Below are 72,089 nucleotides of genomic sequence, written 5' to 3'. Positions count from 1 at the left end.
TTTCAGTTAGCCTGTGTAGGATGCATTGGCGGATGGCAAAGCCAACTCCATAGATGCGGTTTTTCTCCGCAGCAGGCTTACCCTTCCGGAAGAAAGTACTGCATAGCCAGACCACCGTTCTATGAGTCGACCCTCGTCTGGGAGCCGGGACTCACTAATGGCTGCTATGTCGATGTTATACTTAGTCAGTTTTTTTGCCAAAAGGGCGGTTCTTCTTTCAGGACGCTCATTTGTCTCAGTATCCAGAAGGATCCTGACATTCCATGCAGCGACCATAAGAAGTTGCATAGTTTGTTTTTGTTTTGATCTATGATTATGATTGTGTTTTCGACCGCATGAGGATGACCTAACTGGGTGCGATTGCCCAGTCAGGTTGGTTCTTTAGGGAGGCTATGTTTAAGGCACGTTTTCTAGCCCCTCCCCATGTGGGGTGAGCAGAGTGGCCCCTCGAAAGGGCTGCTCAGTCGCACAGACAGGACCGGATTGCACTGAATCCTAGATCCCAGTGCATAAACGACCATGTTATCTACGCCGTCCATGAGCAGAGTTGTGACTAGAGACTCCCGGCAGTCATCTCTGCCTGTCCCCGTCACCACTCGTTCGTCGTCATAGAACTTTTTAGGGTATAGAGGTTATGATGAAGATGGGAGGTATGATGAACTGGATGATGACTGCGCGTGAGTTGATTTATGTGGTGAGGCCGGGCGCAGGCTGCAACCACGCATTTTGACTCTCCCTTTTCCTGATCCAGTGGTGCAAGTGTAGCAACGACTGGGGAGAGGGAGAGTTGCAATGGACTGCCGATAGCCCAGTTTGTTGGGTTTCGCCTTAGTATCTTGTCCATCATGCATTGCTTTCGTCCGCCAGTGTAGTCGTTGGGTTCTCATGTTGGTCACCTCTTCCGTGTAGACCTCCGTTGGTGTCTTACTGGAGCTCTTTAAGCACGACTTCCTGATGCGAGGCTCCCCGGCAGATTTTTCGTTCCGGGTTTAATTCCGCAGCCTTGCACCTACCAGGGTTAATCCGCAAGGCAGCAGGGCAGTGGTTGGTAGGCGCCAGGACGTGTCCACATGCCAGTGGGATTATGCGCCGTCCCTCTGGGACCCACTGCTGGTCCAAGATCCCTTGCTAGTCTAGCCTGGGCCCATGAGGCACCCAGTTACCGTGTGTTGCCACGAGGAGGCACAGCAGGAGTCTTGATGGTGAAGAGGCTGTGTACTGGCCGTGTACTTATGGAATTTGCTTCCCTGTTCACCACGAGGGCTAGCCAGCGGCGGTAGCTGAAAGCGGCAGGAAACAAGCAGTGCTTGCATCTTAACACTAACATAATACTGCCACACAAGACGCATTACGCCACCCTGTTCGAGCGCGCGCACACACACACACACATACACACACCTCCTATCACTCAACACAAACACACACACACACACACACACACACAGTCAGTGAAGCCTGAAAAATTCAATCCTCTTTATTATATATTTTTTTATTTAATCCTTCCAACAAACTTGTATCAAAATGTCGAAGTTCAAAACATATGGAAAACTAAAAAGAAAAAAATGAAATGTGACCTCGTGACCCTGACCTTCTGACCTTCACCCCAAACTCACTTATTAAATTATTTTATATTCTCATAAATTTAACAATGTTAAAATCTTAAACCACCAGATACCATCAGAACTCCGCTAAAAATTACCTCAATTACAAACGTCTGTTACAGTAATACAAAAAATACACATTATTTCCATTATGTTGAAACAAAAACACCCATTGCCTCCATTATATCCCAACAAAAACACCCATTACCTCCATTATATCCCAACAAAAACACCCATTACCTCCATTATATCCCAACAGAAACACCCATTGCCTCCATTATATCCCAACAGAAACACCCATTACCTCCATAATATCCTAACAAAAACACCCATTACCTCCATTATATCCCAACAGAAACACCCATTGCCTCCATTATATCCCAACAGAAACACCCATTACCTCCATTATATCCCAACAGAAACACCCATTACCTCCATTATATCCCAACAGAAACACCCATTACTCCATTATATTCCCAACAGAAACACCCATTACCTCCATTATATCCCAACAGAAACACCCATTACCTCCATAATATCCCAACAGAAACACCCATTACCTCCATTATATCCCAACAGAAACACCCATTACCTCCATAATATCCCAACAGAAACACCCATTACCTCCATTATATCCCAACAAAAACACCCATTACCTCCATAATATCCCAACAGAAACACCCATTACCTCCATTATATCCCAACAGAAACACCCATTACCTCCATCATATCCCAACAGAAACACCCATTACCTCCATTATATCCCAACAAAAACACCCATTACCTCCATTAATGATTTAAAACCCTAAACACAAAATAAATATTGATGCTGGTCCCAGGTAAGGGGTGTGGTGAGCCGTGACGTCACCCGGTAGATGCGTGACTCCCTTGGCTCTACGCGGTGACTTGCCATATATATGTGTTGAGTTATTTTAACCAATACGTGACACTCTTACTGTAATTTTGATTTCAGTTGATATAAAAAAAAAGAAAATTTGCTGTATTAAGTGATTTAGCCCCTTGATTTAGTGTGTGTCCGTCATAACTAACCAACTAACTGGGATTTTATGCTGCAAAAAATGATTCCTATATATATTCGGACGTTCCTTTTGATATATAAACTATCTAATTAATCTTATATGATGTATATAATTGATGTTTATATGTCAATTTAAGAACGAATATGCGTCAGGTTCAACATTACACCTCAATTGATGTTTTTGTTAAATAGTGATAATTTTTTGTTCAATTGCTAGTACTTTTGGGAAATTAGTTCATCAGTGGTGAAAATTGTCACTGTTTCATCTAAGACGTTGTTGACTAGCATAACTTAATGAAACTACAGTCAATGTACAGTCGGGGTCAAAAGTTCGCTCCATCCCAAAATGAAGCAGTGTCGACCCCAAATGAGATGAACCAGTAAAACCGCAGCCATGGTGAGTAATTTCGTAATGACTCAGTTTCATCACGGGGAGAGAACTTTTGTCAGCGATTGTACAATACAGTCACCCATAAAATCCTGTCGCGTCTCTTGCTGAATCACAAACCCCGAGATTCAGACTCGTGAACCTGAAGCAATAGACACTGATGCATTATCCTGTCCACAATAGATTCTTATTCACGAGTCTGAATCTCGGGGTTTGTGATTCAGCAAGAGACGCGACAGGACTTTTGTGAGTGACAGTACACCGCCACCTATGCCATACCGTGAACAATATGTTAGTAATAAATAAATAAATATATATATAAATAATGTACAACTTGGCCACCATTGCATCCAAATTTCACCTTCCTGACACAAGAAATGCCTCAGATATCGACCGGACCACTGAGTACCTTCCTTAATATTGTAAGTCTCTCGAGATAACCTGGAGGTGCAATAGGGAGGTAGGGAAAGTGTGCGTGGTTTAGGAGATAGGGCAGGTGGGAGAGGTAAGGGAGGAAGGGGATGGAGGTAAGGGGAAGAAGGGGGTGAAGGAAGGGGAAGAGGCGTGCACTTAATCAGCATAAATGCCAACTGCAACATTTAATTCCCATCACTTCTCGTACCGTCATGCAACAGTGGGAGGCAAAGATGTAACCCTGACTTACTGAAGGCTGTACAAGACCTCGCTAGTCGGTGGCAGAATTACATTTGTTTTGTTTTGATCTTCCTAGTTTACAATGGCAAGTGTGTCTCAGTGTTGCTGGGTGCCAGGGTAAAGTGTGTCTCAGTGCTGCTGGGTGCCAGGGTAAAGTGTGTCTCAGTGCTGCTGGGTGCCAGGGTAAAGTGTGTCTCAGTGCTGCTGGGTGCCAGGGTAAAGTGAGTCTCAGTGCTGCTGGGTGCCAGGGTAAAAGTGTGTCTCAGTGCTGCTGGGTGCCAGGGTAAAGTGTGTCTCAAAGCCAAGTGTGTCTCAGTGCTGCTAGGTGCCAGGGTAAAGTGTGTGTCGCAGCTGCTGGGTGCCAGAGTAAAGTGTGTCTCAGTGCTGCTGGGTGCCAGAGTAAAGTGCGTCTCAGTGCTGCTGGGTGCCACGGTAAAGTGCGTCTCAGTGCTGCTGGGCCAGGGTAAAGTGTGTCTCAGTGCTGCTGGGTGCCAGAGTAAAGTGTGTCTCAGTGCTGCTGGGTGCCAGAGTAAAGTGCGTCTCAGTGCTGCTGGGTGCCAGGGCAAAGTAAGTGTCTCAGTGCTGCTGGGTGCCAGGGTAAAGTGTGTCTCAGTGCTGCTGGTGCCAGGGTAAAGTGTGTCTCAGTGCTCAGTGTGTCTCTGCTTGGTGCCAGGGTAAAGTGCGTCTCAATGCTGCTGGGTGCCAGGGTAAAGTGCGTCTCACTGCTGCTGGGTGCCAGGGTAAAGTGTGTCTCAGTGCTGCTGGGTGCCAGGGTAAAGTGTGTCTCAGTGCTGCTAGGTGCCAGGGTAAAGTGTGACTCACTTCTGCTGGGTGCCAGGGTAAAGTGTGTCTCAGTGCTGCTAGGTGCCAGGGTAAAGTGTGACTCACTTCTGCTGGGTGCCAGGGTAAAGTGTGTCTCAGTGCTGCTAGGTGCCAGGGTAAAGTGCGTCTCAGTGTTGCTGGGTGCTGAAAGTAACACTAATAAGAGACCAAGGAAGCCTAAAACAAGACGAAGTTTATTTGATTATCCTCATTTGGTTAAGAATCTAACTAGGGGTAAGGCTTCCCTCTCTCACTCTAAGCTGACAGTTCAAACTACACTGGTAATGGAACGAGAGAGAGAGAGAGAGAGAGAGAGAGAGAGAGAGAGAGAGAGAGAGAGAGAGAGATGTTGGTCGTCTGGAGGAACGCGGTTGCAGTTCTAAGATACACGTATTAATAACCATCATAACACACATGTAATGTTCACAAACACCCAGTCAGTCAGTCAGTTATTTCAGTCAGTCGGATATTCTCTAGGTATTAACTATACATTCACTAATTCCACTTGTTGTGTGGGAATTAATTGTCATCCAAAAGGTTTTCATGTTACTCTTACAAGACAACGAGGAAGGAGAGCTGAACTGATACTTCCTGTAGTATTCACAATTACACTTAAATGACTAAATAATGTCAAAGTGAGTTAAGTTAGTAAGGAATAAGTAGTAATTAAGAGTAAATAATGAATCTACCCATTACTGTACAGGTTTTTTATTATATGAGATTGGCTATATGATGTTCGTTATATTGAAATATTTTTTTTTCCTTTTGAACTAATTTGATGTCATTAATGTTTCTAAAACCAGAGTGCTGTGATGCTTTGACTTCGCGTATAGGTGTGTGTTGTTGATGCCAGAGGGAACGGTGATGGTAATATTAATAATAATGGCAAATACTCGCATGACATAGGTACACAACTCCATCTATTGATTAAAATCCATACTAGCTAGTCAGTCGGCTAATTGTAGAGCAAAGCGAGAATGTTAGCCAATCAGGGGTGTTGTTTACTTGTGTTTTGTCAAATTGTTGGGTTACTCAACCCGGAACAGAGGTGATGAGCGCTGGGAGGGTGAGTGGAGGAGTCACAAAACTTCCCTCTCTCAGTCAGAGCACATCGGTAAGAGAACCCTTCACGTATATTGCTGACTAGTCTGTTATGTTCTGTTGTAATTTACTTATGTTTTGTTGGCTTCGGGTACATTATTATGTTTAATATATGTCGGGTGTTATAATATTGTATGAATTGTAGCGAAATATTATATGTTGTTTAGGAGGACTCTTCCCACGTCAAGGGCCGGGCGTGAGAGACGTCATTGTGAAATATTCTACAGTCCTTGTCCTCTAGGGGGGACGTATATCACCTGACTTGTCCAGTCGTGGTGACTCGCGGAGACCAGCAGACCAGAGTTAACCGGATCCCATTTAAGGGTGGCTTAAGTCTAACCACAACCCTTGTGTATGTTGTTCGCGGGAGCAGGAACTCCTCTGCACTCGGTCGACCTCAGGCCTCCATACACCACTACTGACAGACTCATCGGCAGAGCTGCTGTAGTGTACCTCATGTTCAGGTGTCAGCAGATCATTATACTCCCCGAGTTAAACTTAATAATTATATTTCTATCGTGTATGTCATTGTAAATAAATTTATATTTTTATGGGCAATTCTTCCTTTGGCAGCTCAGAATAGATTGGCGTAGCAGTCTACCACCAAAGATCCTATTTGGCCTTTATACAGAGTAACACGTAAGTGACGGTGTTGTTATATAGTGTTTGCTAATGTCTTTCCTGGGCCTAAATAAGCAGGTAACACATCAAGCAGGCCCTAGAACTGCTGGAACCCAACATAACCTAAACGTTAGGAGTGAAAGCAGGCGGTCCTAATGGCTAAATTGGTACTGGGGCCTGGTAGGACTGGGGCCTGGTAGGACTGGGGTCTGGTAGGACTGGGGTCTGGTAGGACTGGGATTTATCAAGTTTAGGGCTTGGTAGGATTTGGGTCAGCACGTAAATGCACCCGTGTACCAAACTCACAAAGTTTACATTTATTTGTTCAGAATAAGTTGGAGTCAGAACTTTAATATATGAAAGTCTTGTCTAAAGTTTGTTATTACACCAACAACTCCGGCAGCCAGTGTTGAGATCTTTGTGTTGCTGGTCTTTAGGTCCAGTAGTACACCCAGGCAGCCTCGTTATAACCGATTCACCCAAGGGTAATTCTGTACACCCATTCCACGTACAAATTGATTTTTCCTTTTTATATAAATAATACGGATGTGGTGGCCGAACTGTATTCAACACTCGTCCCCTTCCTAACGGTCGATGGGCAACGCCAGGCACCCTCAGTCCACCAAGCTGTGAATGGGTACCTAGCTTTACATAAGAAAATAAGGAGTCTGCAATAGGCCGGTTGGGCTGTGCATGGCAGCTCCTGTCGAGAGTTACTACCACTCTCTATCATCCATGAATCTATCTAGCCTCCTTTTGAAACTTTCCAGCGTTCCAGCACTTACTACAAAGTTGCTAAGCGTTGGGATGTGAAGATGGCAATCGTGCCTCCTTGTGTACCCAATGTACTGTATCTGTCGTCACGTTATGAGCCACAACTTCTTCACTTTCTCCCACAAAAGACACTAAGGCCGAGGTAGAGACTAAACCAATATGTGGTAAGACTTTTTCCCTCTTCTCTCTCTTGATCAAACTGTTCATACTCTAGCGGTAGAGTCTGAAAAGTATGAACAAGAGGGAGGAAGAAACAGTGTATATTACACCATAGTCATCAAGTGCTGTTGTACACAAGCTGCATTAGTGACAGCTCTAAACAGGAGGTGTACATTACTAGTAAGGGGAGGAGGGGAGGTGGATGAGATGGCTGTGGGCCGGGGACGCAGTGGTATTCTCTCAGCCAGTAAGTTAGAAAAGGCGTTTAAAAAATCTGATTCCCTCAACATGAAAGATTATTGAAGTGAATGTGAGGCGGAGTGAACGACCCGACACGAGGTAATGACTAACCCTTGATCAGGTTAATGTAAAAATAAGGCAAGTTAATTTTTTCCCTTTCACAGAGATTTACAGTTAATTTGACCCAATTAGTGGAGCGTTTAAATTGGATATAGAGTTTGTTTATAATTATTTATATTTAATTGGTTTAATACATAACACCCAACATGACCACCCAGCACTAACACCCAACATGACCACCCAGCACTAACACCCAACATGACCACCCAGCACTAACACCAAACATGACCTCCCAGCACTATCACCCAACATGACCTCCCAGCACTAACACCCAACATGACACTCAATTGATAAGTTACCGTACCGTACTGAAGTGGTTAAGTTACCGTACTGAAGTGGTTAAGTTACCGTACTGAAGTGGTTAAGTTACCGTACTGAAGTGGTTAAGTTACCGTACTGAAGTGGTTAAGCTATCGTTGTATTTACTGTTATTATTTACACTCACTGAGATTAGTAAACACGAAGAGATTCCTTTATTTCAACACTAAAATCGAATGGGGGAAAAAAGCAGTTTGGTAATGCGCATCCCAGGGACTTAAAACTATCGGGGTTATTTTTACGTCACCAAACACTCATTCTCGTACATTACACGACACAGACACTCTTGAGAATCTAACGTTTGTAATACATCATTCTGGTTAGTGATGGAATGTTTCCCGGATTGAAAAATAATAAATGAAATAATGAATGTGTTTTTATTTATATTTTTTTATGAACACATCCAGAGGAATTGACCACAAATATCACAGGACATGACGATACCAACTTGTCACCTGATATATGTCTTGTTGCAACAGTTGGACGAGTGAGTGAGTGAGTGTTAATCTCAGTCGTCGGCCTTGTTGTAATAATTCACATTTAAAAAAGTTTAATGCTTTTAATGAATATCCTTAGTCCTAATAACAAAAATGTATATATACGGTATATATCTAAATTTTTATCTTCAGTTTTAAACAAGAGAAAACACCTTTAATATAGGAATAATAGCGAGACTTATATAACCAGGAATGAAATGTTTCCCGGACACGCAGTAATGGTCCCCAGGCTCCAGCACTTCACATTTACCGCCACCGACCAACAGTTGAGACCTCCTAGGATTTTTTGGCCTAAGACTGTGAAATATTACACCACTGTTTTTTTTTCACTGCTCGCTGCACCATCTGAGGCAGAGTAACTCCTCTTCACTGCTAAACCTCCTCCCAGACTCTGAATAAAGTTTCTACGATAAGTACATATAAGCGTTACTTTTTCTTATCAATTATGTCATCGAAAATTATTCTTAGATTGTATTTTTTCTCTCAATGTGGTTCGCGTTCTTCGTTATTTATCGTTATCTTCAAGGGCGTATTGTAGATGCCTTGACTGACCTGTACTACCTCCTGAACGCTCCTTTGTTTAGTGCTTTTGATGGCGTATCCTGCCTAGAAGAGAGAGAGAGAGAGAGAGAGAGAGAAAGAGAGAGAGAGAGACTGCCTATTTCCCTTTCTCTCTCTCTCTCTCTCTTTAGATCTAACACGATACACTAAATAATATTACCCACCAAACACCTTCTCTCCACCACCTATTAGTCTCCATCGACATCTTATCTCCCTCGCTAGGTGGAATGTCTCCTTGTACATTTACTTGTCTTCCTCCGTCGCTTGAAGATTCCCTCCCCACTCCCTCTCTCCTCCCCCCCTCGCCATTCTTCTTGACACATTCTCCAGACGCGTTCTCTTTCCTCTCTGATGTTTTAGGCGTTTTCAACCCTGAGTTCTTTAAACGTCCGCCACCTTCTTCCAGGGGGATATTTTTCCTTTCCCGTCACATCTCTTTCCTGCAGGACATTACTACACTCTCCATTAATGTTGGGGACGAGTTTCTTGTCTGCCACTGCTGCTGCTCTTGGTGTTGTTAGTTCCCCGAGGCGCTCTCTCCCTCAACACACTCCCTCGCTTTTTTCAGCTTCATTTTTACAAACCCAGGTTCTTTTTATTTTATTTTTACTGGAGACCCGCGCCGTTCTTCCTTAAGACCCGCGCCGTTCTCACTTCATTCCTAGTAGCGACTTGGGCCGTTTTCATTTCATTCAGACAAGAGACCCGGGACCTGTTCTCACTCTATTCCTACTAGAGACCTGGGTATGCCAAAGCCAGTATACACGACAATCTTTCATGTAAAAAAAAAAAATTCCACCAGACAAAACTTAACCTAACCAAACCTAACCTAACCTAACCTAACCTAACCTAACCTAACCCCCCAAGGTAGCGTTAAGGTGTTTAATTACACTAAACAACAAATTAAAGAAGAAAAAAATCCGTAACATGGTTCAGAGCAGCTTTCTTTTGGTAATTTTGAGATGCTGGTTTCAAATCTGGCAATAAAATTTCTCTGGCCCGTACAGTTTACTTATTATACAAAAAAAAAATCTTAGAGACAAAAACTGAAAAATATTATTGTCCTGTTATTTCTGTTACTTTTTCCACGTCATCACTAAAATTCAATAAAGAATGAAAACAATCACAAGAAGACACAAGAAGTATTACATTAGCCACTGTATGAACATTTGTTATTTTATTTCATCCTTTTATGTGTTGTATTGTCCTCTGACTGTAATCACCAGCAATAGTCCCCCATCATGGCCGGGTCCCATCTACACCTGGTGCCTTTCCTCCATACTTCTAATGTCCTGGTGAAATCGCTCTCCCTGTTCATCACTAAGCGGCCCCAAGATTCTCAGGAAAAAAGTCCAAGTGCGAGTGTGGGAGGTGAACTTTCAGGGACATTCTGCATCCTAAGTTTTTGTAGTTTTTTAAGAGTTCCTCTACAAGTTGGTAATAGTTTTCTTCCTTATTGTTTCCAAGAAACCCCTTGACTACAGATGTGAAGGATTTCCATGCAGCGAGCTCATTTTCAAAGGTGTCATCACGAAGTTACTTTCTTATCTGTGGGCCAAAAAAGATACCCTCTTTGACTTTAGTATCACTGAGCTGTGGGAATGTTCCCTTCACGTACACGAACCCATCACCTTGTTTGTCCACAGCCTTCACCAAACTCTTCATTAGTCTCAGCTTAATGTGTTAAGGAGGTAGAAGTACACCGTTTGGGTCTACCAGGGGAGTATATTTAACGTTGCCTTTACCTGGAACAATCTCTTCTCTCTCTGGCCAGTCCTTTGTGTTGTAGTGTTTCTCTGTTGCTCTGCTGTCCCATTAACACAGAAAACAGCAATATTTCGTGAACCCTCCTTGAAGGCCCAGTAGATGGGCTATAACCTTCAAATCACCGCAGATCTACGAGAGAGTGTGTGTAGGAGACCTACCTGAGAGTATGTGTAGGAGACCTACCACAGAGTATGTGTAGGAGACCTACTAGAGAGTGTGTGTAGGAGACCTACCAGAGAGTGTGTGTAGGAGACCTACCAGAGAGTGTGTGTAGGAGACCTACCACAGAGTATGTGTAGGAGACCTACTAGAGAGTGTGTGTAGGAGACCTACCACAGAGTGTGTGTAGGAGACCTACCAGAGAGTGTGTGTAGGAGACCTATCAGAGAGTGTGTGTAGGAGACCTACCAGAGAGTGTGTGTAGGAGACCTACCAGAGAGTGTGTGTAGGAGACCTACCTGAGAGTGTGTGTAGGAGACCTACCAGAGAGTGTGTGTAGGAGACCTACCACAGAGTGTGTGTAGGAGACCTACCAGAGAGTGTGTGTAGGAGACCTACTAGGGAGTGTGTGTGGGAGACCTACCTGGGAGTGGTGTAGGAGACCTACCAGAGAGTGTGTGTAGGGAGACCTACTAGAGAGTGTGTGTAGGAGACCTACCAGAGAGAGTGTGTGTAGAGAGACCTACCAGAGAGTGTGTGTAGGGAGACCTACCAGGAGAGTGTGTGTAGGAGACCTACCAGAGAGTGTGTGTAGAGACCTACTAGAGAGTGTGTGTAGAGACCTACCAGAGAGTGTGTGTGTGTGTAGGGAGACCTACTAGAGAGTGTGTGTAGGAGACCCACCAGAGAGTGTGTGTGTGTAGGAGACCTACCAGGAGTATATGTGTAGGAGACCTACCAGAGAGTGTGTGTAGGAGACCTACCAGAGAGTGTGTGTAGGGAGACTCACCAGAGAGTGTAGGGAGACCTACTAGAGAGTGTGTGTAGGAGACCTTACCAGAGAGTGTGTAGGAGACCCACAGAGAGGTGTGTAGGAGACCTACTAGAGAGTGTGTGTAGAGACCTACCAGAGAGGTGTGTGTGTAGGAGACCTACCAGAGAGTGTGTGTGTGTAGGAGACCTACCAGAGAGTGTGTGTGTAGGGAGACCTACCAAAGAGTGTGTGTAGGAGACCTACCAGAGAGTGTGTGTAGGAGAGACCTACCAGAGAGTGTGTGTGTAGGAGACCTACCAGAGAGTGTGTGTGTAGGAGACTCAGAGAGTGTGTGTGTGTAGGAGACCTACCAGAGAGTGTGTGTGTAGAGACCTACCAGAGTGTGTGTAGGAGACCTACCAGAGAGTGTGTGTAGGAGACCTACTAGAGAGGTGTGTGGTGGTATCTCCAATAAAGAGTGTGTGTGTAGGAGACCTACCAGAGAGTGTGTGTAGGAGACCTACCAGAGAGTGTGGGTGTAGGAGACCTACCAGGAGAGTGTGTGTAGGAGACCTACCAGAGAGTGTGTAGGAGACCTACCAGAGAGTGTGTGTAGGAGACCTATCAGAGAGTGTGTGTAGGAGACCTACCAGAGAGTGTGTGTAGGAGACCTACCAGAGAGTGTGTGTAGGAGACCTACCAGAGAGTGTGTGTAGGAGACCTACCAGAGAGTGTGTGTAGGAGACCTACCAGAGAGTGTGTGTAGGAGACCTACCAGAGAGTGTGTGTAGGAGACCTACCAGAGAGTGTGTGTAGGAGACCTACCTGAGAGTGTGTGTAGGAGACCTACCAGAGAGTGTGTGTAGGAGACCTACTCAGGAGAGTGTGTGTAGGGAGACCCACCAGAGAGTGTGTGTAGGAGACCCACTAGGAGTGGGGTGGGAGACCTACCAGAGAGTGTGTGTAGGAGACCCACCAGAGAGTGTGTGTGTAGGAGACCCACCAGAGAGTGTGTATGTAGGGAGACCCACTAGGGAGTGTGTGGGGAGACCCAGTACTAGAGAGTGTGGTGTAGGAGACCCACAGAGAGTGTGTGTGGGGAGACTCCACTAGAGAGCGTGTGTAGGGAGACCTACCAGAGAGCGTGACCCACAGAGAGTGTGTGTAGGAGACCTACCAGAGAGTGTGTGTAGGAGACCTATCAGAGAGTGTGTGTAGGAGACCTACCAGAGAGTGTGTGTAGGAGACCTACCAGAGAGTGTGTGTAGGAGACCTACCTGAGAGTGTGTGTAGGAGACCTACCAGAGAGTGTGTGTAGGAGACCTACCACAGAGTGTGTGTAGGAGACCTACCAGAGAGTGTGTGTAGGAGACCTACTAGGGAGTGTGTGTGGGAGACCTACCTGGGAGTGGTGTTTGGGCAGGGTACCCAGAGCTCTGGCTCGGGTGCGGGCGTTTAGTACATGGTGGAGCAGGAGGGAGGGCTCCCGGGGGGACAGACACCCCCATGACCCGCCCTCACTGTTGCTATTCTCGACGTCCTCCTCCTGTGACGCCTGCGGGAGAGAAACAAAAGTGTTATTAAGACTCGTCTCTTAAGTGCTGTGGCGACGACAGTAACTAAAACTCGCTTCTTCCATTACAAAAGTCAGGTGTGAATTTCGTGAATTTGGCCCATCTGTTCCCTGAGAGACGAGACAAAATATTAGATGTAAGACTCAGGTCTTCCCTCAGATGGTAACTGTTTTACCCGAAGCCCAGATACAGACCTTTTAGGGAGGCTGTTGCTAAATGTCGAATCCTCTTGTGAAAATGTCGAAGTAAACATTATTAACTTTAGTGTTTACTGAGCTACTTAATAAAGGGACCCCTTACGTGTTCCCCTCCTTCACTAATAGTGTTCACTTCACCAACAGTAATATATTCTCACTTTAAGACATACTAAGTAGATACTATAAACCAGTTATGGAAAACTTTGAAATATGGACAAGTGGCGTCCTCTACTGAGTCAGGGAGCCAATACAACCTAGTGGACCAGTTATATTATTCTCACATTATTTACAGTAACTAAAATGAACTTACAACGACGACAAACTTGTGAGAAAAAGTATCATTTGTTACTTGTGGCTGACAACTATTAACAAAACATAAGGAAATATATCCAGGATGATTTTTGAGACACTCTGAGTAGTTATACCACAAGAAGATAAGTGACAAAGACGCCGAGGAGAGTGGAATAAGAATGTAGTAAAGGAAATTGATATAGAAAACTGCATTGAATTAGGTTATAATAGTGACGAGAAAAGCGAACAGAAATGTTACATATCCAGTTAAGACTTTCACCTGTTGTGCAAGATAGAGGAGAAGAACGTATGCAAATTAGTTAAACCATCACCTCCCCATTGCCTGTTTCAGTCGAGGAAGCAGATAATTCCCTCTGTTGTTGGAATAGATCACAATTGGGTCACCTCTGCAACCTCGCGTACCGCACCTAACCGTACACCATAGAGCGTCCATAAAGGTAATACACCCGTTAACAGTATCCATCCTATCCTAACCTATGAACAGTAAGTGAATACATTTGAAGTTTTCTTATTTCCATTAGGAGGACAATCAGTGGCCGTCTGTAGTGCATTTACACAATAGGGAGGCGCTGGGGAAGGTTAGGGATAGGGGAGGGATCCCGATAGCATGTGGTGTCTTGCCTAGAAGAGGAGATGGCGGTGAATGGCTGTCCAGGACAATTGCTATAAATTGTCGACTGGAAAAAACATTGTGCAAACAATGGTTGGGCATTCATTGATAACTGGCAACCATTCTATGGCAACAACTACCTGTACAGTCGTGACGGAGTACACTTGTCTCGCTCGGGGGTAAACACGTTGTCTGCATCCCTGGAGAGTGAAATTGTCACTCCAAAGGGGTGGGGGGTTCGCCAGTAGAGAGAGGTCGGGGTAAGTGGTAGTAAAAAAAACAAGCAGGTCCTGGGGAGTAAAAGTGGTTACTCAGGACGAGGGGTAAAACAGGACCAGGGAAGGGTAGGTTTAAATGTATACTATACAAACAGTAGGAGCGTTAGAAATAAAATATACTTGCTGAGAGCGGTTGTATGTACCGAGAATGTAGACGTCATAGCAATCACCGAAACTTGGATGAATCTGGCGAGCAAAAACTTTTTATTAAAGTACCACATTGAAGGGTACAACCTTTTTCACAAGGACAGGGAAAGTAGGAAGGGGGGAGGGGTCGCACTCTTCATCAAGGATACATTAAAATGTTGTATTAATAATTCAATAAAGGGTGAAATAGGAACCGAGTCTGTATGGGTAGAAATCACGGAAGGAAGAGAAAAACTAATTATGGGAGTGATTTACAGGCCCCAAAGTCTTGGGATAGAAGCAGCTCAGCCCAAATGGCAGGAAATGAGTAGGGCAGCAAAATATAACAACCTCTGCATTATGGGGGATTTCAACTTCAGAAATATTGACCGGGACAACATTGTAGGTGACTATGAATTTAAAGACTTCCTAGATGCAGTACAGGACAATTTTTTAAAACAATTAATTACAGAACCTACCAGAGGTGACAATATATTAGACCTAGTATTAACAAATAAAGAAAATATTATCAGTGATATCACAGTAGGGGAAGAACTAGGGAACAGTGATCACAGAGAAATCAGGTTCACCCTAAATTGGGAAACGAAAAACAATGACAATATGGTCAGAGTCCCAAACTTTCGATCAGCGGATTATGAAGGGAAAAGAAGGTACCCAGGTGAGGTCACCTGGGAACAGTCAGGTCAGTTCCTGGTAGGCACGGGTGAGGTCACCGACGACACAACAATTGATCATGACTATAATATATTCACTCGTATACTACGTAAAGCACAGGAACAAAATATACCATAAAGAAAAATTAGGTCAAATAGAATGAGTCAAGGTGGATGACCAAAAAACTTAAACATGACATAGGAATAAAGAAAGGAATTTATAAGAAACTAAAGGGAGGGGAGGAGCAGCTCAGAACTAGGTATAATGAACTACCTAGGAATGTTAAGAAAAATGTAAGGAAGGCAAAGAGGAACTACGAAATCGGGATAGCAAGAGAATCCAAGGCGAATCCCAAGGGATTTTTCCAGGTATATAGGACAAAGGTCAAGGACAAAGTGGAGCCTTTGAAGTCAGAGAGAGGGGAAGTGATAGATGACAGTGAGACAAATAAGCAAAGCATTGAACAGCTACTTCTTATCAGTTTTCACAGAAGAAATTCACGAGGAAATGCCAGAGGTGGAACTGATATTTAGAGAGAATGAAGAAGAGAAATTAAAGAATATCACTATCAGAAAAGAGGATGTTCTTAAGAAGATAAATAAATTAAAGAATACAAAATACCCAGGGCGGGATGAAATTTACCCTCGAGTTTTGAAGAGTGTACGGAACAGATTAGTGGATCCGTCGTAAATTTATTTACAAAATCATTAGACACCGGAGTTGTGCCAGACTTGTGGAAACTGGCATATGTAGTCCCCATATTTAAAAAGGGAGACAGAGCATCAGCGTAAAATTACCGGCCGATTAGTTTGACGTCAGTAGTGGGGAAATTTCTTGAATCTATTATAGCAGATAGCATCCGATCGCATTTAGAGAAAACAAATTAATCTACGACTCTCAACATGGATTTACAAAGGGAAAATCTTGTCTAACAAAACTGCTAACGTTTTTTAGGAAAGTCTTCGAGGTAGTAGATAATGACGAAAATTACGATGTTATTTACTTAGACTTTAGCAAAGCATTTGACAGAGTACCGCATCAGAGGCTTCTGAGAAAAATTAAGGCTCATGGTATCGAGGGGAAAGTTTTAAATTGGATAAAATCATGGCTCACCGAAAGAACACAGAGGGTCAGCATAAGTAGTGTTAAATCTGAGTGGGGCTGTGTAACCAGTGGGGTTTCCCAGGGGTCAGTACTAGGCCCACTCTTGTTCATAATCTACATAAACGATCTAGATACTGGGATCAGCAGTGACATAAGCAAGTTTGCGGATGACACCAAAATAGGGCGGCAGATTAATTCAGGGCAGGATACAAATGCACTACAGGAGGATTTAAATAAATTGCAGGAGCGGTCTGGAAAATGGCAAATGAAATTCAACACCAGCAAGTGCAGCGTACTTAATATTGGAAGAACAAATACTTATAATGTATACAGCCTTAACAACATCAACCTAGAGAAGTCGACTTGGGAAAGAGACTTAGGGGTACTTGCAAGCCCGGACCTACAGCCTAGAAAACAGTGCGTTAATGTTCGAAATAAGGCAAACAGAGTATTAGGTTTTATATCTAGAAGTGTAAGTAATAAGAGTGAGGAGGTCATATTGCAACTATATCTTGCGCTAGTCAGGCCGCACCTCGATTATGCTTTTCAGTTCTGGTGCCCCTATTATAGAATGGATATCAATTCACTGGAGTCGGTGCAGCGAAGAATGACGAAAATGATTCTGGGACTTAGAAACCTTCCATATTAGGATAGGTTAAAGAAACTAAACTTGCATTCCCTAGAAAGACGAAGAGTGCGGGAGATATGATAGAAGTATTTAAGTGGGTGAAAAGAATCAATAAAGGAGATATAGATAAAGTTCTTATAATATCCGAGCAAGATAGGACTCGGAGCAACGGATTCAAGTTGGATAAGTTTAGGTTTAGGAGGGAGATTGGAAGGAACTGGTTCACAAATAGGGTGGCAGACGAGTGGAACAAGCTTAGCAACTTTTTTGTAAGTGCTGGAACTCTGGAAAGTTTTAAAAGAAGGCTGGATAGATTCATGGATGATAGAGAGTGGTAGTAACTCTCGACAGGAGCTGCCATGCACAGGCCAACCGGCTTATTGCAGACTCCTTATTTTCTTATGTTCTTATGTAAGTATTTCACCTATACATATACATATTATAATATACATCACTGCAAGATACAAATGTAGTTCATCTACTTTGTATACTAAACTTCTTACTCACCCGTGACGGAAATGTATAGTTATTAAAATATATTTTCTTCTAATCACAGAAACAATTAACAGGAGTAAGTGGAAAATATTATTAAAGTGGAGATCTTGATGTGTAGTTAGCGAGCATTGGTCAGGGGTGCAAAGAGCAGCCCGTGAGGGTGAGAGGGCCAGGGGTGAGGGAGGATATTCTCTCTGTCTACCAATCAAAAGATGCGTCTATAGAGCTGACTAATACAACTAAACAAATAGATATCAATAGAGATAATGTTGTGTTTTCATCCGATTAAAAAAGGACATATTTTGATCTAGTAATTCACGTAAACATCCGAACAAAAACATCCTGACAGATTTATTAGATGTGTTCACGGATCCTGAAATGTTGAGATTTATACATCCTGAACACGTTATCAATCAAGAAGACAAAACTTTACCCAGACTATTAACTAAATCTCGCTTTTAACCTTATAACTGTTAAGTGGTATATTTCCAGTTAAGGACCCTGTGAGAAGACGCCCGCTGAGGTAGAAAAAGTATAACACTGTCTTGTCACATAACACACATACACGTCGATTTTTCCGTCTAATTTGACCGCTTGACAACTTGTACAGAGCCGTAAAAATGAAACATACAGTATTATATTTTTTCATTTAAGTTCATTTCATATGTTAGGTGGTGAAATATATCCCATTTTCTATTATTCTCTATGTTAGAAGATGAAATACATCCTAGGTTATATAATTTCCCATGTGAAGTGGGACAATATACCTTATATCAGGTTGTAGTGAAGAATTAACCAATACACATTCATTCTTCAACTTTACAACATCTTGCTACTTGGAACACACCTTTAATCAGGTACCCGGCACAACCTCAGAATATAAACACTCATGTTGTAAATTTTTTATCGATAAGATCCATTATAGTCGACAAGATTTGACCTCGTGAACGACAATCATTGAGTGGCAATTATCATCACCTTAAGATTAGCCACCACAGCTTGTTACCCCTGATGATTAAACACCTTAAGTCTACCTGGGGGATAGGGTAGGGTAGGGTAGGGTAGGGTAGGGTAGGGTAGGGTTGGGTTGGGTTGGGTAGGGTAGGGTAGGGTAGGGTTGGGCTGGGCTGGGCTGGGCTGGGCTGGGTTTGGTAAGGTTGTGTTGGGCCGTAATGGGTTGGGTTAGGATAGGTTAGGATAGGATAGGTTAGGATAGGATAGGTTAGGCAGGTCAGATTAAGTTAGAGTAACATTAGGGTGGTTAATAAAGGTTAGGTTATAATAGATTAGGTTAGTTTAACGTTAAGTGGTTAATCTTAAGATGATATAAGCCGAGGGGCTAATCTACAGGTGATCCGTTAATTAATCTTACCTGTGGTGGCAGCAAGACCGCCAGTACATAGGTAACGTTTGGTTTTCTTAGGATTTACTGAGACAAAAGTGACACTGAAACCAGATATTACAAACTAACGCTTCCAGAGACACTAAATGATAAACTGAAGCACATTAAACCTAACGTAACCTAACCTACCCAATACCTAACATTGTAATCCTTAGCAAGTACTGTACCTGTCATTAATACATACCATATCATCAAGGGGGTTCGAACCTTGAACTTATCAGTGTTGGTGGGTTAGCTGGTTAGTTGGCTGTAGAGCACCGGTATCTTACTTATCTTATCAGCACAGCCTGTGTGAGTGTGACGTCTACCACTGATAAAACTAACATCGCGGACGCCATTTACAAGGAAACAACAAGTGTGTAGAGAGAACAGTGACACTACCTCACCGCCTGGATGAATACCCACGTCCTGCCTCCCTTGGGTAAGTTTATACCTGTATCTCGTCCAGGTTAATTGGGTGCCTATTTACCTGTGCTGTTACCTGTACTTACTCCTACCTGAGATTTCGATTCAATACCTGAGGTCGTTTAGTTACTGTCAGGTTGATATTTTGGTGAACTGGTTAAGGGGTGGATTTTGTGGTTGATGGTATAGTTGTTGGTTTTATTATGGAGGGTAAAAGTACCTATTATTCTTTATAACGGACACTAACGTACCATAATGCCTTTATTATGGCCACTAGCATACAGGTACTCTTCTATCATAAGAACATGTTCGTTCCTGGTTGGATAATTTAAGTACCTTTGTTATATCACCTTTGTTTAGCCCTGACTTCCATTTATACACCTCTATCATATCGCCCCTCGCTCTATGTCTCACGAGGGAGTGCAAATTTAGATGCTTTAACCTGTCTCTGTACTCAAGGTTCCTAATGCCCGGGATTAGCTTTGTCATTCTCCTCTGAATTCTTTCCAAGGATTCTATATCCATTCTGTAATACGGTGACCAGAACTGAACTACGTAATCCAAGTGAGATCTCACAAGAGCAAGATATAGTTTTAGGATAACCTCGCTAGTCTTGTACAGGGGTTAACTAACACTCCTTTGTATGAACCCAAGTACTTCATGAGCCTTGTTTCGAGCAAATACACATTGTTTACTTGGTTTAAGATTCCTATTTATCATTACCTCTAAATCTTTCTCGCAGTCGGATCTGGTTTCTCTGTTTACATCTCCTAGACTAAGTACTTTACATTAATGAACGCTGGAGTACATTTATTCTTTTATAATGAACATCGGAGTACATTTCTTCCTCTCTAGTCAACGCTAGAATAAATTTGTTCCTATGTAATGAACGCTAACATAGTGTTCACTGTTGTCATTATCGTCGCTTTTGTGTCAGAATTATCGTTACGTTATCAGAGACTTTGGTGAAACTGTACAGTCCCCTTCACTTGTGCGTTTACAGGGGCATATCGTTTTTTTTGTGCAGTGTGGCAGCGTTGTGTTTGTTTACATTCGACAGAAGGAAACTCACAATAGTAAACATATTCTGGAATCAAATTAAAACAATATTAAACCAAATATCTCGAGGATAATGATTTGTGGAAGGGGACTGTATGTACGTCTTGTGTCTTTAGCAGCGGCCAAGTTGTCAGTAGTCGTCATCTTGGGTGTAATAAACTGGTAACGAGTGAAATAGTTAGTAACGTAGGTAATTAATGGTTAGAGGCTATTGGTAACGGGTTAAATAATTTGTGTTGTATATGAATTAGGTAACGGATTATTGGTATCGAATTAAATAACTTACACACTATACTTTATGATTATTAATGGTGATTGAATAATGGTAATTTAACTGTTACTTGGTTCACGACAAAACCAGGCCAAGGTGCAAGTATTACAAGGGTAATTACGCCGGGATGAGGGAGGAGATGAGGGGTAGCTACTGGCCTGACTCACCAAGATATAAGAACGTAGATACTACTCTGAATATCATAGCCAGTGAAGTTCACAATTTGATCGATAAATATATACCCAAGACCAAACCCAGTGCCTCTAGGAATACAAGGAGACCGCTACACATGAACCATGCAGCGGTCGACAAAGTTAAGAAGAAAACTCAGAAATTCGAGACGTGGGTTAGGACAAACAATGAGCAGGACAGGAAGATGTATGCAAGAGCCAGGAACCGAGCAAAGTCAGTGTAGAAGGACTTTTTACCGCTACGAAAAGTCGAAATTAAAAACACGAGTAGGTGTATTAGACCTGAGGATTGAAGATGGCAGTTGCACAGATTATGATCAGGAGAAGGAGGAGACGTTGAACAAATTCTTTTCCTCAGTGTTCACAAAAGAGGATGCGAACAATCTTTCTTTGTTTGACACAGCACTGACCCATAGTGTCTTCTCAGAAGTGAGTATAAGAAATATATTGACAGAGGTAAAAGGTTCATAAGAGTTCTGGCCCTGCTGATATGGTGCACCCCTTAAGATCCTGTTCTGAAAAAGCCTGGACGAACAAAAGGTCACCAGTGACTGGAAAATGGCTTACTGTATGTGAATCCTATATTCAAGAAGGGTGATCGTCACTCCACGAACAACTATAGACCAGTGAGCCTGACCAGCATAGTTTGTAAAGTACTTGAGTGAACATAAGAACATAAGAATGGAGGAAACTGCAGCGGGCCGATTGGCCCATACTAGGGAATCCCGCTTCCACCCAACCCCTATCGCTCAAATATCCATCCAACCTATGTTTGAAGCTATCCAGCGTATTCGAGTTAATGGTGATATTTGGTAACTTTTTCCACTCGTCCACTACTCTATTTCCAAACCAGTGTTTACCTATTTCGCGCCTAAATCTAAATTTGTCTAATTTAAAACCATTGTTACGAGTTCGCTCCTGGTTGGATAGTTTGAGTACTTTTGTTATGTCCCCTTTGTTCAGCCCTGACTTCCATTTATACACCTCTATCATATCGCCCCTCACTTTACGTCTCTCGAAGGAGTGCAAATTAAGGTGCTTTAACGGTCCAGTGGTATCAAACTCAAAACCTTTCGAGGGCCAATTCTTATTTTAGATACCCTCTTCAGGACCAACACAAGTGCTATATCACATATTTGCAGGATTGAAGTTTACAGCTTCACACATCGCCTTACCGGGCTTACTAGGAATACCTCACTTGGGTTTGTCCGATCTTAAGTATGTAAAATTCACTTTACTTAATAAACATGATTAACGCTTCCTCCGTAACCTTCCTGACCTCTCGTACGTCTACGGGAAAGGGTCGCGGAAAGGGGACGTGATTGCTGCCCGTATCATCATTGGGTATGATTTTGCTTGGGAGATTGGTATCCCCGCATCCCCTGAGCAACGCTCTTGTGCGTTATGCAGAAGACCCGACAGCCGCACCCTTATCCACTACCTCCTAAGATGTCCCCACACACAACGCTTCCGTGACGCCTGCTGGACCACCACTCCACGACCCCATGACGGAGACACGATGATCCTCCCCATACTGGCCAGATATTTTGTAAATAATATTGATAATGTATAAAAGGAATATCCTTCCTTCCTTAGGCTTTAGTAAGCCCCTTTATAATATTTATACTGTATATACTTGTCACACTTGCCAGATGATTCTGTTGTCATTGTACAGGGGTACCTAGTGACAGCACTAGGATCCCGCTTCCTCTATCAAGGAATAAACAATTGAAATTGAAATTGATTAACGCTAATAATAGGATAGAAAAAGGCATATATATGTTTTCTTTATAATCATTTCCCCATTTCAGTAGTGTTATTACTAGCATTAACAATATAAATTCAATTATTGCCACAATGATGTAAAAATCATTTCGGAATTTATTGACCTTTTCTTATCTGCATTTTTCCTTCATATCTATTTTATCATAATTTCACGGGCTGATATATTTTACCGTCATCCCGCGAGCACCACCTGACCATCCCAAGGACCACATTTGGCCCGCGGGCCACGAATTTGACACTCCGTAACCTGTCTCTGTACTTAAGGTTCCTAATGCCCGAAATTAGTCTTGTCATTCTCCTCTGAATTCTTTCGAGGGATTCTTTATCCATTCTGTTGTACGGTGACCAGAACTGGACTGCGTAATCCAAGTAAGGTCTGACAAGCGCAAGATATAGTTTTAGGATAACCTCGCTAGTCTTGTAACTAACACTCCTTTGTATGAACCCAAGTACTCTGTTAGACTTGTTTCGAGCAAAAACACACTGTTGTCTTGGTTTAAGATTCATACTTATCATTTCTCCTAAATCTTTCTCACAGTCGGATATCTCTATAACAATGGTGTTCATCTGATATCTGGTTTCTCTGTTTACATCTCCTAGACAAAGTACTTTAGGTGTCCACATTGAATTTCATCTGCCACTTTTCAGACTATGCGAAAAATTTGTTTAGATCTTCCTGTAGTTTTACAGAGTCCTCGTCAGATTTAATTACACGCCTTATTTTAGTGTCATCAGCAAATTTACTTATGTTGCTGTCTACGCCGATATCTATGTCGTTTATGTATATAATAAATAATAATGGTCCAAGTACTGAGCCTTGGGGAATTCCACTAGTGACGTTACCCCAATCGGATTTAGTGCCGTTGATGCTCACTCGTTGTTTCCTGTCCTGTAACCACGCCCTAATCAATTTTAGAATATCTACTCCACTTCCATGAGCTTCTACTTTTCGCATTAGTCTTTCGTGGACGACTCTGTCGAAGGCTTTGCTAAAGTCGTGTCCGCCGTCCACTGATTCGAAAATAGTTGAAAAAAATGTTACTAGAATAGTTAGACATGAACGCCCATTTGTGAAACCATGCCGTGGATCATTGATCAACTTCTGCTTTTCCAAGTGATTTCGAATAGATTTTGAAATTATTACTTCCAGCAATTTGCCTACAATTGACGTTAAACTGACTGGTTGGTAGTTAGAGGATAGTCGGTGATCTCCCTTCTTGAAAATCGGTATCACATTCGCTATCCTCCAGGATTCTGGTACTACACCTGTTTTTAAGGACATGTTAAACAACTTTGCTAAAGGCATACTAAGCTCCTCCTTACATTCCTTTAATACTCTGGCAAATATCTCATCGGGACCTGGTGACTTATTAGGCTTTAGTTTGTCTATTTGCTTACTAACATCGTTACTAGTCACTCCTATCTCGCTTAATTTATTTTCTTCACTATCTCTGAATAGAGTCGGTGCCTCGGGTATCATGTTTAAAATTTAGGTGAAAACTGTTGAAAAATATCTGTTCATATTATTTATTGCTCATTTCTCCGTCGTTACCCGTTAGCTCGCCGGTACTTGACTGTACTGGTCCAAAATTGTCTCGTGTTTTAGTTTGATACATTTGGTTTTAACAGATGCCACAATGGAACATCTACTACGAAACAACCTTGCAAGGGACTGCCAACACGGTTTTATGCGGGTTCGCTCCTGCTTAACACAATTACTCAAGATACTGGATGTTTGGACTCCAATTGTAGAATAGGGCAGCGATATCGACAATATATCCCTAAAGTTTGCTGAGGCTTTCGACAGCGTACACGAAAGGGTGAGACTTAAACTGCATTAATAGAGACTGAATGTGAAAAGGACCTGGATCTGTATGTTGACAATGAATTGGAATTCTCGGACCATTGTGAGAAGAAGGTGAATCAAGCAACTAAACTAGTAAGTCTTATGAGAAGGTCGTTCAGATATCTTCAAGAGTAAAGTGCTTTCCCACCTGGAGTACTGTCACCCCGTCTGGTCCCAGGAATATGCTAGAGACTGTCAGTTGATTGAAAATGTCCAAAGGAGGGCCACTAGACTGGTGCCTGAATTACGGCACCTCAGCTATCCAGGGATTTTAGAACGCCTGCAACTGCCTAGCTTATACTACAGATACGGGCAAGGGGCGACCTAATTGACGTGTATAAACATCTCAGAGGGAACTACTCAGTCGAGTGTACACACCTGGAGCTGGCGGACGCCCGGCCCACCAGGGGTCACAGCTCAAGGTTGATGAAGCCAAAACTCCAGAAAACTGTGAGGGCAAACTTTTTCGGAGAGAAAGTTGTGAACTCTTGTAACACCAGGTGTGAGCAGATTCAGGGCCAGACTTGACCAACACTGGAGCAGGTTCCAATACATTCAGGATCCAGTACTTGCCCAGTACTTGCCAACAGTGCGTAACATAGACGTGACCGATCGTCCAAGCAGCTGACAAGCCGATCAGTAGCGAAGAGGATAAAAGTGAAAGTATAATGAGCATATTAATTAATGATGAGTGGCTCTTGGTAACGAATTATTAGTTAACATGTACAAACAACTACAGAAGAACTGAAACAACAACTACAACAGCATAACTTAAACAACAAAACAACATTAACAACTAAAACATTAAACACATCAATTTAACATTAACTTCACCACAATATAACCTAACCTAACCTAACCTAACCCAATATGGTCACACACTGTACCCTGGGAGCAACACTGTCATCACCAAGTTATCGTTATTATTATCGTTATCTCAACAACTCAAGACGTATCATAATTACCTGACAAAAATAATTATAATGTTTTCTTTTTCCTTTAACGTATAAACAGTGCAGATCACATGGAGGTTATTATCCCTAATGTATTTCAACCTTAAGAATAATTACTATATTAATAACCTAACTTAAGTATATCTAACTTAAATTAACCTAACATAACATTTAATAATACATCATCTTTAACTTAAGCTAAACTTATCCTAACCAATTTAACCTAACCTAAACTTAAACCTAACTTAACCTACCCAAACCCAATCTAACCTAACCTAACCTAACCTAACCTAAACTTAAACCTAACTTAACCTACCCAAACCCAATCTAACCTAAATCTAACCTCCACAGGTAATAAGCATTAGGTCTTTAATTATCAGGTGAAATAATCTGTGTGTAGAAGATAATTAATAATATTCAGGTGATCCCAAAATACACAAATACATCAGAGATTGATAATAAAACAATGACAGAGGAAAAACACCTTCATATCTTGTTTAGCCTTTACTGTTTGTGGGGGGGGAGGGGGGGATAGGGGGATAGGGGGAGGGGGGATGAAGGATAGGGGAGGGGGGGATGGGGATAGAGGAAGGAAGGGGGGGAATATAGAGTTGGTACACGAAGATAAAAGATAATGATAAGACAATGAGTGTAAGTAGGTGGAGCACAGGCAGATGTTAGTTCAGTGATTACCTCCACCTGTGACACACCTTTTGGCCCTGTTCTTCTAATTTTTCAAGTAAGATATTTTTTTTTTTGTGTGTTTGTATGTTTTAATTATTTTTCGGTGTGGGTGGATGGAAAGGTAGATAAATAAACAGACGAGGAGGGAAGAGGGAATGAGTGAGGTGATGATGTTAGACCTGTATAGAAAGTAACTGGTATGAGGGAGAGATAGTGGATAAATGCTACACACACACACACACACACAAACACACACAATGGTTGCCCCTCCAGATCGAGAAATGCCTCAAGGGCAACCTAGGCGTGAATTTGTATAAGGTGTAGAAACTGTCGCCACACAATAACCACCCTAATATAATGCACACACCTTAAACGGCTGCATGACCCAGTGTTTAAGGTAGAAGCTGTCGCCAACACAATAACCAACCTACGTTAACGAGTTGCATGATCCAGTGTATAAGGTAGAAGCTGTCGCCAACACAACAACCATACACTAATATAATGCACACACTTTGTTAACGAGCTGCATGACCCAGTGTTTAAGGTAGAAGCTGTCGCCAACACAATAACCACACCCTACGTTAACGAGTTGCATGACCCAGTGTTTAAGGTAGACGCTGTCGCCAACACAACAACACACCTTAAATTAACGAGTTGCATGACCCAGTGTTTAAGGTGTAGAAGCTGTCGCCAACACAACAACCACACCCTGAGTTAACAGTTGCATGATCCAGTGTTTAAGGTGCAGAAACTGTCAACACAACAACCACCCTAAGTTAACGAGTTGCATGATCCAGTGTTTAAGGTAGAAACTGTCGCCAACACAACAACCACACGTTAACGAGTTCATGATCCAGTGTTTAGTAGAAACTGTCGCCAACACAACAACCACACCTTAAGTTAACGAGTTGCATGATCCAGTGTTTAAGGTGTAGACGCTGTCGCCAACACAACAACTACACCCTGAGTTAACGAGCTGCATGACCTGTTAATATGTAGAAGCTGTCGCCAACACAACCACACCTTAAGTTAACGAGCTACATGACCCAGTGTTTAAGATGTAGAAGCTGTCGCCACACAACAACCACACCTGTTAACGAGTTGCATGATCCAGTGTTTAAGGTGAGACGCTGTCGCCAACACAACAACCACACCCCTAAGTTAACGAGTGCATGATCCAGTGTTTAAGGTGTAGACGCTGTCGCCAACACAACAACCCAAGTTAACGAGCTGCATGACCCAGTGTTTAAGATGTAGAAGCTGTCGCCAACACAACAACCACACCCTGAGTTAACGAGCTACATGCTCCAGTGTTTAAGGTGTAGAAGCTGTCGCCAACACAACCACACACCCTGAGTTAACGAGCTACATGACCCAGTGTTTAAGGTGTAGAAGCTGTCGCCAACACAACAACCACACCCTGAGTTAACGAGCTGCATGATCCAGTGTTTAATATGTAGGCTGTCGCCAACACAACAACCACACCTGAGTTAACGAGCCATGACCCAGTGTTTAAGATGTAGAAGCGTCGCCAACACAACAACCACACCTTAGTTAACGAGCTACATGACCCAGTGTTTAAGGTGTAGAAGCTGTCGCCAACACAACAACCACACCCTAAGTTAACGAGCTGCATGACCCAGTGTCAGGAATAGTCCAAGAAGACCGACAACTGCCAACTGCACTGGCTAACCATTACCCCGGAATACAATCCACAAATCGATTAACATCCAGGTTCCCAATTACTGCTGGGAAGACAGAGGCAAATGGCGTAAAAAACTTGCCCATAGTTTCACCCTGACCGGTGATCGAACCCGGGTCTAATCGCTTGCGAGGCGAGCATGCTGACCATTACACCACACTGACACACACTCACACACTCTCATTCTCTCTCACACACACACACACACACACACACACACACACACATATTTAATAGCACCCAGACCAAGATATGGTATACAGTCCTTCTGGCAGAGATAACAAAGAGTCATTGTAAGTAAAACATTTACTTCTCCGCCTCTACCTAACAGATACTAAAAACTGGAACTATTGCTTAAAAACTCAACCCCCAAAAATCTGAAATCTATTATAATCTAGGTCTACATATTAAACTCATACCAAAATTCGAAATCTGCAAAAATAACCAGTACTATAAGTATTGCATTACATAGTACAAATTCATCCCTAAATATGATAATACTGTACCCTCATATTTCTGTAACTCTATATTGTACTCTTAGATCAGGTTTTTGTAATATCTCCTATGCATTGTATTTATATGGTATGATGTTCGCATTATATTTACATTCTCGTTCGTTATCTCTATTATGTACAGGTTCTATATACAGGTAATTTAAGCCAGGTGTATACGATGGCTCACGGTAATTACACAGGTGATACAGCCATACGTGTCATTAAGGTAAATTTGTTCACCTCGACCACCTCACGATTACCATTGACGCTTTTATAGTTGTATGTCTAATGGGCTCCAGACCTAATAGATTCAACCCAATTTAGCATAACCATTAAGATTGGACATTATTCAAAATGGGGTCCCATTAAACTACGGCCTGTTAAGATGAGCCTATTAAGATTAGGGCCCAATTATAACTGGGGCCTATTAAGACTGCGGTCCCATTATTACTGGGGCATATCAGGACTGGGGGACAATTATAACTAGGGCCTATTAAAACTGAAATCCAATTATAACTGGAGCCTTTTAGGATCGGGGTCCCTTTGAATACACCTCAACTACCTGGATGGTCATTAAGGAGGATGCTAAGTACTAACTTAAAAATCCCACAACAACTATTACCTGACTATCGATTAACCTACACAGGCTGTACAGGTGAACGTACGAACAAGTTTACCTGTCTATGTGGCCAAGTGAAACACCCCTCCCACCTCCCTCGCTGGTTCTACCTACCCTCGTCACAGCTAAGTTCATAGTGCCATAACTCTGTATAATAATGCCAAAAGAGCCTGATAATTTAACTCATAAGAACATAACATAAGAGCATAAGAATGTAAAAAACTGCAGTGGGCCTATTGGTCCATACTGGGCAGTCCCGTTTACACCCAACCCCTATCGCTCATATATCCATCCAACCTTTGTTTGAAGCTATCCAGCGCATTCGAGTTAATAATGATGTTTGGTAACTTGTTCCACTCATCCACTACTCTATTTCCAAACCAATGTTTACCTATCTCGCGCTTAAACCCAAATTTGTCTAATTTAAAATCATTGCTACGAGTTCCCTCCTGGTTGATAGTTTGAGCACCTTGTTATATCACCTTTGTTTTACCCTGACTTCCATTTATACACCTCAATCATATCGCCCCTCACTCTACGTCTCTCGAGGGAGTGCAAATTAAGATGCTTTAACCTGTAGTACGGTGACCAGAACTGGACTGCGTAATCCAAGTGAGGTCTCCCAAGCGCAAGATATAGTTTTAGGATGACCTCGCTAGTCTTGTAACTAACACTCCTCTGTACAGGACTATGACTGTAAGGTCTTATTATGATGACTTTACACACCGAGATTGATTCTAATGCTTTGTTATCTGTTTACGCTATCATAATCTAAACTCCCAGACGTAAGAATGGATGAAGAACAGGTATTTTATATCACCTGAATATTAGCCCCTACATTATATGTATGTATGTATGTATGTATGTATGTATGTATGTATGTATGTATGTATGTATGTATGTATATATGAATGTATGTATGTATGTATGTATGTGGTCAAACCAGCACCTGGCCTCGAGGAGTGTGACAACAGGTGATGTGAGCCTCTGACCATCTGGGCGTCAACGAGGTCGTTTAGTTCACAAGTTGAGGGTTGTTCCGAGCACAGGATTAGAGCTAAATTTGTTTACCATTGCTAATTATCGAGGTACTGTGAGCTTAAGTTAGGTTAGGTTAGGTTGCAGTAGGTTAGGTTAGGTTAGGTTAGGTTGCAGTAGGTTAGGTTAGGTTAGGTTGCGTTGGTTAGTTGAGGTTGCAGTAGGTTAGTTTAGGTTAGGTTGCAGTAGGTTAGGTTAGGTTAGTTTAGGTTAGGTTGCGTTAGGTTAGGTTAGGTTAGGTTGCAGTAGGTTAGGTTAGGTTAGGTTGCAGTAGGTTTGGTTAAGTTCGTCTATATTAGCTTAGGTTAGGATGGGTTGCATTAGGGTGGGTTGGGTTGGGTTGGGTTAAGTTTAGTTAGGTTGGGTGTGATTGGGGTGGTTAGGTTAGGTTAGGTTAGGTTAGGTTAGGTTAGGTTAGGTTAGGTTTGGTCAGGTTAGGACTAGGTTGTTTAATCACCAAGTAAAATAAGTTGAGGTTCCAATTCTTCATGAGGTACCAACTATTAAACACAAGAGAAGAACACACGTTCCTGTCCCGTGATATATTATGTACAGCCTCTAGTGACAATATTACTAAATTAGGTCACGTTTATCATTCACTCATTCCCTCACTGGCCAAAAAAATTCCTAAGTCGAAAACTGTGGAAAAATTACCCGGTATAGGCCTATAATATACAATGACCAAAAGCTTCAAAATATTAAGATAACCCAATTAAGTATATGTAAAAGTGTACGAATACCAATGCTTTAGGTTGTGTAATATTAACGTTAATCCTATTGACACAATTGGGTGAGACGAACCTACAGGAGAACAGTCATGCAACTCTTAACCCTAAAATAATAACTACGTTGTTTTAAAGCTCCTACAATAATAATAACAACGTTAAGGTACACCAACTGATGTTATTAATCAGTTGTAATTAGTATAACCCAATTTAATAGTTATTATTTGCATTAAAATTCCTATAAATTCAGTATGAACGATAATTATCATTTTAAATTTATAATAACAAATAATCACCAAACAGTGGAAGGGTCGTAGCGAGGGTGTGTGTGTGTTGGCCCAGGTGTTGGGTATGCCACCGCGGGTACCAAAACAAGTCAGTCTTGTTCACAACTAGTGACTGTACACACTCTCACCCACCTGAGACTGTGTTGAAGTGCACCAAACGATCCTCACAGTGGACAAGGAACCTTCTGTGATTAATAATATTTAGATGAAACTCACCGTGATCGTTACTGACCAGCGGTATGGAGTCTGGAGGGAGTTTAACAACCGCTGCCAAGGTGAGGATATTTCAATATTTTCGTCTCAGCTTTCATGGGCAGGAAACACTGGCCAGAGGAGTAATGTTCCAACCCAACAAGTTTTTTTCTCTCCATAATACATTGAATAAACGAAATATTTTACCAAAAATTATTGCTACTTGTCTTCTTGAGTTGACTTCCTTGAGCGGAAGTATTTGCATTTACTGGTTATTTTTGGAATGACGATAATTTGTTTCCCAGCGTCTGATCTCAGGTTACTTGTTGACATTGGACGACCGGCAGAGAATACGACGCGAAATCATTTATGAAGGATGAACGAACTTAACTAAACTAACTTACCTTAACGAAATAAACTAACTTAACTTATCTTAATCGAAATATAAACCGAGGTCGTAAGCTAAGTTTAGATAGATTAGTTTAGTTTGGTTCGTGTGATCCTTCATAAATGATTTAATACCGTAGTCCCACAGGTCGTCGAATAACAACAACACGAGTTAAGGCATTTTGATTAGTTCAATTTATTATTAATTCCAATCAAGAAAATCAACTATAGAACATATATGTTATATTTTGTTTAGATATTTCGTAGTTTGTTGTGTTATTGAGAGCAACACGCTAAGCATACGAAGCATCACAGCCTCGTCAGGATAGCTTCGTCAGAAAGGCTACTAAATTCTTTTTTGCCAGTACATGACATTGACCAACCAAACCTTATATAACCTACCCAGTTATCTTACGTTACTTTATTACAGTTTATATGCACATTTTTTTTAAAGGTAATATGAAAGTATGATTTGCTAACCTAATAATGGAACAAAATTACGTACACTTTAAGTTCATGAGTGGACAGAGCTTTCTAACAGAGTTTAAATCACGGGAAAAATATATATGAAGGAACATATAAATGCCATGAAAATAATAAATGACAATCCCAATAAACATTCACAATTCATCAGGAGGTTAAACGAACACTTAATAGGTTCTCAGTCATTTAAATTACTTCAAAACCATTTCAAGGATGTTTAATCGTTTGTATTTGATGCGCATTTGTTTTTATTTTATTTTCTAGCGTTGTTTATATTATAACATCAATCACATGGCCCGCTAATGATGAAAACTTACGAAAGGAAAACGGGGTTACAATTACAAGGTCAAATTAGTTAAATGCAAACGTAACCTATTTAACCCAACTTTCAAAGGTCAATTTAGGTTTTTATAGCAATAACTTGACCTTTTCTGTGAGACTGTAGGAACCACCATTAGCGGGGCTAGTTAGTGACGCCATAAACAGCTATTTATTTGAAATTTTAACTGTGAAAATAAATCTTGGTATGGCTGTAAAGGAAGAACTCCAGTTGTCTCGGTAGGGTTATCAAAATCCTTCGTCCGTTCTCATATTTTTGCTAAACAATTTTGTATAGAGTTTATTTGAGTGAATATACAAGATAATAAGAGGCAGTGTATGTATACATTTAATGGTAAACAGTAAGTTGATTCAAAGCCAAAATATTATAAAACCAAAACAAGTTACTGCTTCACTCCCAGGGATTCGAACACGTTCAGCGAGTCTCGAAACAACAGCTGGCGGCTGTAACCATCTCAGAGTGTTCACTATACGGATCCTCTGACTGACGTTATTTGTGTTAAGTGAATATAATGTTATACAGGTCATCCGATACATAACATTCTGGGGTGTCACCTGAAGATTAGACACCCGAGCTTATTTCACCTATCTGTAGTTCCTGGAGTTGTGGAGACTTTTACCAATTATCCTGTGTTAGTTTATCACAATAGGTTCTCACAAGAGTCTGATGGCTTAAGTGTTTGATGATTAAGCATTATAAAGCTAACCTAACTTAACCTAAGCTAACCCCTACCAGCTAGGTGAAATAAACTGGTGGTGGTAGTCTACATAACATTATCAGTACGAAGTGGTTGAGATACAGGAAATAGTTTGTAGATATGACGGTAATACTGGTCTTCCCAAGCGCCATCTTACGGTAATACTCAGCTATCCTTGCGTCAATACTAGAATTTTTATTATATATTTTTTTTTAAGAATATTGATATTTTGTGACGTCATGAATGTAAACTATGCTGTGACGTCATGAATGTAAACTATGCTGTGACGTAATGGATGTGAAAGGAAAAAAACGACTAAATATTTGTGAAGGACGACTCGTGTTCTGATCACAAGGACGACCTTCACCTAATAACTAACTGTCAAGGACGAGTCTCTGTGGCCTGGCTGACATGTTTAACTAAGCGAGTCTTGTAGGTTGGTTAATACACGAGTTATACCCGTGACAAGCCTGACATATACCCGTGACAAGCCTGACATATACCCTTGACAAGCCTGATCATTCATGCACTGTTTCCTGAATTGTCATTATACTTTAAATTTATCGTATTTATTATTGACTTTTATTATTTTATTTATTTATTTATTTACTTGAAATCTAAAACAACTTCTTCAACTACCCCCTCCCCAGGACCCCCGCTACCCCCTCCCCAGACCCCACTACCCCCTCCCCAGGACCCCTCACACCCCCTGCACCCCAGGACCCCACTACCCCTCCCCAGGGACCCCTGCTACCCCCACCCCCAGGACCCCACTACCCCACCCCAGGACCCCACTACCCCACCCCAGGATCCCACTCACTCTCACCCCAGGACCCCACTACCCCCACCCCAGGACCCCATCACCCCCACCCCAGGACCCCTGCTACCCCACCCCAGGACCCCACTACCCCACCCCAGGACCCCCTACCCCACCCCAGGACCCCCGCTACCCCCACCCCAGGACCCCCCACTACCCCCACCCCAGGACCCCCACTACCCCCACCCCAGGACCCCACTCACCCCCACCCCAGGACCCCCACTACCCCCACCCTTAGACCCCCACTACTCCCCACCCTAGGACCCCACTACCCCCACCCCAGGACCCCACTAATGTGTTAAATAATTCTGAGATGTGTAAAAAAAATCTGAAAGACTTTATTTTGATACTCGATCACATCTCACGAATTGATTTATCACTTTCAGAAACCGGAATTAATACTAGTAAATGGACAACAACAATCCGGGTCATGTTTGGTCGATTTATATTTGTCACCTTTCACTTCTGTTCTCATTATACACACCTGCGTAGGATAGCTCTATGAATACCAACCCTAAGTGACTGGGTGACTGGTTGATTGGCACACGGATGTAATTTGTTTTGATCTGTTCTTAATGTTAGTATGACAGATGTTGAATATATTACGTAGAATTTTATGTAGTATGACAGGTGTTGAGAATTTTATGTAGTATGACAGGTGTTGAGCGTTTTATGTAGTATGACAGGTGTTGAACTGTTTATGTAGTATGACAGGTGTTGAACTGTTTATGTAGTATGACAGGTGTTGAACTGTTTATGTAGTATGACAGGTGTTGAACTGTTTATGTAGTATGACAGATGTTGAACTGTTTATGCAGTATGACAGGTGTTGAACTGTTTATGTAGTATGACAGGTGTTGAACTGTTTATGTAGTATGACAGGTGTTGAACTGTTTATGTAGTATGACAGGTGTTGAACTGTTTATGTAGTATGACAGGTGTTGAACTTTTTATGTAGAATCACAGGAGGTTAAGCCTCTTATAAAATTTCAGTCATAACACCAAATACAAAATGAGATGTGTTTAATAAGGCGGTAATACATTAAATTAGACCAGGTGCTGTATTAAGATTAATTACCATGACGAACAGGTGTTACAAAGGACCGTGCGTTACAAAGGACCGTGCGTTACAAAGGACCGTGCGTTACAAAGGACCGTGCGTTACAAAGGACCGTGCGTTACAAAGGACCGTGCGTTACAAAGGACCGTGCGTTACAAAATGGCCAGGTGTTACAAAGGACCGTGCGTTACAAAGGACCGTGCGTTACAAAATGGCCAGGTGTTACAAAGGACCGTGCGTTACAAACGACCGTGTGCTCTCTGGTTCAAAGTTAATTGGTCTATATTCTTAACAAAAAAGGTTGAGCTAATGAGGTAATCGCTTATTATTGTTTATTTATCAAAAAGTAATTAATTATTTTCCCGACAACACAACTACAAATTAATATTACTTTGTGAGGTCATAAATTACATAGTAGAATATGGTGTCTGATGGTATAGTTTTTGGTTCATCTGTCTGCCTGTCTCTCTGTCTCTCTGTCTGTCTGTCTGTCTGCCTGCCTGCCTGTCTATCTGTCTGTCTGTCTGTCTGGCACACTTCTTGGATCAATTATAATCACCTTGACTGACTCAAAAGCTTCATATATGGGTTGAAAGACTGACTCAAAAGCTTCATATATGGGTTGTAAGACTGACTCAAAGGCTTCATATATGGGTTGTAAGACTGACTCAAAAGCTTCATATATGGGTTGTAAGACTGACTCAAAAGCTTCATATATGGGTTGTAGGACTGACTCAAAAAGGGCTCATACATGGTGATCGAAAAGTCCCTGTGCACCTAAACACTACCTGAACAATATAGTCGTTCTTTGTCCCATTAACATTTAAATAGAAGAAGATAAACAATTATATTACTTATTATCGTAGGTGCACAGGGACTTTTCGATCACTCTGGGTTTTTTTTATTTAACTGATCACCACTGAAGATTGAGCGGTTTGTTTAGTTCTTTGTTATTTGGTTAAGACCTTCAGTGTCCAGTGTTTGAAGAGGAGAAAACTGACTATGTTTGGAAGAGTCTCACGAGATAACATCCTTCTGATATCTGTCCTGTGCAAGGGGTGCTGTGAACCCATGACGCTGTGGGGAAAGAGGTACGCCCTTTACCACTGGCACAAGTGAGAAAATACCAACAGCTTGAGTACATATCTTGGGAGAGTAACAGGGAGGTACTCTGTGTGTGTGTGTGTGTGTGTGTGTGTGTGTGTGTGTAAATTCATCTCATACCCCAGTTTTCATTGCAAGTTCACGTCATTACTTACAAATGGTAAAACATGAGTGGGTGATTTACAATTCGCCAAGTAGTTAGTTTAGGTGAAGTAAGCTGGGAAGGAGAGTCTTTAGATCAGAAATAGCCCTTAATCACACCCGACACTGGACCACACCTAATATTAATATCTATTTATTACATGGGACAGAACTGTAATGCGTGATTATCAGACCATAGCTTACAGCCCAGAGAATTACAACACGTATAGCAGGGAGTGTGTACAGGCCTCGTGGTACCCCAACATACCAAGTTGACACACCCTGGGTCAGGACCCAAGGGACGTGACCTCGTCCGCTAATTACTTGAGTTAGCAGGTGACTTGACCTACAACCACACTTAACCAAGACACACCCGGGCATGACCACCCACCTTGGCAAACACAGCTGTCCAGATCTAACCAGTTTAGTGTTAACTGGCGGAGGTCAAACGCCGGCTGCTTAGCCCCCATATAAAGGCCCTGCAGTCCTGTCCTCGAGGTTATTCTTATACTGATTCGGGTCACTCTCATTATTCTCATCCGACCTCTCTCTCTATCCCGTTTGGGTCATCGTCCTGTTCACTCACACAAGAGTCATGCTCGTCCCCTCCCCAGGTCGGGAGGGAGACTTCCCGACCAGCTCCCGGCGTCACCAGCTAAGCAGAGTCTCCCATACGAGACAGTCCAGTAGCACCGACTGGGCCCCCGTCAGGTTACACGTGAGTCTTGTCAGAGCTATCCCTAGGGTGACTTACCTACTGTGGGAAGTGTATTCATTTCATGTTTGTGTCCGAGAGTCAGTGTCGAGTAACGTAAATATGATGTTCTAGTAACCCTGATATAATATTGATATTAATGTGTCCAAGCTATTGAGTGAATTAATAAATAGTTGTATCGAAGTGGTGTTTGAGAAGTTGTCCCTTAAGAACGTATAAGATAAGATAAGTGTAAATAACTAACCGGCCACGCTACCAAACTTCGTGTCTTTACGTCCTCCTACTAAATACAATATCCTCTCTATACTTCCTTCTACATTAAAACCCCTCATTATAGAACTAATTATCAAATTTATTACAACTTAAACACACTATCCACAGGTAAACACACTATCCACAGGTAAACACACACTATCCACAGGTAAACACACACTATCCACAGGTAAACACACACTATCCACAGGTAAACACACACTATCCACAGGTAAACACACACTATCCACAGGTAAACACACTCTCCACAGGTAAACACACTCTCCACAGGTAAACACACTCTCCACAGGTAAACACACTCTCCACAGGTAAACACACTCTCCACAGGTAAACACACACTCCACAGGTAAACACACACTCCACAGGTACAGACACACACTACCCACAGGTAAACACACAGGTAAACACACACTACCCACAGGTAAACACACACTACCCACAGGTAAACACACACTATCCACAGGCAAACACACCATCCACAGGTAAACACACACCATCCACAGGTAAACACACACCATCCACAGGTAAAAAACACACCATCCACAGGTAAACACACACTACCCACAGGTAAACACACACCCACAGGTAAAAACACACATCCACAGGTAAACACACACTACCCACAGGTAAACACACACTACCCACAGGTAAACACACACTACCCACAGGTAAACACACACACTACCCACAGGTAAACCCACAGGTAAACACACACTACCCACAGGTAACACACACCATCCACAGGTAAAACACACTATCCACAGGTAAACACACACCATCCACAGGTAAACACACACTATCCACAGGTAAACACACACCATCCACAGGTAAACACACACCATCCACAGGTAAAACACACTACCCACAGGTAAAAACACACCACCCACAGGTAAACACACACTACCCACAGGTAAACACACCAGGTAAACACACACACACACAAACACACACTATCCACAGTAAACACACACCATCCACAGCACACACCATCCACAGGTAAACACACACCATCCACAGGTAAACACACACCATCCACAGGTAAACACACTATCCACAGGTAAACACACTATCCACAGGTACACACACATTATCCACAGGTAAACACACTATCCACAGGTAAACACACACTACCCACAGGTAAACACACCCTATCCACAGGTAAACACACCCTATCCACAGGTAAACACACTATCCACAGGTAAACACTCTCTCCACAGGTAAACACACTATCCACAAGTAAACACACACTATCCACAGGTAAACACTCTCTCCACAGGTAAACACACTATCCACAGGTAAACACACACTCCACAGGTACAGACACACACACACTAAGTGGTAGCCAGGTAAGAGAGGCAGTACCCCCAGAGATCAATAGCTTTACAAAGGGGTGACCAGCGTGCTCCTGGCGGGGTAGGCGGATCGGTCTCTCCCCTTCAACAAAACCCCGGCAGGCTGTGAAAGGTCTAAAAGTTTAGCCTGGGCTTAAGGAAGGTTCTTTGGGCCGATGGTCGCTGCCTGCAGGATTTCCCCGGAGGGTTTATGGCTCATATAAGCGAGAGAGACCAGCAACAATAGGTGGAGCTTGGCAGTAATTACTTCGTTTCCTTTGTACGATGCGAAATATCTGGTCTGAGATTTGTTTTTTCTTCTAAGAGTTCCCGACGTTGGTTACTGCGACATAGCGCGGCGAACTCTTGGTATAGGAAGAGTTATGAATGTGTGGAGGGAGATAACTTTTTTATTAAAACACACACACACACACACACACACACACACACACACACACACACACACTACTTTCTTTGTTAACTATACACGTAATCAAAATCATATTATGAGAGAGCCTTTGTGCAGCAGGTAACATGCACCGGTAGTTTAATAACAGACGTTTACCTGTCCTTGGGCATTACCTGGACGGATCCCTGACTCGAGTAATGATCTGTAATGGAGAATTTTGTTGACATTTGTTCCGTGTTTTATATACGAGGAGCTTCAGGGGAATATGGGACTATATGCACATACAAAGTTGACCTGAGGTTATGGGGGTCAAAGGTCAACCTGATTATAAGGGTCAAAGGTCAACCAGAAATTATAGGGGTCGTAGGTCAACCTGATTATTAGGATCAAAGTTCAGCCTGATTATAGGGATCAAAGGTTGACCTGAAATTATAGGGGTTAGATTTCCGTAACATTTGATAATTGTCACTTAATGCAGTTGCGACGTGACCGTATAAGGGGACAGACGTGCCCATAGGTGCTCTTCACTTCCCGATCGTCCCACAAAGGTCCCCTCAGCCGGTAAGTTTTTGCCAGCATGGGGGGTCGACATAAACGTCCCAGAAGAGGCTCTCTCAAGGACGCAGACATCTCTGATACGGATGCCATCGCCAACTCGCCTGGTCATACTGAATCCAACACCCTTCAAGAGTCAGACCCCAGTGATTATGACAGTGACGGTTATGTTTCTATGGGAAACACTAGCCGGAGTGGAAACACCAATGCCATAGACCCTATCACCCTGCCCTCTACCAACCAGCCAAGTAAGCTGAATCTGCACTTCCCCAAGGACTCACTGAAAATTGTAGGGGAACGGTTTAATTGAATGACGAAGTACTGCAGACAACACGGTCTCAACATTCAATTCCAACAAGGTAAGAATTGGAACTTTATCAAGTGTCAGACTCCTGAGGTCTATGAAACACTTAGTACTGTTGGCTTTGACGGGGTTGTCCTGGTGCCGCCCCCAGTAGACGCTGATGAATGTTGCCACATCCTTGTGAAACGATTCCCCTTATACGCTGACATCAAAGATGCGTGTGACTTTAATTCTAGTATACTCAGTATATGTTGACATTACCGGGAGAACACCCCACAAGCTGCTGTCATTGTCAAGTGGAAGGGAAGGGAATGCCCAACCACTGTGGAGGCCCACCCAATCCTCCCTCCACTTTATGCAGAACCCTATCACCCCAGGCCTGCATTTTGTGTTATCTGTTCTCATTGGGGACACACCTTAATTGCCTGCTGCCGAGGTAATCGTCCCAGGTGTCGCTTCTGTTCACGTAACCATAACTCCGCCGCCTGTGCTCAGAAAATCAAAGACCACCTTAATAGGGGTGGTGTGGGCTATGGTTGATCCCAGGTGTTGTAACTGTGGCGGCCGGCACAACGCTGACTCACGGCAATGCCCGCAATGCCCCAATCGCCCGTCTATCCCAGGGAAAAGCCCCCAAAGGCCGCATCCACCACAACGCCCCCCCAGAGTCTACAGGGTCGCCTCCCTCTGCGTCCCCTCTGTCTCCAGCAATGCCTTCTTCAACAACACCTGCCCCTGCCTGGCCTTACCTGGCTGCAACACAGCAGTCCTGGCCGTCTCCTAACTCAACTACTACTGGGCCTCCTCCCCGTCTGTACTCTGACGCTGTCAGGCCTTGTGCTCCCACCGGTGCTCCCCCCACAACCCCCCTCCAGTGATATGACACAGATCATATCCCTCTTCCAAGAATTTACCAACCTTATTGAAAAACTCTTCGTTACACTGTACCACCATCTCCGACCTACTCTTGCCCTCTGTTGCCACCCAGTCACTCCTCTCTTCTGGTTTGACACAAGCTGGTAGGCCCCCCTGTGAGTCCCCCCTGCTCATGGCCTACTCCACTGCCGGCGGCCTTCACTACTGGTGTAGCGCCTACCGGGTCTGCCCTGGTGTGTCCTGCTGCCCCCGAGCGATGTCCTGCCTCATCTACACGACACGTGGTGCCTCAACCTGTCCTCCACCCACCGCAAGCCACGCCTGCTCCTGTGTCTGTGCTGTCTCCACCAGGGCTACCTATTGGACCTGAGGCCACCACCCCCGGCTACCCGTACCCCACCGACATGTCGACGCACACGCCATCACAATCACACTAAAAGGTATGTCCCTCAATATTGTCAATGCCTATGTGCCTCGCTCCATCCCTACTGTACCTGTCCCACCACACCATATCACCTCCTCCCCCACTGTACTTAGCCACGCCTAGTACATTGACAACCCTGAGCCTGGCCGCACTATTTGTAAACTTTGTTGTCAACCCGACTCTCACACCCTCTCTCACTACATCCTCAATTGCCCTATGACCTCCTCCTACAGGTCTCCAGCCGTTACCAACACCTCTTCCCTCCCTGACCAGATATCCCTCCTCCTAGTGACAGGCCTGGCACTTGACATTATTAGGGACCTGCCACACTTTGCCATAAACAGATAAATTGTACCGGGAATTTTCCCATGACCCTTCCGGATTTTACGCCCTTAATGCCTGAGTCATAACGGCAAGCATGAACTCCACATGCTTCCCAGATGGGCGCTGTAAACGCTTCTGCGCTTCACCTTGCACAGGATGTAAGGGGGTGCCCAATAAACTAGCCCCCTCGGGGGCAATTTAAATCTAATTCTATCTGTCACTTAATGATCAGGAACACTTAAGAATTAGCTAATTTCGTAAAGCCATTTCTATAATACAAATCCAGGCAGTGAGTTCCATCCATCTTGTACCATTCATACAGAGGCACTACACTCGACCGCCTTCACTTCCCCATCTGTAACGTTGGGTATACTCATTCACAGGTGGGTGGACTAAGGGGCCACTCCAGGTACATCCTTGACATTGCGGACTGTGTATATCTCTATAAACGTTGTGGATATGTGGATTATTTTTGACTTGTTGTTTCGTCATTTTCCTGTCATTTTCTATGTATTGTGATGATCTACTCTCCCCAGCCACCTCTACTCCCACTTGGTAGAGGTTTGTGTTATTTAATACCCCCAAGGAAAAAGTGTGGGCGGAGAGAGAGAGAGAGAGAGAGAGAGAGAGAGAGAGAGAGAGAGAGAGAGAGAGACTGAGACTTCTCATGGTTACCTCAGGAAGAGAATTATTTCCTCTTGTAACTCATACGTCTGAGAACCCCTGGGTGGCCAAATTACGAGATGATCGGAAAGTCACTGTGCACCTACAATAATTAACAATATAGTTACTTACCTTCTTCTATCTATACTAAATATTGGAAATGGTCACAGAAAATGGTGGAAGTGAATACCTCTCCCATATATACTGTAAGTAGAACAAAATATATGACAATGTAAGCATATCGAGGTCTATAACCAAGGTACAAGTATATCGTCCATTATTGCAGGTGCACAGGTACTATTCTATCACTTTGTTAGTATCCGTTGTGTATTGGATCTGAACTTCACGTATTCCTTTTACTATAACTAATATTTTGGGGTATCATATTATTCTTCTTGATCATGGGCTTATAAAAATATTAAATACTTTTTTCTTCTGGTATTTATTGGTACTCGAAAAGACCGCCAAAACTGACTCAAAATATACAATAATCAATGGATACCTGCATAATAGCGTCGTGACCTACAGTATATAGAGCGACTTTCCTGTTGGGTGTTGTGGTGAACCGTGCACGACATTACTGTTGTTGTTCGACTGTTCGGTGTATAATATTCTTCATAATCCCTCGTATCATCACAGTGCTTACCGTCTTTATTATATCTTACAACCAGCTACGTGATAACTTGGTGTTGATGGGATGACTAGATCTTAATAACACTGCCTGGGATTCTAGGCACTGAGATGGAGACATTGATTAAATTTCACTGGTAAAAGTTACAAGGCAGAAAAGCCAGTCATTCGATCACTATTTGAACTACTGTACTACCTACAAACAAATTGGTAGCCTTAGTTAAATATTAATGTTTTTGTGATAAAGTTAAGTTAACGCATCAAAGACAGTGGTGCATACAAGACCAGAAAGGTGCTGATGTGTAAAGAATGACCTCCCTCGTACAGCATGACACAGTGTACCGACTCACAACACCATAATTATGTCCCTCACACTGACGATAATAAAATACCCAATTAGATCATAAACATACCTGACACATTTGTAACATCCGTCATAATATAAGTAAAGGTAGACGTCACTGAGGTAGAAGTTAACTATTATTTTTACCTAACAATTTCGTCATACATTAAATTCGAGATGTTTATAAATGATTGTTTTGTGAGTGGCGGCCATTTTTGGATTTGGTGGCGGTCATATTGAAATCCCAAATGTCGATATATATTAGTTGTATTAAGTTTATTACCAATTAAACGACCAAAAGGTGGTAAAAATTATATACAAGGTTTTTAAAGTAATTTATTCAGCGTAATATGACGAAATATTTCTAAATAATTACCGGCTATTTTGAAATCCAATTTATCGAGTAACAATCCTTAGAAAAAATTGGAACCCTTTTTTAGGAATATACAGAACAAGACGAATAAAATAAAACACACACACACACACACACACACACATACACAATAGAATTCCTAATACAACTCTGCCCTATTGTTATAGATTACGTGACCAATATTTACTGATTTTATCACCTTCCTTTTTACGGTTTCTAGTGCGTATTTCACATCAACTTAGACACGTAGGTGAATATCACACAGGTGTACAGGTAGAAGGGATAAAATATTGCACCTGTGTCTTTTGTGTAATAATAATAATAATAATAATAATAATAATAATAATAATAATAATAATAATAATAATGATAATAATAATATCCACCATCACTACCATCATCATCACTCCATCTCTTACCCTCAGTAATTGCTCTACCTAACCTTTCCAACTGAGCTACAGGTTACAAACGACTCAGCCTCGTTAATATCACTAATGCTATATAAGTTGCATATGTATTTTTTTTTGCTTAAGTAACTATTTTTTTTTATTTTTAATATAAACAGTTAAGGAGATGTTGGTATATGATGACAGATGTTGGCAGGTGTTGGTAGGTGATGACAGATGTTGACAGGTGTTGGTAGGTGATGATAGGTGATAACAGGTGTTGGTAGGTGATGACAGATGTTGGCAGGTGTTGGTATATGATGACAGATGTTGGTAGGTGATGATAGGTGATAACAGGTGTTGGTAGGTGATGCCAGGTGTTGGTATGTGATAACAGATGTTGGTAGGTGATGACAGATGTTGGTAGGTGATGACAGGTGTTGGTATGTGATGACAGATGTTGGTAGGTGATGACAGATGTTGGTAGGTGATGACAGATGACAGGTGTTGGTAGGTGATGATAGGTGATAACAGGTGTTGGTAGGTGATGCCAGGTGTTGGTATGTGATAACAGATGTTGGTAGGTGATGACATGTTGGTAGGTGATGACAGGTGTTGGTATGTGATGACAGATGTTGGTAGGTGATGACAGATGTTGGTAGGTGATGCCAGGTGTTGGTATGTGATGACAGATGTTGGTAGGTGATGACAGATGTTGGTAGGTGATGACAGGTGTTGGTATGTGATGACAGATGTTGGCAGGTGTTGGTAGGTGATGACAGATGTTGACAGGTGTTGGTAGGTTAACAGGTGTTGGTAGGTGATGATAGGTGTTGGTAAGTGTTGGTAGGGATGACAGGTGTTGGTAGGTGATGACAGGTGTTGGTAGGCGATGACAGTTGTTTGTAGATGATGACAGGTGTTGGTAGGTGATCACAGATATTGGCAGGTGACTACAGATGCTGGCAGGTGAACACAGTTGACTGGTCAAGTGTTGGTAGGTGATGACAGGTGTTGGTATGTGATGACAGATGTTGGTAGGTGTTGGTAGGTGATGACAGGGTTGGTATGTGATGACAGATGTTGGTGGTGTTGGTAGGTGATGACAGATGTTGACAGGTGTTGGTGTGTTAACAGGTGTTGGTAAGTGATGACAGGTGTTGTAGGTGATAATAGGTGTTGGCAGGTGATACCAGGTGTTGGTAGGCGATGACAGGTGTTTGGTAGGTGATGACAGGTGTTGGTAGGTGATGACAGGTGTTTTGTAGGTGATGAAAGGAATTGGTAGGTGATGACAGGTGTTGGTAGGTGATCACCGATGTTGGCAGGTGATTACAGATGCTGGCAGGTGAACACAGTTGACTGGTCAAGTGTTGGTAGGTGATAACAGGTGTTGGTAGGCGATCACAGGTGTTGGTAGGCGATGACAGGTGTTTGTAGGTAATGCCAGGTTTAGGTAGGTGATGAAAGGTGTTGGTAGGTGATCACAGATGTTGATAGGTGATCACAGATGTTGGCAGGCGAACACCAGTTGACTGGTCCAGTGTTGGTAGGTGACTACAGGTGATGGCAGGTGAACACAGCTGACTGGACAATTGTTGGTAGGTGATGACAGGTGTTGGCAGGTGATGACAGGTGTTGGCAGGTGATGGTAGGTAATGACAGGTGTTGGTAGGTGAATGCAGGTGATAGGTGTAATGCTGGTAGGTTACTAAAGGTGCTGGCAGGTGATCAGAGTTTCTGGCAGATGAACGCAGGTAATCACAGGTGTTGGCAGGTGAACACAGGTCACTAGTGAGCTGTGTTTAACCCAGATAAGATAGTCTCAACCTCGAGGTCTTACGATAAAAAATCACTGATAAGACCTAATTTAATCTCGGTTTTTTTTTTCATCAATGGAATTTGTTCACAATTGACTGTTTTGGAGGTAAAAGTGACTGTAGTAAGTTCCACAACCCTTCATCTCGTTCCATCTCGTTCCACAACACTCCATCTCCTTCCATCTCATTCCACAACCCTCCATCTCATTCCACAACCCTCCATCTCATTCCACAACCCTCCATCTCCTTCCATCTCATTTCACAACACTCCATCTCGTTCCATCTCATTTCACACCACTCCATCTCATTCCACAACCCTCCATCTCCTTCCATCTCGTTCCACAACACTCCATCCTTCCATCTCATTTCACAACACTCCATCTCATTCCACAACCCTCCATCCTCATTTCACAACACCCATCTCTGTTCCATCCTCATTTCCCTACACCCACTCCATCTCATTCCACAACCCTCCCATCTCGTTCCATCCGTTCCACAACACTCCATCTCGTTCCATCTCATTTCACAACATTCATCTCGTTCCATCTCCATTCCACAACACTATCTCATTTCACAAACACTCCATCTCCATCCATCTCATTCCACAACACTCCATCTCCTTCCATCTCATTTCACAACACTTCTATCTCGTTCCACAACACTCCATCTCATTCCACAACACCCATCCTTCCATCTCATTTCACAACACTCTATCTCGTTCCACAACACTCTTATCTCATTTCACAACATTCCATCTCCATCCATCTCATTCCCACAACACTCCATCTCCTTCCATCTCATTTCTCACAACACTATCTCATTCCCACAACACTCTATCTCATTCCACAACACTCCATCTCCTTCCATCTCATTTCACAACACTCCATCTCATTTCACAACACTACCATCTCGTTCCATCTCATTCCACAACACTCTATCTCATTCCACAACCCTCCATCTCCTTCCATCTCGTTCCACAACACTCTATCTCGTTTCCCTTGTTCCTCACACTCCCCCCACAGGTTCCATCTACTCCATAAACCATCTCCCGTTGTACACTCACGCTAACAACTCTTGCCTCCGTCTTGGTTGGGAGACGCTAGCTGCACCTCCCAAACATGCTACCTGCACCGTGTTTACTTACCCTTAGTAGGTGTTGGTAGGTGTTGGTTGGTGATGATAGGTGGTTGGTAGGTGATGACAGGTGTTGGTTGGTGATGACAGGTGTTGGTAGGTGATGATAGGTGTTGGTAGGCGATATCAGGTGATGACAGGTGTTGGTAGGTGATGACAGGTGTTGGTAGGTGATGTCAAGTGGTGGCAAGTGATGTCAGGTGTTGGTTGGTGACGTCAGGTGTTGGTAGGTGATGTCAGGTGTTGGTATGTGATGACAGATGTTGGCAGGTGTTGGTAGGTGATGACAGATGTTGGCAGGTGTTGGTAGGTGATGACAGATGCTGGGTAGGTGATGACAGGTGTTGGCAGGTGATGGCAGGTGTTGGTAGGTGATGACAGGTGTTGGCAGGTGATGACAGGTGTTGGTAGGTGACGTCAGGTGTTGGTTAGTGATGTTAGGTGTTGGTAGGTGATGACAGGTGTTGGCAGGTGATGGCAGGTGAAGACAGGTGACTAGACAAATGTTGGTAGTTGATCAGTTTCTTCATTACTGCTTTTGTCACTTTCCAGGTCTCAGTTACGTTCAGTCAAGGTAACATTTCGTGGGTGATCTTGATAGTTACATTGATAGGAATTTTAATAGTGATCTGAGTGTTATTTTGGTAGTGATCTAAATATGAAATAAATCACTCGATGCAGTAACCACTCTTGTTGTTGTCGTAGCTTCAGTAATCACCGCCAGAGTTGTGTCAATATTTAGTAGGACGATGGGCGAGAGGTGACTGGGACAGGTTTATCCACTCACTCAGTTTTTAAATTCGCTTCTACTTCACGGCCTTCTGTAGGAGGGACTCGTCACCCCTTTTGCATCACCTCTCTTGTTTACGTTTCACAGAAGACTCGCACTCTCCTCCACCCACTCCTAAACATTCACTACATCAATACTAGTCCAAACACCATCTACATGTAACTCAACCTGTCGTTGATTCTCTCTGACCACGAATCTAGCTTCTCACTTCGTGTTCAGAGGTACTGGCAGCTGACTAGTATAATATCCAGACACTATGTTAATCCAGCGAGTATGATATATAATAAAATACCTTGATTACTGTTTAATGATATACATAAATTAAATTAATTCGCCAATCATTCAAGTTTATGGAATTGATTAATCGATCCATACAATGTGGATCACTCACTTCCTTGTATACCAATGGTTCAGTAAACATTGTGGTGTATTTACAATGTCCCTAATGGGTACTGTATCGTCATGCCTATGGGACCCTCTGTCACTGTGTTAAACTTGTGTTATGCAAATGATGGGGTGATAAGGTTATGTTAACGATAGATTATATTAAAGGTAAGTTATGTTAGGTTAGGTTATAGTAAATAGTGAAAAGGGGTAAGTTAAGGTAGGTTATGTTAACAGCAGGTTATATTAGATTAACCTAGGTTAGGTCAGTGGTGTCTCTGGTTATGGCAAGTTAAAAAAGTTAAGTTAGGTTTGGGATGAGTTATCGTAAGCTATGTTAGAGGTAGGTTATCTAAGCCTGTTTTAAGGGTAGGTTATTTTGAGTTATAATAGAGGTAGGTCAGGTTAGATTAAGTTACTTAGATCGATTATGGTTAATTTAGAGCTTATTTATGTGAGTTAGGTTAGACTCATAAAGGTTAAAGGTTCGACAACCCAATCCAACCCTACCCTACCCTACCAAACCCTAACCTAACCTAACCTAATATAAACTGACAAACAGACTAGTTTAAACAGCTTCATGACCAACCATGAACTATGTCACAAACTCCATCATGAACTAACACGTAAACAAGTGAATGACCATAAAGCCTGTGTATGACCCCTGGTGAACGAGTTTATGGTGACCCCTGGTGAACGAGTCTATGATGATCCCTGGTGAACGAGTGTATGGTGACCCCTGGTGAACGAGTCTATGATGATCCCTGGTGAACGAGTGTATGATGATCCCTGGTGAACGAGTGTATGATGATCCCTGGTGAACGAGTGTATGATGATCCCTGGTGAACGAGTGTATGATGATCCCTGGTGAACGAGTGTATGATCCCTGGTGAACGAGTGTATGATGATCCCTGGTGAACGAGTGTATGATGATCCCTGGTGAACGAGTGTATGATGATCCCTGGTGAACGAGTGTATGATGATCCCTGGTGAACGAGTGTATGGTGACCCCTGGTGAACGAGTGTATGGTGACCCCTGGTGAACGAGTGTATGGTGACCCCTGGTGAACGAGTTTATGGTGATCCCTGGTGAACGAGTGTATGACCCCTAAACAGACAGACCGACAGACGGTTAATAATCCGTAAACTCCTCTTATAAGTTTACATTTAATATTTTTCGTTATCTGTTTCTTTGTCTCTCTCTGTCAATTCCGTCTGTGACTCACCTGAACACCAGATCCGTCCACCCTGACCCGTTCACTGTCTTATCTCCTCTGTATCGGTGTAAAAATTCTGTCGATAACCTTATCTCGATGACGACGTAGTGTTGGTTGTGGGCAGAGGAGTGAGTTTACCTGTAGATGGTCAATATGTGAGGGAGGTACACCTGTAGATGGTCAATATGTGTGGGAGGTACACCTGTAGATGGTCAATATGTGAGGGAGGTGCACCTGTAGATGGTCAATATGTGCGGGAGGTGCACCTGTAGATGGTCAATATGTGTGGGAGGTACACCTGTAGATGGTCAATATGTGCGGGAGGTGCACCTGTAGATGGTCAATATGTGCGGAGGCACCCGTAGATGGTCAATATGTGCGGAGGTACACCTGTAGATGGTCAATATGTGTGAGGTGCACCTGTAGATGGCTGTCAATATGTGAGGGAGGTACACCTGTAGATGGTCAATATAAAAAGTGGGAGGTGCACCTGTGATGGTCAATATGTGCGGGAGGTATTCCCTGTAGATGGTCAATATGTGGGAGGTACACCTGTAGATGGTCAATATGTGAGGGAGGCACCTGTAGATGGTCAATATGGGAGGTGCACCTGTAGATGGTCAATATGTGCGGGACAGTACACCTGATGGTCAATATGCGGGAGGCAGTATACCTGTAGATGGTCAATACAGGGAGGCACACTCCAGATGGTCACAGGTGAGGGAGGTGCACCTGTAGATGGTCAATATGTGCGGAGGTACCACCTGTAGATGGCTTCATGTGTGTGGGAGGTACACCTGTAGATGGTCAATATGTGAGGGAGGTGCACCCTGTAGATGGTCAATATGTGAGGGAGGTGCACCTGTAGATGGTCAATATGTGCGGGAGGAAGAAGACCTGTAGATGGTCAATATGTGGGAGGTGCACCTGTAGATGGTCAATATGTGCGGGAGGTGCACCTGTAGATGGTCAATATGTGTGGGAGGTACACCTGTAGATGGTCAATATGTGCGGGAGGTGCACCTGTAGATGGTCAATATGTGCGGGAGGTGCACCTGTAGATGGTCAATATGTGTGGGAGGTACACCTGTAGATGGTCAATATGTGTAGGAGGTACACCTGGGAGGTACACCTGTAGATGGTCAATATGTGAGGGAGGTACACCTGTAGATGATCAATATGTGTGGGAGGTACACCTGTAGATGGTCAATATGTGAGGGAGGTACACCTGTAGATGGTCAATATGTGTGGGAGGTACACCTGTAGATGGTCAATATGTGAGGGAGGTACACCTGTAGATGGTCAATATGTGAGGGAGGTACACCTGTAGATGATCAATATGTGAGGGAGGTACACCTGTAGATGATCAATATGTGTGGGAGGTACACCTGTAGATGGTCAATATGTGCAGGAGTACACCTGTGGATAGTCAATATGAGCAGGAGGTGCACCTGTAGATGTGATCAGCTATGTGCGGAGGTGCACCTGTAGATGGTCAATATGTGCGGGAGGTACACCTGTAGATGGTCAATATGTGCAGGGAGTACCTGTAGATGGTCAATATGTGTGGGAGGTACACCTGTAGATGGTCAATATGTGCGGGAGGTGCACCTGTAGATGATCAATATGTGTGGGAGGTACACCTGTAGATGGTCAATATGTGCGGGAGGTGCACCTGTAGATGGTCAATATGTGTGGGAGGTGCACCTGTAGATGGTCAATATGTGCGGGAGGTGCACCTGTAGATGGTCAATATGTGTGGGAGGTGCACCTGTAGATGATCAATATGTGTGGGAGGTACACCTGTAGATGGTCAATATGTGCGGGAGGTGCACCTGTAGATGGTCAATATGTGCGGGAGGTGCACCTGTAGATGGTCAATATGTGTGGGAGGTGCACCTGTAGATGGTCAATATGTGAGGGAGGTGCACCAGTAGATAGATGGTCAATATGTGAGGGAGGTACACCTGTAGATGGTCAATATGTGTGGGAGGTGCACCTGTAGATGGTCAATATGTGAGGGAGGTACACCTGTAGATGGTCAATATGTGAGGGAGGTGCACCTGTAGATGGTCAATATGTGTGGGAGGTGCACCTGTAGATGATCAATGTGTGAGGGAGGTGCACCTGTAGAGTGATCAATATGTGAGGGAGGTACACCTGTAGATGATCAATATGTGAGGGAGGTACACGTAATCGCTCTCCTGAAGATAATAATGATGATAAACACGTGAGCAGAACACAGGTAAAATTCCCATGGCCAAGCGTCACTTCCTGTTGTTATTAGCGAGGCCTAAGTGACCCTCAGAACCCCTCAGTGTAAAGAATCACTTGAAGGAATGTAATGTTTTCGCTAGATATTATAGGACATCAGGAGTAAACACACACACACACACACAAACACACACACACACAAAACAGCTCGGGATAAAGTGTTTTTAATTGAACCCGTCATTAAGTTTTATTGGAATCTATCATGATTATACAATTGTTTTATCTGATTTTGTTGTTGTTGTATTTACTTAATATATATTTACTTATGTATTTACACGACATACAAACCTTGATCAACACTCAACAAGGCACTGTAAGGACGATGACCCATGTTTAACTGATCAAACGCCACACGCTATCGAAAAATTGAAACTGTTTGATATACTGAAAAAAAATGACATTTATTTTCTCTAATATTTTCTATTAACTATTATGAATTTCCTGTGACTTTATATCATAAATGAAATATAACTTTTAATATTTTCATGGGTTATATTATTTAAGTTGTGACGATTAAATATTAACATTGAAGAGAGATAGTATGAGCGAAGGGGATGGTTCTAAATGGTTATTGGTAATGTTGACAGTGTTAGGCGAGCAGGGTAGCCCAGGCGTCAAGCTATGGCCCGGCCAGACAAGTATGGTGGCCCAGGGGTCAAGCTATGGCCCGGACAGACAACAAAGATGGCTCAGACATCAAGCTATGGCCCGACCAGACAACTATGGTGGCCCAGGGGTCAAGCTATGGCCCGGACAGACAACAAAGATGGCTCAGATATCAAGCTATGGTTCGGCCATACAATCTAAGTGCATCTAACATCAGCTATGGCCCACCCAGACGACCATGGTGGCCCAGGAACCACTTTACTACCAGGTGGCTTCACGTCGTGTACTCAGGTAGTATGAGGCACCGTTATTAACAGAGTGATGAAGGGCACCAAAAAGGCAGGTAATCACACGTATTAAACTAGAACAAGACTATTGGGAGCCTCTGTAGATCTAGGCCTCAATACCTGGATGTAGTGTACATCAGGGGATCACAGATTTATTTCAGGTAGGTCTTGGGGTTAATAGTGAAGCCCAACCAGCTGACAAGTAAAATACCGCAGGTCACCAGGAGCTTTTGATGAGATATGCAGCATCTCCTTTTATCGCCACGTAAATAACAGGAGAGTATACAGGACCTGACGTAAAGGTGTGACGTGATCTTTGGCTTGATCTGTGCCATAAATAACGCTCCTATACTTAATGGCAGCGTTGGGACAGTGTGACGGGAGACCAACACGAGTAATAACTATGTAACAAGGCGGGTCTACTCATGTGCTTCGTAATAACGCGGCGAAACATCGTGTTGGTGAGGGTGTTCGGGTATCCTCTTATGTTTATGGTACACTAGCCAACAGAAGTCCAGTCGCTTGGGTTCATGAAGAGGCAGGTAACACGACAGGACTTTTGTTGGCAAGTGTACATATGTAAATAATTTGTATATTATAATCATCCTTGTAATTAATTATACCGAGTGTAGTCAACGTTTGCCTCCTGCCTTCAGTGTACCCAAATTCGACTTCAGAGCACCCGTAATATTCCCAGCTGAACAGTATACTGTATAGGTTGGGGGAGTTGAGACACTCGAGTGTAGTGCCTCTCACGCTGCCTCCTTATGAACTGAAGACTTGGTACACTGTGTGCTGTATATATACATTGATCCTCTACGGCAGAACGAGCCGTATTGATATAGATATTGATATTGAAACAGTTATTTAGCCAGAAGAACACAGATACAGAGTCGATAAGGATCATAATATTAACATGACTGAGCCAGTTGAGAACCTGAGCTGTACCTGATATACTGTATGCTGTACATTTATCTCAAGGAAGTATTATGTAACATTTAGAATCATCTGGAATAGTACAATAGCATGGTGGTAATAGGAACATCTCATAATGTTACCACGGTTATCATTTCGATATTTATATATTTATTTATTTTTTTACATTTATATTATAAGTATATACTCGTACATGTTTTACAGTGGTGTTGAGATACATAAATATGATAAGGGGAAGCAGTACAACATGGGGTGTATTAAGGTGGAACAAGAGGACAGCAAAAACTCAGGGTTACAGAGGTGTGAAAAGGAAGGTTAAAAGAAAGTTATAATAGTGGGGGTAACGTTCTCATAAGAGCTACAACCAACAAAATTAAGATTGAGTGGGAGGTGCGCCTGTCACTTAGTTCCGAAGGTTGCTGATTCCTACCACGTGCAGTACCCGAGTTGGCCGGCAGGGGGGAACTCCTAAGGTGATGGCCAGGATACTCAAATTTCAATATCTCTCACTCGTGTTGTAGAAACGCCTCTCCTTCCTGGTGAGGTGTGAGGTAAGGTAAAGTAGATGCGGCAGCTCCACCAATCACGACGAGAATGCACAAAGATTCCAGTGAATATTCTCTCGTCATTAAAGATGTAATTATGCACAAAAATTACATTCAATAATAACGTCAAAATTACACTGAGATTCTACCTTAACTAATGACCTTTAGTTGAACCCATTCGTAGATAAAATTAAGGTAGGTTAGGTTTGGTCTTGTATCAACAGTTAGGACCAATAGTCATTGCAGGAACTTTTATGAATTAACTTAAACGAACAATTTCAAAGCCTAAGAGAAGATTAAGTAATTCTTATTTATAAACTATAATGTAAGGATCTTGTGCTAATTCTCCCTCGCTTTAGTTGTCATATTTATTCTTGATAAATTGTCACTAATCCATATATCTGCCTGTACTGATCAAAGTTGCCATAATGAAAGGTTAGTACTCTTATTAGTGGTAGTATCAAGGAGGTTCGAACTCTTTTAAAGTTGCCATACTGAAGGATTAGTACTGTTTGTTATTAAGTTGGCATATTGAAGAGGATGGTACTGTTAAGTTGCCATATTTAAGGGTTGGTACGATTGAGGGTTGCCAAACTGAATGGCTGTTACTATTGAGTTGCCTTACTGAAAGGTTGTCACTGTTGGGTTGCCATATCAAAGGGTTGGTACTGCTGAGTTGCCAAAATGAAGTTGGTACTGTAGAGTTGTCATACTGTAGGGTTGCTGCTGTTGAATTACCATACGGAAGAGTTGGTACTTTTGAGTTGCCATATTGAAAGGTTGGTACTCTTGACTTGCCAACTCAAGGTTTAGGACTTTAGAGTTGCCACAATTAGGGGTTGTCAAGACCAAGAATAGGAGCGAGAATTACCAATATGCAAGGTTGCCATGATGCAGTATTTCCACGTTGCATATTGCCATACTGCCTCGAGGAAATATATTACGATTAAAGAGTTGCCATGAATATGATTTGCCGCTAATAAAAGTTGTCATAGTGCAGTTTACCCCAAACAATTTCTTGCCATGTAGATGAATTACCATGGTGGACGTAGCCATAGTAACAAGTCGATACAATAAGGGTTGCCAGAGTGAGTGTTGACATAGAGTATCGGAGTTGCCACAGTAAGAAAAAAAAATGCCATAGTTAAGGATTTGTGACAATATGAGTTACATCACACGAGTTGCCACAGTACAGTATATGAGTTGCCACAATAACGAAGTTGCAGTTCTATAGGAGTTACCATGGAAGTTGCAACACTATAGGAGTTGCCACCACACTATAGGAGTTGCCACAATATAGAAACTGCCTGCCAATATAGTTAAATCGGGGTTGTGTGATCATCTGATTGTGGTTATCGCCTCGTGTTATCGTCCTTATCGCCAGTGATCTCGTTATCGCCACCTTCAGTCCTCGCCATGATCGTCTCTACGTTAGTCCGTCACAGTGGACCACAACCATCTCCCAGCTGGTGCCTTAAACCATCTTTGTGTTCTTCTTTCTCTCTCAGTTGGTCTATCTTGAACCATCTGTGTGTATGGATCATTGGGTGTGGAGAGAGAGAGAGAGAGAGAGAGAGAGACCTAATCACAACTTACGTATCCTATCCTGTACTAACCTATCCTGTACTAACCTATCCTAATCTATCCATACATAACCGTTCCTCAGCTAACTTAACCTATCCTAACATCTTAAGTTGAGTTGGGTTAGGTTGAGTCGGGTTGGGTCGGGTTGGGTTGGGTTGGGTTGGGTTGGGTTAGGTTGGGTCGGGTTGGGTTGGGTTAGGTCAAGGTAATAAAACTTTAAGATGAAATAAGTTGGGTTGGATATTGTTCAGGTGATCTAAAACATCATTATACTAATTAAAGAGTAAAGGTTATAATGTACAGTATGTATTACCCCTTAAAGTGTGAAACAAGACCAGCATAGTTAGTACAGCCACAGAGTTGGTCACGTTAACACTAGGATGACTCGATGGACAGATGACAACACTACATGAGTGACGGATTAAAAAATGATAAATGTATTCGAATGGGTAAACAAAATGACAAAATTGCTCAAATGGAAGAGAAATAAATGACCGATAAATGAACTCGAAGTGGTAGATAAGACTCGCCTGTATGTGTAGCTGTTACTGACTCGCCTGTATGTGTAGCTGTTACTGTTACTGACTCACGTGTATGTGTAGCAGTTACTGTTATTGACTCACGTGTATGTGTAGCTGTTACTGACTCACCTGTATGTGTAGCTGTTACTGTTACTGACTCACGTGTATGTGTAGCAGTTACTGTTATTGACTCACGTGTATGTGTAGCTGTTACTGTTACTGACTCACGTGTATGTGTAGCTGTTACTGACTCACGTGTATGTGTAGCTGTTACTGTTACTGACTCACGTGTATGTGTAGCAGTTACTGTTGTTGACTCACGTGTATGTGTAGCTGTTACTGTTACTGACTCACGTGTATGTGTAGCTGTTACTGTTACTGACTCACGTGTATGTGTTGCTGTTACATTACTGACTCACACCTGTATGTGTAGCTGTTACTGTTACTGACTCACGTGCATGTGTTGCTGTTACTGTTATTGACTCACCTGTATGTGTAGCTGTTGCTTTATTACTGACTCACGTATATGTGTAGGTGTTATTGTTACTGACTCACTTTTATGTTAGCACAGCTGTTACTGTGTACTGACTCGTAGCATGTGTAGCTGTTACTGTTACTGACTCACGTGTTATGTGTAGCTGTTACTGTTACTAACTCACGTGTATGTGTAGCTGTTACTGACTTGTTATGTGTAGCTGTTACTGACTCACGTGTGTGTGTAGCTGTTACTGACTCACGTGTATGTGTAGCTGTTACTGTTACTGTGTATGTGTACTGTTACTGATTCACGTGTATGTGTAGCTGTTACTGTGTGTAGCTGTTACTGTCTGTATGTGTAGCTGTTACTGTCTTACCTGTGTGTGTTACTGTTACTGTTTTACCTGTGTGTGTTACTGTTACTGTGTGTTACTGTTACTGATTCACCTGTATGAGTAGCTGTTACTGTCTTACCTCTGTGTGTGTTACTGACTCACCTGTGTGTGTTACTGTTACTGACTCACCTGTTAAAGTTAGTTAAGGTTTCTCTCGTGTAAACATACTAGACGAGGTTAATGGTCATGTAAGAGAAATAGGTTGGGTTAAGGTTAGTGGACACAGCCAGGTGTCCTATAATACACTCTTAATAAACAAAAGCTCGGGAGGCGTATCATACCGGAGAAGGAACACACGTGTCTCTGAAGAACTGTAGTGTTGTGTGTAAGTCGATAGGAAAGAGTTGTTTTGGCTATTTCAATATGTATATACGCCCTAGGTATATTTCCTCAGCGTTATGGGGTATAAGTAAACATCATTATTATTTTTAGGTATATATTAAATGTTTTGTGTCCTGAGGATAAGATATTCAGGTGACATACATTTTTCTCTGGTGGATGTCAGGTCATTGGCGTCCAGATGTATGATGGGTGAATAATTTAATCTAGAGTAGAAACGTTGTAATGGTGTTTGTTTATTTATAGCAATAGCAGGTGTTTCATAGCAGGTGTTTCATAGCAGGTGTTTCATGGCAGGTGTTTCATAGCATGTGTTTCACGGCAGGTGTTTCTGAATCACATTATCTTTATCATGTATATTATTACTAAACAATAATGAGTGTGGATATCTAAGTCTAAAAGTGTTCTTGTGTTACAGGTGGTGCGGGCCGGCCGTAAGATACAGATGTCAACATCGTCGTTTGCGTCCTACGTCATTGCAAAGTTGTCAGGCAACATAACATTAGATAAAGCGATCGTCAGCGACATGTCAGGACGACCTAAGAGGTTATCGTCCAAACCTAAGCTGACGGCAGTATGGAGGACAAAATCGATCCCGTACGAAGGTTCAGATCAAAGTCAATCTACGTTTAAAGAAGACGGTTCTCTTCTGCGCCTCCTGCGTACCAAGTCCATGCCATCACTGAGGCGGGGAGGTGATCCAGCTACACGAATACTGAAAGCATCGTCATCATCACCACCAGCCCCTCACTCTGGACTGGAAAATAACTTGAGTATAAGCCCATCCAATTCGTCTCTTCCACCCGTGACGACCAAGTCGCTTAATCCAAGGTCGAGCCAAGATATGAGCGAGTGTTCGGATTCTACGAGTGCATATGTTACCATGACCATAACCAACCAAAGTGATCATTCCCAGGAAGATCATAATAAACTCACACGATCTGCTTCAGACGGACATCTGTGGGCGGTGCGTAAGAAGAAGCTGAGGGATGTTAGAAACGAATTCCCTGCAGGTACTTTACCCTCTGTCAAGAGCCTTAGGAATAAGTTCGATGGAAAAAGTGAAACAGACTCCCAGAGTGCGGATGAGACTGCAAGCTGGGGAAGTCCGGTGGCAGCTCAACACATTACTTCCGATAGTGATGTCATGGACAGTCCAGCTGCAAAACTCTCACCATCCAAACCTTTCATAAACAAGGAAACTCCAATTAAACCAGGAAGTCTAGGAAAATCGGCAGAAACACCGACAGATAAGTCTTCGTCAAAAATGCTGGAAACCCCTCCAAAGTCTATCAAGAAACGTTTACAACAGTTCGAAAAGTCACCCCAGTCACTTCCAGACGACTTACCTAACACTACCCTCTCCAGTGAGACCCACACAGCCAGTGGTGACACCGTCTGGCAGGACACGAGTGGAACATCGCCGTGTCCAGCATCAAAACCGATAATGATTGTAGAAAAACGACCTGAACGAGAGTCAAGGCAAAAAAGAAAAAACGATGGTAAAGGCTTTCGTCCCAGAGCAAAGAGTGAGCCGGACCCATCATCTATCCGGCGTCTAAACTCAGAGACAATACCTGTGTCAGTGAGAAAGCTGAAGATGCAGTTTGAGCAGCAAGCAACGATAGAGGCCGCTTCGATCAAGGCACCAACCTCCCCACACAGGGCGTATCAGAAGAGGAAAGAGAAGCTGACGGCTGGACATACCAAAGTTCAGACTGAAGTAACTGGGGTGAGCGACCAAGACAACATAGACAAACGGAGTGAGAAGCCCAGTACTCCTCCTCGCGAACTCAAGCCTCCAAGAGTTGAAGGTCGTGACACAAGTCCTGCACCACTTACTCCGGAGGTGATCGTGGACTCCCAAGCTACTCCGTCAGTGAGAAAACTGAGGAAACAATTCGAAAAAGCATCCTCAACTCAGTCTCACACCAAGAGTGCTGGTAGAGACGTACCTAGCAAACCACGCATGACCATCAAGATGGAGCTCAGGTCACCCTTCGAGGACGCTTTTGACCCCCAGGAGACCGAAGACCAGAAGAAAGAAAGACTAAATCACACCCTTACTCAAGAAATCCATTACGGAACTTCAGTACGGAACATCCTACGTCAGTTTGAGACACTCTCGCCTGAGGAACACAAAACTCAAGTAGATCGGAAGTTTACATTCGAAAATAAACCTCCAGATGAAGCAAAACCAGCCGGAGAGATTTTATCCCTATCCCTCGGGGAGTCTTCCACACGAGACTCAGAAGCGAAGCTAGATATAAGCCAAGACTCCGAGATGGACTTCGATGTCGACAGCTGCAGTAGTTCTTCAGATGTTGACAAGGCGACCCTGCTACCTGGAATACAGGAGAGTAAAACAGCGTGGTCCAGCGACGATGATGACGAAGACACGACAAAGACAGTTATACCGAAGGACATAGATACAAGAGAGACGAAGAAGAAGATTGCAGAATACTGGGCACTTAGAGAGTTAGAGATAGAGGGAAATCAAAGAGAAGAACAAACGAAGATGGAAGATAAATATGTAGAAGAAGATGAGAAGGAAAGAGAGAAAGACAGAATGGAAAATGAAGAGGAAGAGCAGAAGAGGAGGGAACTTCACCAAGCAGAAATAGAAAGGAAGGAAAGGGAAAATTCAGAAAGGGAACAGATGAAGGAGAAAGCAGAACAGGAACGGAAGGAGAAAGAGAGGGTGGAAAAAGAGCTTAAGAAGGAAAATACAGAGAAAGTACGTAAGGATAAAGAGAAAGCACAACAACAAAAGGAGAAAGAGAGAGAGGAACAAGAGCGTAAGAAGAGGGAGGAAGCAGAGAAGGCAATAAAGGAGAAGGAGAAAGCAATACGAGCATTAATCAAGAAAGAGAAAGCAGAATTAGATCGACAAGAGAGAGAGAAAATGGAAAACGAGAGGAAGGAGAAAGAGAAAGTAGAGCAGGAAGAAAAGGAAGAAGTAGAAAAAGAATGTTTAGAAACAGAAAGAAGAGACGAACAACAGAGAGAGAAAGAAAGAGAGGAGCAAGAACGAAAAGAAAGCGAGAAGATAGGGAGAGAAATCAGTGAAAGACAGAATGAAGAGGTAGAACGTGGCCGACAAGAGGAGGAACAAATAGCTGACCACGATGTTAAGACCGAAGGATACGAAGAGGCGAGTCAGAGACATATCCGAATCCCAGAAACCCAGGAAGGCCCTGGAGAAGGCACTGAAGAGAGGAAGGTGGAAATGCTTATCGACAAATTTGCCAATATCCAGGAGAACGAATCGGGTAATGACCGACCTAGAAGTAACTCGGCCCATTCAGATGACCTCGGCTCTGACAAGGAGAACACAGACCATAAAGTAGGTCAGCTCATTGATAAGTTTACCAGCGGCCGAGAGTTTGACTTTGAAGAAGGACACCGCGATGATGGTCATAACATATTGCTGGACGATGGATACAACAGGCGGTACTCTGATGTTAATGCTCTTGTTGATAAATTTGCTAATATAAACAAGAAACAGGAGGTGGAGGAGGGCCATCGTGAGGAAGTTCATTACCTGTCACTGGCTCAAGGAAACGACAGGAGACATTCGGATGTCACAGCTCTTGTCGACAAATTTGCTAACATTAACAAGAATCCTGAGAGAAGTCATGGCTGCTTGTCCTCGGATTCCGAAGAAGCTGGCAGCGACTCCTCTTCCTCTGTTGCTAAAACGAAGAAAGATGCACCAATCCCGACGATTGCAGTCACGGTCATGCCCGGGAAAGTCCGCACTCTCAAAACTGATGAGCTGCAATTCTTCGAGATGGGTAACACAGTTGACCCGTTTATCAGGAGTCAGAGCCTCAGGGCAAAGAAAGCAGACCCTCCTCCGTTCACAAAACCTCGAAGTGGATCGCTGAGAGAGAAGAAGACCCGGGTAGCTGCCTTAGCCGAGTCTGAAGACCCAACTAAGTCTTCCAAGTCTCTGCCACAAAACTGTCGCAAACTTCACGCTGATGAGCTCTGCTTCTTCAACTCGGGCAATAACAACATTTACTCCATAAAGGGAGAAAGTAAGAGCAAAGGGAAGAAAAATACATCCGATAAGCAGCAGGATTTTCGTCTAGCTAGCCAGGGTGACCCAAGTGATTCTAGTGGGTTCCCTGGCGATGACCAACACTTTCAATATTACACAGACTCGGACTCAGAGGGAAGCATTCTCAGAGGCAATGACTCAGATGAGATGGACGACACCGAGGATATCCTACTTGGGGACGAACTACGTGAATTACACAACAGCCTCAGACACCAAGAAGAAGATGACGCCTCCTCCTCTGATATTGAAGAGAGAGATATTCATGAAATGCTAGAAGCACCCATAGTGGATGTTAGGATGGTAAACCCAACAGAACCAGTTAAATGTGAAGATAAGTGCCACCAGAAAATGCCAGAGAAAGAAAATGACTCTGCCACAACAGTTAGAGAAAACGCTGAGTCTATCGGCGTTCTTGTGGGAGAGGAAACTATAGTAGACTGGGTAACTGTGGCGGCTGGCGCCCTGGAACATATCAATTTACATGGCAAATCAAAAGAGCATAGAACAGAAGTTTCGATTAAGGAAGAAGATAAGGAAGTTGAATCCGTGAGAAGAGAGTCACCTGAATCCATAGATAATGATTCAGATCCGACGGAAACACTGGAAGGGAGCAACACATATGTTGTTACCAAAGAAAATGGAACAAATATTGATTTTCTTTGCGAGACCAAAGCAAATTTAATGAAGACCGCAGACACTGGAGAAAATGGATTAACTGATCAGAATTCCGAAAATGAAAACCATAAAGCTGATGAAGTAATAGAAGCCACAGGGAGTCAAGAAGACGTAACTATTATAGAAGTAAGTGGGAGAACTGAGGAAATAAAGCCAGAAATAATGGCACAACATGAGTCTAACCAAAGCATGAAAAGTGGTGAGATATATGATGACCGTCACATAGAGGAAGCCTTGTCAAGCTTATCAGATGGATACATAGAAAATAAGCCAGAGGTTCCTACTTCTACTGCAGCGATACAAAGTGATGACAAACAAAACGATAGCAACTCGAACGAAAAATTTACTGGTGAAATAAAAAGTGAGTCACAAGAACCGAAAAGAATGGAAGTGGGTATAGAAGACAAGAACACAAACAGAGAAAAAGAAGAAGACCGTCAATCTTCCGATGATGTCGAGGTTACTGAGGCACAGTTGGTTCAAGTTGACGACGAAGTGAAGAACGCAGCGATCCAACAGACAATGAATAACTCAACAGTCAACACCACGACTGAAACACCCAATGAAAAACAAAAGCAAGTCCCTCTAGAAAAAGAGACAAGTGAAATGGAGGAAGGAAACGACGAGACGAACTCAGACGCTGACCTTGGACTGCTGGAAGAAACCCTGGTGGAAATAGAATACGATATCCAACAGCAGGACCGGCCACTGCTTCTCGACCTCCCACCCTACCATCCATCACCCGCCAAGCTCCCCGAAGCACCAGAAACAACAGCTCAGAGCGACAAAACAAACGTCAGGAATGTGAAACTCGCTCCATTTGCTAACCTGGAAGACTTGTTGACACTGGGAGGCGGCGAAGGAGTGAGAGACAACAGAAGAGGATCTATGGAAAAGACACGTTATCCTGAGCTAAGAGACAGCACCAGCTATCACAAGGAAAGATGGGAACTGGGAGAGAGAGGCCATAACTGGGAACTGGGAGAGAGAGGCCATAACTGGGAACTGGGAGAAAGTGGCGATAACTGGGGAACAGGAGAGGAGTTAGATAAGACGCAAGAGTTACAAGAGTTTTCGGATTTCTTGAGTGATACAGAGTTTGCTAAGTTTTGTATCCTCGCCTCAGGGCTGTCAGTGATCGTGTACTTTATCTTTGTCATATTCGGGTGATTAATGGCTGCTGTACCACAATAATTGGCTGCTGTACCACAATTAATGGCTACTGTACCACAATAACTGGCTGCTGTACCACAATAACTGGCTGCTGTGCCACAATTAATGGCTGCTATACCTTAATTAATAGCTACTGTACCACAATTAATGGCTGCTGTACCACAATTAATAGCTACTGTACCACAATTAATGGCTGCTGTACCACAATTAATAGTTGCTGTAACACAACGGCTGCTATACCACAAATTTAATTGTGGTTGCTGTACCACAATAGTTCCTGTGCCACAATTAATAGCTGTTGTACCACAATTATTGACTACTGTACCACAATTAATGGCTACTGTACCACAATTAATGGCTGCTGTATCACAATAGTTGGTGTAATAGATCAATATCATTTAATTATCTAAACGGTAACTTAAAACTATCTTATATAAATCAAATGTTTATCAAAATCAATCACTGTAGATATCTCCATTATATAATGTGTATATAAATATTTGTTCCCACACTAATACATTATACAGGAAATTGTCTGGTTCGTATACTCCAAAAATATTAAATCCGGTTTGTCTAAAGATTATGACTATTGAATGTACAGTCACTCAATAAACTATCTGTACTCGGGGTGATCGATGAGTCTCAGAATGAACACTGTGACTCCTGTTGTCTCGGTAGGGTTATCAAAATCCATCGTCCGTTGTGTCATATTTTTTAAACACGATTTTGTATACATAATTTTTTGAGTGACTGTACATAAGCCGATGTTTACTCATCCATCAGACGTAATTGAATATTATGTCGTTAATGAGAGTCAATTAAAGTGATATTTAATTCGAGATAATGTAAAGAAGTCAGTAATGTTAATGTTGTGATGACCAAAAGTTGATTAAGCACCAACACTCAAGTCATTCTTTTATTATTATCCAAGTATGAACAAATTTGTGTAAGTTGTTTATATGGACACACACACACACACACACACACTAATATACATACATGCATACATACACATATTCTAACATAGTACATGCACACATATATACATTTAAGCACATTTCTAACACACACACACACACACACACACACTTTCAGCCTACTGTCCTGATCCACTTTCAGCCTACTGTCCTGAGCCACACCCAGCCTACCTTCCTCATCCACAAAGTCTACCCTTCTCATCCACATACACGTCATTAACACAACCAATTCTCGTCACTGTAGATTTAATAGTCGACTTCTCACCAAAATATTTGTGTTGGTGGAAAAATGAAAACGGTCACAGGTCAAAAAATTTTAACTGCAGATAAAATTGTTTGGCCAGCCCCATTTTTTTTTACCCCTTCCCCCTCCTTTAAATATTCTGGTTAGGTTAGGTTAGGTTAGGTTAGGGTTATTCACCAGCCTCAAATTTCCGTAAGGTGCCAATTTGACAGTTAGGCAACACTTGTGCAAAAACTCAGAATACAATAACAACTACAACAAGCAATGTGGCTTACCATAAACATGTAAAATTAACTTCTACCAACAAATACAAAAGGAATTTAACAAAACAATAACATTAACTAAAACACGAATGAAATAATCTGTATTCATGCCAGCGTGATGTGTGGTGGTGTCATTCTGGACTAGAGGATAATGTCAGCTGTATTTCACCTGTATTTTACGCAAGATTAAATCGTATATTACAGTAAATGTCAAGAATATTTCCTACTTTACTCTGATTTACTAAAGTACTGTTTTCTTATAATGCTTGTAACTATTGGCACATGTACTTGGCCCTGTTTTAACCCTTTGAGTCCTGAAGGTTTAAATCATAGTCATCAAAGGGTTAAATCAGTCACCAAAGGGTTAAAACATCGTCGTAGTAAAAGATAATTATTGGCCATTTGTGCTTGGATATTTTACCTGTTATTACCTAAATTAAATCAACCATATTTCTCAAAACACAATCCTCATTTTTTCCAACCAAGTGTAAACATGAGCTAGAACTGATCCTTTGTCCAGTGTGTTGGTAACATTAAGTGTTATATTGACCAATTTCAGTCAGTCTTTTGTCATTTTACACAATTTCAACAATTCTGTTATTTTACATAATTTCAGCAAATCTGTTATTTTACACAATTTCAGCAATTCTGTTATTTTACACAATTTCAGCAAATCTGTTATTTTACACAATTTCAGCAAATCTGTTATTTTACACAATTTCAGCAAAACTGTTGTTGTTTTTACACATTGTGGATTTAACTTATAGTCACTCTTGTATGGGTGTTGTAAGTAATAACATTTTCATATTAACATTTGTGGTGTTTTGGTGGCATAATGTGCCAGCCGTGTTCAGCCATTGACCCTGAATTAATCTTAAAGAATGTATGACTCAAATTTTAATTAAGAAAATAAGAGTAATAAATTATGCTATATGTGTTGTATGGTTCTGAACCTTTAACTTGTTTTATGTTCATTTACTAATGTGTTTAAGAGTTTTGTTTAGAAAATAAAGCATTGTTCTTGTTTAGTGATTTTGTTTATAACTTCCTTTATTAATTAGTATGTCTTTAGTGTATGTTATGATACAAAAATCTGACAGGTAGTTGTGTAATTTGACCTAAACATATCAGGCAGTTGTGAAATTTGATCCAAATAAGCGAGAGACAGTTGTGAAATCTGATCCAAATTTGAGACAGTTGTGAAATCTGATCTAAATCTGACAGGCAGTTGTGTAATCTGATTCAAACATGACAGACAGGTGTATTTGGTTCATGTCAAAGCCTTGCTATTTATCCTTGAACATAAGAACATAAGTAAATAAGGAGTCTGCAATAGGCCGGTTGGCCTGTGCATGGCAGCTCCTGTCGAGAGTTACTACCACTCTCTATCATCCATGAATCTATCTAGCCTCCTTTTGAAACTTTCCAGCGTTCCCGCACTTACTATAAAGTTGGTAAGCTTGTTCCACTCGTCCACCACCCTATTTGTGAACCAGTTTCTTCCTATCTCCCTCCTAAACCTAAACTTATCCAACTTGAATCCGTTGCTCCGAGTCCTATCCTGCTCGGATATTATAAGAACTTTATCTATATCCCCTTTATTGATTCCTTTCACCCACTTAAACACTTCTATCATATCTCCCCGCACTCTTCGTCTTTCTAGGGAATGCAAGTTAAGTTTCTTTAACCTATCCTGATATGGAAGGTTTCTAAGTCCCGGAATCATTTTTGTCATTCTTCGCTGCACCGACTCTAGTGAATTTATATCCATTCTATAATAGGGGCACCAGAACTGAATCGCATAATCGAGGTGCGGCCTGACTAGCGTAAGATATAGTTGCAATAAGACCTCTGCACTCTTGTTACTTACACGTCTAGATATAAAACCCAATACTCTGTTTGCCTTATTTCGAACATTAACGCACTGTTTTCCAGGCCGTAGGTCCGGGCTTACAAGTACCCCTCGGTCTCTTTCACAAGTCGACTTCTCTAGGTTGATGTTGTTAAGGCTGTATACATTGACAGTATTTGTTCTTCCAATATTAAGTACGCTGCACTTGCTGGTGTTGAATTTCATTTGCCATTTTTCAGACCACCCCTGCAGTTTATTTAGATCCTCCTGTAATGCATTTGCATCCTGCCCTGAATTAATTTGCCGCCCTATTTTGGTGTTATCCGCAAACTTGCTTATGTCCCTGCTGATCCCAGTATCTAGATCGTTTATGTAGATTATGAACAAGAGTGGGCCTAGTACTGACCCCTGGGGAACCCCACTGGTTACACGGCCCCACTCAGATTTAACACCATCTACGCTGACCCTCTGCGTTCTATCGGTGAGCCATGATTTTATCAAATTTAAAACTTTTCCCTCGATACCGTGAGCCTTAATTTTTCTCAGAAGCCTCTGATGCGGTACTCTGTCAAATGCTTTGCTAAAGTCTAAGTAAATAACATCGTAATTTTCGTCATTATCTACTACCTCGAAGACTTTCCTAAAAAACGTTAGCAGATTTGCGAGACAAGATTTTCCCTTTGTAAACCCATGTTCAGAGTCGTTGATTAATTTGCTTTTCTCTAGATGCGATCGGATGCTATCTGCTATAATTGATTCAAGAAATTTCCCCACTACTGACGTCAAACTGATCGGCCGGTAATTTGACGCTGATGCTCTGTCTCCCTTTTTGAATATGGGTACTACATTTGCCTGTTTCCACAAGTCTGGCACAACTCCAGTGTCTAATGTTTTTGTAAATAAGTTTACGAGGGGTCCGCTAATCTGTTCCCTGCACTCTTTCAAGACTCGAGGGAAAATTTCATCCGGCCCTGGGGATTTTGTTTTCTTTAGTTTAATTATCTTCTTAAGAACATCCTCTTTTCTGATAGTGATATTTTTTAATTTCTCTTCTTCCTTTCCCTTAAATATCAGTTCCACCTCTGGAAGGTTATGTTTCTATATTTATCAACTTACACTTCAAGATAATGTCATTATAGCTACAAAGTCCTCAAGATCATATGTCACTATCAACGTTCACCATAAAACATATCACTATCGGTCTATATACACTATGGGTACCTGTCAATCCACTCTTCGTCTTTGCGTCACTAAATTTGCCTCTTTTTATTATTCAAACCACTGTTAAGATAATATGATATAATTATTTCTACTACCTATATAAACACACACACACACCCATCATTAACCATAAACTCACGTATACACAAAACACTGACACCAACTGGAACAGGATCGGATACACTTTTTTCCCCTTAGACGGGCCAGTGATACAATGAAGCAACGCAATAATAAAAGCAAGCAAGTCTTATGTCCACTACACAAAACAACTAACTTCAATGCATAAATTACACAGCTAATAAAAGAAACTTATTAAAACTCAACGTTGACCAAACAGTTAACAGACTAAAAAAACAACCAAAAAAACAAGTGATCAAAACATTACAAGCAACGATCATTAAACAAAACATCATAAAACTCTGGAAAGTCTTAAATCACTAAACAAAAAACAAAACAAAAACCATTGGAATTACCAACACATAAGTAAACAAACTAGAAACATGGCATTAATAAATTCAGGTTAAACCATCACAAACAATAAACAGGTAACATAATGAAGTACGATGCATTCACTAACAAGAAATAAAGAGGAAAAATCACCTCACCTCACTTCACCTCCCACTCACCTCATCTACTATCACCTCTATCCCCCTCACTTCACTTCACCTCCCACTCACCTCATCTACTATCACCTCTATCCCCCTCATCTCCCCCCCCTCACTTCACTACCTCCTCCCTGTGGGTACGTCCCTTATATCACACCTCCTGCAGGAAGTCTTATATATCCCTCGTCAGGGCCTCTCAATCACCGGGTCTGTGTTCCCGATACTGGACAGTGGGTCGTCTCTCTCTCTCTCTCTCTACACATTCTCTCTGCTTCTCTGTTTATACACACTCTGCCTCTCTCTCTGTTTACACTCTTCTCTCCTCTGTCTGGTTGGGTCTTCTCTTGTTTTGTCTCTGTTATTTCCCTCATTTTTCCCTTTCTATTTTGTTACGTTATCTATTGAGTTTTATTCATGGTTTGTTTGCTATTCTTTGAGGTTCATTTTCTGTTTTTTTTTCCTTCTCTTTTACAATTTGTAGTATGCTTTGTTTTGCTTCTCTTTTGTTTTGTTTCTTCTTTTGTTTTGTTTCTTTTTGTGTTTCCTCTTCTGTTTTTATCATATTTTCCATCTCTTTGTATCTTCATTATCTACAGAGCTTCACTATTTTACATATATATTTTCTTACTCTTTATTCTTTAATTTTATATTAATTGCCCCTTTTATCACATTATTCATACAACATCATCATTTTCTCTCTAATTTTTTTCACTCTCTTCCATTCATTCTTTATCTTGTTTTCTTTTACTCTCCTGTTTCGTTGTCAATGTGTTCGAGTCCTTCATGAATTTAATTGTATTCTTTCCATCAAGTAAATTGGAGGTTCGACGACCACCTCGCCTCACGTGGTTCAATGGTTATTAGGTTTTGTCTACACTTTTATTCATTATTTGGACTCCTGTTTCTTTCTATACAATTATTCACTATGTATAATGGATATTTATATAATTCTGTTGTTTATTGTGTAACTTACGTATACAAGTTGGGGAGTTAAGGAAGTGTGTGTAATAATAATAATAATAATAATAATAATAATAATAATAAACGGTTTATTAATAGAGTTGCAGCCGGTGGCTGAAGATATACAAACTTACATGTGACTTAGACATAATGATATACGTTCAATACATTTACAGGGTTGTACAGTACATAAATCAGGAGTTGTTTATTATTTTACAATAGATGGGATGGTGCTATTCTTATATCTATCGGTGCGGGCTCTTATGGACTGAATTTTATTGTAGTGGCAGACTGCGCGAGGTGGGTGGGGGGCTGCAGGTGGCGGCGATGACGAGGGTGGTGCAGTAGTCCACTGCCAAACCTTTCCAGTGCTTAGTGGTGGAGGTCACTCAGGGATGGCATTTCCAGGGTGGAGAGAGCGTTGGTGTAGCCGGAGTATTCTGCGCCGAGCATGAATCTGCAGGCCCTTTTCTGTACCTTCTCCAGCTGACGTTGTTGGTTGGAGTTGAGTGAAGACGACCAGGCTGGTGATACATACGTTAGTTTGGGGAGAATAAAGGCGTTGTAGATGGTCCTCAGCTCTGGCGTGGGTGTCCCAAGTGACCTAAGTCGTCATAGCATGTAGAGACGGTACGAGGCTGCCTTGACTGTTATTTACATGGGCCTTCCAGTCACGTTTGTTGTCTATAGTTACACCCAGGAGTTTGGCAGACTGCACCAGCTGGAGAGGATGGGCACCCACTGTGACTGCTGGAGCTTGCACTGGAGTGGTGGCGGTGTTGATGTGCATGACTACGGTTTTGGTGTGGTTGATGGTGACCTTGTTCTCCGTAGTCCATGCCTGTAGCCAGTACAGGGTGCCTTGTAGCGATGAGTAGTCTGGTGCGGTGTTGTCCACTGAAACCCCCACAGTGCAGTCATCCACGTACTTCCACCTGTGAGGAGTGTCCGATAGAGCGTCGTTGATCAGGATGAGGAAGCACAGTGGTCCCATCTTGGTCCCCTGGGGAACACTGCAGGTGAGGTGTTGGAATGTGGAGACCAAGCCCTGATACCTCACTGCCTGGCGACGTCCACTCAAGAAATCAGTGAGCCATGAGACCAGGTTGGTGGGCAGCCCTAGTGCAATGGCCTTGTTGATAACAGTGCAGTGATCAACAAGGTCAAAGGCCTTCCTGAAGTCAACAAGGGCAACGGCCAGTGATGTCTTACGTTTCTGCAGGTTTTTGTGCAGAAAATCCAGAAAGCTCACTAAGCAGTGTGATGTAGAGGAGGTCCTCATATTGCCAAATTGCTGTGGATCAATTGACTGATAGATTCTGGCAAATGCCCACTCAAAAACAAAGTCCTCACAAAGTAGACTGGGTATGGGGGTAATGGCAACTGGCCTGAGGTCGTTAGGGGACTGTGGGGTGGTGACCTTGGGGATGGGGGTGACAAATGCGGTTTTCCATTCATTAGGGCATTTGCTTTGTCTGAGGGATGCATTAATAATAGAACAGAGGGGGGTGGCAAGTTCGACTGCAAACTCCTTGTATATTTTGATTGGGAGGTCAATTGGGGTCGTGGAGCGTTTGGATTTAAATTTCAGGAGTTTGTTGGCGATTTCATATGGTTGAACACTGGGAGGGGGGAGGGGGAAGGTAAGTAAGCTGGGAGGAGAGTGAGGTCAAGACTGGGTAAGGCATGACATATGGTAGCAAAATGGTTATTAATTATCTCAGCTGCCTCCTCACTAGGTAAATGTGAGATGAAAGGAAGTGTGGGAGACTGACGGTTGAGACCACAGAGATCTTTTACCTTGGAGTACCACTGATCGATGCCGACTTCCTTGAGGCCGTGCACTTTCCTGGGATAATAAGACTTCTTGGCCGACTTGATTTCCCTGATGACCTGGTCACGTAGATTTTTGTACAGACGGTTGTTAGTGTAGTATGCCTTGTTGCGCTGCTCAATAAGTCTTTTTATGCGGGGTGTAATCCACGGAACATCATCGGGGTGGATCCTCAGTGTTTTGGCTGGAAAGAAATGGTGGTAGGCTTTGGTGATAGTGTCCAGGTAATTATCCCACTTGTTCTTCACATCGTCTACCGTGATCACCTCAGTCCAGGGATACCGGGTTATCCATTGTCCAAAACGCCGCACAGCCGAGTCGGGGGTGGGTCGGTAAGTCCTGGTGACAACTGGAGGTCGTGAAATGGTAGGTGTAGGTGACCACAGTAGAGACTGGTGGGGGCTGCGTCCCATGGGAGGCAGCGGCTGGGGGGGAAGGTAGTGGTTGCCGAGATCAGTCATGATGAGGTCAAGGGTGGCATTATCCATGTGTGGGAAAGTCAACTATTTGTGTAAGGTGGAGGTGTTGGGTGATGTCATTGATGCCTAACTCATTGAACTCACCGCATATCAATCGTTTAGCACATGGAAATCTGGATCTCAGGGAGTCAGCAGTGTCTATTATATGAGTAATCAGTACATTGGCGGTTGGTGCGCGGGGGGAGGGGGTGATAGCAAACACAGACAATGAGGGAGGCAAGCTGGCGGGGGTGGGAGGTGGGAGTGACCGGAACCCACAAGGCTTCCACATCTTCAGGTACATTATCACCTAGGGGTGATGGTTTGAGGTCACTGCAACAGTACAGAACTACACCTTCACCTCTCCTGTCCTTTCTAAGGTGGTGAAATAACTCATAGTTTTCTATGGCACAGATCTCAGGAACAATTTGCCACGCCTCGGTAATCGCCACAATACCTGCACCAACTGACTTCACTGTGACACTGACCTCCTCCACCTTGTTGCATAAAGATGTGACATTGGACAGCAGTAGGGATGGTAGGCTGTACCATAGTCGCGGCACTTCATAGCGAGAACACTGTCTTTCAAG

General features: G+C 42.6%; 1 protein-coding gene across 1 annotated transcript; it reads left to right on the top strand.

The window, feature by feature from the left end:
• Nucleotides 1-26,173: 26,173 nt before the first annotated feature.
• LOC121868106 (histone-lysine N-methyltransferase, H3 lysine-79 specific-like) lies at nt 26,174-60,091 on the top strand (the record flags this gene model as incomplete). The annotated part of the gene is made up of 2 exons (XM_042368376.1): nt 26,174-26,225; nt 57,590-60,091. A coding segment is annotated over exon 2 (2,475 nt), but the record flags the coding sequence as incomplete, so codon positions are not given.
• Nucleotides 60,092-72,089: the final 11,998 nt, after the last annotated feature.

The sequence above is a fragment of the Homarus americanus genome, unplaced genomic scaffold (assembly GCF_018991925.1).
Source record: "Homarus americanus isolate GMGI-L3 unplaced genomic scaffold, GMGI_Hamer_2.0 scaffold47967, whole genome shotgun sequence".
Taxonomy (NCBI): Eukaryota; Metazoa; Arthropoda; class Malacostraca; order Decapoda; family Nephropidae; genus Homarus; species Homarus americanus.
Note: the sequence above shows the minus strand (reverse complement) of the source record. Positions and strands in the feature narration are given on the sequence as shown.